General features: G+C 41.6%; 1 protein-coding gene across 2 annotated transcripts; it reads left to right on the top strand.

The window, feature by feature from the left end:
• The first annotated feature begins 59477 nt into the window (after positions 1-59477).
• DSEL (dermatan sulfate epimerase like) lies at positions 59478-69634 on the top strand. Of its 2 annotated transcripts, XM_060174015.1 has the most exons (3): positions 59478-59853; positions 60744-65306; positions 67101-69634. In XM_060174015.1, exon 2 carries the CDS (start codon positions 61664-61666, stop codon positions 65294-65296), a length of 3633 nt encoding a protein of 1210 aa, XP_060029998.1. In that variant the 5' UTR covers positions 59478-59853; positions 60744-61663; the 3' UTR covers positions 65297-65306; positions 67101-69634. The 2 variants fall into 2 exon arrangements, with proteins under 2 accessions (XP_060029998.1, XP_007523874.1); XM_007523812.3 differs by lacking the exon at positions 67101-69634 and having other exon boundaries at positions 60744-66026.
• The last annotated feature ends 2455 nt before the right edge of the window (positions 69635-72089 follow it).

Raw genomic sequence — 72089 nt, 5'->3', positions numbered from 1 at the left:
GGATTTACTTTCTCTCTACCTCCCTCCCTCCTTGATTTCCCCATCAACTTGGGGGGCTGAAGAACATTGTTATTTATTGCTATCTCCCAGGATACTATTGTAATCTTACCATCTTTCCTTCTCATGAATTATTTCTCAAACAATCTTCTTGGAGTCACATTTGTGAAACCTCTGTATATGTTTCATTCATTTTGGCATTCGGTATTCATGCCTTTATTATCTTATCGTGATAGTCTATTGTATTTTAAATACACTTAAAATTTTATTTAATATTGATTTGCAGTCACCATTCTAATCTCACATCTGCATTTTGAATTTAGGCTGTATTCTGATATGCAGCTCTTTTTTATTTACTTATTTGTTTTATCTGATAGGACAGAGAGAGAGAGAGAGATTGAGTGGGGAGAGGAAAATAGAGAAGAAAAGGCACAGAGAGGCATTTGTTTCACTAAGTTACTACTTCTGAAGCTTCTCCCTTGCTGGTGGGGGCTGGGGGCTTGAACCCACGTCCTTGTTTATAGCAATGTATGTGCTCAACTGGGTGTACCACCAACCAGCCGGACATTCATTTTTTTAGACAGCCCATATGTTTCTGTGGATTCCCTTGTAGCCTAAGTCTTCAGATTTCTGCAATAGCTCAGTGGGAGAGAGCAGGACCTGTATGTGTGACATTCCAAATTCAAAGCCAAGTCACTGTATAGGCCAGCATTAAACATGGCTCTGAGCTGTCTATTTCCAAAAGAAAATAATTCTTTTTTTTTTAAAGGTCTTGACCTCTAAGCAGTACCGAGAATGTTTCCAGAACATAGCAGAGGTGAGCCTGAAAAGGCGTGGATTAAGGATATTGTCAGTAAGTATTTTTATATTTCTTGGTTGTTCATTTGGTGGTTGGTGGTCTTTATGAAGTACATCTTTGTGAACTTATCAAGTATTTTCACTGCAAATGTGCACCGCTGCCTGTGACTTCTGGAAGTTCTTTATCATGACACACAAGGATAGCAACTATGGGTCATAGTGCCATGTCTTCACTGCTACGTTTCAAAACGATCTTCACTCTGCAGTGCATGCGGATGAACAGAGCACTTTTATTCTTTTTTTATGTTTATTTATTATTTACCCCCTTTTGTTGCCCTTGTTTTATTGTTGTAGTTATGACTGATGTCATTATTGGATAGGACAGAGAGAAATGGAGAGAGGAGGGGAAGACAGAGATGGGGAGAGAAAGATAGACACCTGCAGACCTGCTTCACTGCCTGTGAAGCGACTCCCCTGCAGGTGGGGAGCCAGGGGCTCGAACTGGGATCCTTACACCTGTCCTGGCGCTTTGCACCACCTGCGCTTAACCCACTGTGCTACCACCCGATTCCCACAAAAGCACTTTCATTCATTGTGGTTGACATTACCAACACACTTTCATGATCTGGCTTTCAATACTTTTTGTCTTTTGTGATCCACAATATGTTATTCCACAGTATTCTAACTTTTTTTTCATTTTTGTGTAATTTAACAATCTTCTTGAAATACATATTTGTGGGGCTGAGCAATGGCATTCCTCATTGAGCGCACATGTTGCCACACACAAGGGCCCAGGACTGAACCCCTCACTCCTCACTTCAGGGAGGGAAAGGAGGCTTCCTTAGTGGTGGTGAAGCAGGTCTGCATACATTTCTCCCTCTCTCTCTTTCTCTCTCTCTCTCTCTCTCTCTCTCTCTCTCTCTCTCTCTCCTATTCCCCTCTCAATATCTCTGTCCTATCCAATAAAATAGGAAAAAAAGAGGGGGAAAGGAGGAAATGGCTGCCAAGTAAATTCCTAGTAAAGAATTAAGCCACAGTGGTAACTCTGGTGGCAAAAAGAAAATAGAGACTAGAAACTATAAGAAAGGAGAGGAGAGGAGAGGAGAGGAGAGGAGAGGAGAGGAGAGGAGAGGAGAGGAGAGGAGAGGGGAGGGGGGAGAGGAGGAGTGGGGGAGGGGAGGAGTGGGGGAGGGGAGGGGAGGAGTGGGGGAGGGGAGGGGAGGAGTGGGGGAGGGGAGGAGTGGGGGGAGGAGTGGGGAGGGGAGGGGAGGAGTGGGGGAGGGGAGGGGGGAGAGGAGGAGTGGGGGAGGGGAGGAGAGGAGTGGGGGCGGGGAGGGGAGGAGTGGGGGAGGGGAGGAGTGGGGGAGGGGAGGAGTGGGGGAGGGGAGGGGATGGGGAGGAGTGGGAGAGGGGAGGAGTGGGGGAGGGGAGGGGAGGGGAGGAGTGGGGGAGGGGAGGGGAGGAGTGGGGGAGAGGAGGGGAGGAGAGGAGTAGAGTAGGGGAGAGAATCACACAAGTTCATGACATGAAGCCTGGCAACAGTTCTTGTTTTTTTTTTTCTCTGTGGATAAAGAGTTACTCAGGTGCCACTCACTGAAAAATATTTACTTCCACTTGACTTGAAAATTATTCCCACATGTGAGTTTGTTTCTTGACTTTCTGCTTTTGCACAGACCCCAGCCTTGTCTTCTAAGCACTAAAACGTTTAAGTCATAAAAGTTGGCCTCCTCATGTTCTCATTTCAGCAAATGTCCTCAATGCAAAACCAACTTCAGCTTTTATCTTGTTTTGACTTTCTCACTTTTTCTCTTATTTACTGTACTTTCTTCAGGTCATCTTAGGGAATATTTTACATGGCTAGAGATATGGTATTGTAGACATGCATAAAAAGACTTTCATACCTGAGGCAGCAAAGGTCACCGTACAACAACCACTACTACAATAAACCAGAGCTGAGCACTTCTCTGGTAAAAAAAAAAAAAATGAGTATGTTTCCTATGTTTTTCCCAATAATACTAATTGGGCCAACTTGAGTGAGTAGTGTCTGCACAGATGAAAAGTAGTGCTATTTTACTTGTCAAGTATAAAGCACTAATAAACATGGGATTAGTCTTTCTATAACAAGAAATGAAATTTAAACGATAATTTCTATGAAAAAGTTTTTCAGTTTTATAAAGTAAAATGTATGGTCCCCTAGTGGGAGTTGTATTGTCATGTGGAAAACTGGGAAATGTTATGCATATACAAACTATTATGCTTCACTGTCGAATGCAAAAGTTAATCTCTTATGGTCTGTACATTAAAAGGTTTGAGACATTCAATCAGTTTATCCCTTCTCATATTAATTAGTGATTTACGAGGCTACAAGTTGACAGCAGTGTACATCAGCACCATTCCCACCATCAAAAGGCTGTGTCCGGATTCCCCCCGCCCCAGTGAAGCTGAACATCTGCCCTCACTCTCCACTCAGAGATTTTTACTTTGGTGCCATACTCCAAACTCAGTCAGACTCTACTTGAAGTTTCTATTTCTGTTCTTCTTCCTCAACTTCCGTTTATGAGTGGGATCATCCCATACTCATCTTTGTCTTTCTGATTTAATTCACTTAACATAATTCCTTCCAGCTCCATCCAAAATGGGTCAGAGAAGGAGGGTTCATTGTTCTTAATAGCTGTGTAATATATATATATATATATATATATATCACAGTTTTCTCAGCCACTCATCTGTTGTTGAGGACCTGGGTTGCTTCCAAGTTTTAGCTATTATGAATTGTGCTGCTATGAACATCGGTGTATACTTATCTTTTTGGTTGGGTGTTATGGAGTCCTTGGGGTATATCCCAAGGAGAGGAATTACTGGGTCATATGGAAGGTCCATGTCTAGCCTTGTAATAAAGCAAAAAAGTGTAGGGTCCCCTCTATAATTACCTTGAATGCTTCATGCTCCTCATCCTCTCTCCCACTTCTCCCCATAAGCATCTATGTACATAGCGTCTTCTAACTGTCTAGTCCTCTGTCAATTTTCTGTTATGCAAAAAGCATGTTGTTTAATTGTCTCTCTCTTTTTTAAACCAAACCTCTGTTTCTTTATTTTCTTTATTTTATTTATTTATTCCATTTTGTTGCCCTTGTTGTTTTATTGTTGTAGTTATTATTGTTGTTGTCATTGTTGGATAGGACAGAGAGAAATGGAGAGAGGAGGGGAAGACAGAGAGGAGGAGAGAAAGACAGACACCTGCAGACCTACTTCACCGCCTGTGAAGCGACTCCCCTGCAGGTGGGGAGCCGGGGTTCGAACCGGGATCCTTATGCTGGTCCTTGTGCTTTGCTCAATGGTCTCTTTTAATGTCGTATCAAACAAAGTCAATCTAAATAACATCTTTAAATATTCTGGATGGTTTTGGGGTATACATTGATCCACCCAATGTATAAAATAATTCAAGTTGCAAAAGATAAAAAAAGCAGTAATATTCAAGCTCTTAATATTCTTTTGGATATAATGTCTTTGTGTTGCTTCAATTCTGTTTTAAGATTCTACATATAAGATTACAATCAATACTGTGAAGAGTATATTTATGTGTCTCATTATTCAGAGTAGTTATTCGGAGTATGTACCCTTCTGTGTTGAGCCTATTCTTATATATTGTATTGGTTTGTTTTATTTGTACTTATTTTTGGTTAGTTACTACTATTAAATACATACAAAAGTTGGTGATTTTTGTATAATTTTATTGTGCTCAATCAAGTCATTGTAATTATTAATCCTGATAATTTTTACTAGAGTTTTCACGTCTATATTTACATTAAAATAGTTTGTAACAGTCACAGTCTTTTGGTGGTGGGAATGGTGTTTATGTACACTCCTAGTAAAATGTAGTCATATACATCACTAGTTAATTAATACGAGAGGGGGAAAATTAATTGTATGTCTTGAAGTTTTTCAAAACACAAACTGAATCTTTTCTCAATATATAGGCTGCGTAATTGATATGCATACTCTCTCAAAAGCCCAGACCAAGTAGATCAGAAGCAACCAATAGCACAGCTATATATAAGATACTGGGTACTGTACAGCAAACCCTAACAAAAGGACTTTTCAAAATTAACCCAATTAGCAAATAATGTGATGATAACATTAACTATCGATTGTCTTTTTGAACCCTAAGACAGCAGGAACCTCACATCTCCACTATAGAGGCCCTACTTCCCCCAGTCCTGGCACCCTTGGATAGGGCCCACTTTCCCGTATGCATCTCCCAATCCATATCAAATAATTTTGCATCTGCCGATCACAACCTAACCAACACAATGGTTGCCACCTCAACATGCTTCACTTCAGACTGTGTCCAGAGACTTCAAGTGTGGAATGACAACCCTTCAGCTTCATTACTCGGGTGAGACCTTTCCTTTTATAGTATACTCTAATTCCATCTCAGGTGGTTCACTTTCTAACAAAGTCCCAAAACCTAGATATATACCAGTTTCTGTGAGAGAGAGCATAGGTTCACACGTATCCATAAACTACTGCAAAATATATACCTGAAAGCAGAAGTACACTAGAGTTTGCAGTGAGTATCCCCCTAACACTTCCTCTCCACTATTCCAAGCGTTGGGTCCATGATTGCTCAACAACTTGTTTGGCTTTGTATGTTAACTCTCTTTTCAATCACCAGGTTCCAGATGTCATCAGGATGCCGGCCAGGCTTCCCTGGACTGAAAACCCCACCAATGTGTCCTGGAGCTCAGCTTCCCCAGAGACCCACCCCACTAGGGAAAGAGAGAGGCAGACTGGGAGTATGGACCGACCAGTCAACTCCCATGTTCAGTGGGGAAGCAATTACAGAAGCCAGACCTTCTAGCTTCTGCAACCCACAATGACCCTGGGTCCATGCTCCCAGAGGGATAGAGAATGGGAAAGCTATCAGGGGAGGGGGTGGGATATGGAGAATGCGTGGTGGGAATTGTGTGGAATTTTACCCCTCCTACCCTATGGTTTTAATTACTTTCTTAAATAAAAAAATAATAAAAAATTTAAAAAATAAAATAGCTTGTAAAAATTAGTTTATTTCTAATAAACCACATAATTATTTTTTTTAAAGAATTTATTTATTTATTTATTCACGAAAGAGATAGGAGAGAAAGAACCAGACATCACTCTGGTACATGTCCTGCCGGGAGTAGAACTCGGGACCTCAGGGCTGAGAATCCAATGCTTTATCCACTGCTCCACCCCCCCTAGACCACCAACCACATTATTCTTAATATCAATTGTTTTTTTATGATTTTTTTTCCATTTTATTGGGGGAGGGACTAATGGTTTACATTATAGTTGCTGACCCAAAGATACAACCTCTCATCTCCCCATGATAGGTGGGTATAAGACACCGTCTTTGTCAACCTAGGTCTTTTTTTCCATCAACCTGTTCCCAAATTTAGCATACTATTTTGGACAATAAATTTAAGATAATAATGGGGTGATCATCTAAATTTTCATTCCTCAATTTTGTAAGATCTTCCTAAGACAGAGAAAGAGAGAGAGAGAGAGACAGAGAGAAAGTAATTAAAACAGACCACAACATTGAAACTGTCTTTAGTGAGGTCGTGGTTGGAGGCCAGGCTCAAATCTGGGTCAAATACATGGCAAAGCATTGCACTATCCACGTGGGAATACACTATGTTTTATTGATAATAAACATAAGGGAGGCTGTGCCATGATATAGCTGACGTCATCAGCATATGACAGACATGTAGACATGCAGCATATAGGACATAAACACACATGGAATTGTGGGTACTGAAAATTATCTAAGGAGTAGTCTGGGAGAAATACTTCCCTTTTCCCCTTTTGGGTTTCTGTTCCTACCACTCCTCTTTCTCCCAGTTCACACCTGCATGTTGTGAAGATGAATGCTGGTGAACTTTGTAGGACTCACGGCTGATGCCCACTTTGCTGGCTAATCTATTCTCTTTTGCTATGTTTTCTATTGTGTTTTTTTTTTTTTTTTTTTTTGCCTCCAGGGTTATTGCCGGAGTTCGGTGCCTGCATCACGAATCCACTGCTCCTGGAGGCCATTTTTTCCCCTTTTGTTGCCCTTGTTGTTTTATCATTGTTTTGGTTATTATTATTGTTGTTGTTGCTGCTGTCGTTGGATAAGACAGAGAGAAATCAAGAGAGGAGAGGAGACAGAGAGGGGGAGAGAAAGACAGACACCTGCAGACCTGCTTCACCGCTTGTGAAGTGACTTCCCTGCAGGTGGGTAGCCGGGAGCTCAAACCAGGATCCCTATGCTCGTCCTTGCGCTTCACGCCACCTGTGCTTAACTCGATGCGCTACCACCCAACTCCCTGTTGTGGTTTATAAAACTGTGACTTTCTATAAACCCCACATGAAAACGAGTACTTTTTAAAAAATGTACAACTAAGTTATTTCACCAGCTCCATTTGTTGATTTTATTAAAATTACAATTTCAATAAAACGTAGCCCTAAGAGCCATTATGCAGCTATGTGTATTTTCTGGGTTTCTTAACAACAACCTAACTTAAGAAGTTGACATGTAACTCTAGTGGGAAAAAGAAAGAAAAACCTGACAGTTTAAGTGTATGTGATCACAGAATGTTCACAAAACCACTATCACAAATGCCCAAGGTTGTGGATGGCTTTAAATATTTTCCCTCTCTATAGACATTTTAAGTTAACTTTATTCAACTAATATATATATATGAATATATATATATATACATATATATATCACTATAACAAGACTGCAAGAACTGACATAAAGTATTACTTCATCTCTTCATCAAAGTAATCAGATGACAAAAATAGATTTTATTGCTGTTGTTGTGAAATAAGGCTAATGACTGATAGACATAAGATGTGATACACACACACACACACACACACACACACACACACACACACACACACATATATATATATATATATATATATATATATATTCAAATGCTTTCAATCAATCAAAAGTGACATTTAAGGCTGATTTCACAAATAATAGCAGCCTCTATCATCTTGAGGAGTAAGGTATCATTTTAAAACTAATGCATATGTTTTGTCTTATCTTGTTTCAAAAGTACTTAAACTGGCAGATTTTCCCGCTAGGGAATAATAGATCTGAATCATATGTTTCCTCTTACAGCTTCAGATAAAACGTGTCTTCGTTTAAATATAATTTCACTGGAAATGCCTCCTGATGTGTACCTTCTGTGTGGAATTTAAGAACTTAATCAGGCATAGAGAAAAAAACAGGTGTTTAGAATTTATGTGATTTTATCAGATTTGTTATTGGCCCATCGAACAAGTGTTTTCCTCTTTAAAGTATTATGAGATTAGTATCTAACTATTTAGACACATTTCTTTTTTTATGTTTTATTTATTCTACTTTATGAAAAAGAGAGAGAGAAACCAGAGTACCACTCTGGTTTAAACACTATTAGGAATGAAAACTAAGGATTCACATGTGCAAGTCCTGTGCTCTACCTCTGAGCCACCTACCTGGCCCTGAGGAACACTGTCTACAAGAAGCCTCTAGACATCTCAAAAATGCATTATTGCCATTTCTCTTGTGTCACTTTGTTCTTTCCCTTACAGCCACTAAACACGTAAAAATATTCATAATAATATCTATTAAATATAACTGGTCAGATCAGACCAGCATATTATTAACTTAACTCATCATGTTAATTTTGAATAACATGCTTTCAAAGACTGCACAAATAAAATCTTACTTGTGTCTGAGTATTAAAACATGCTACTCCTCTGAATAACGTATCTAGTACATGAGATAAAAATATTTCATGGGAAAATATTTTAGAACTTGTAGAATTAAAGGGTTTTTATTAAGATGTTGCCAATTTCAGTAGAAGATGTCAGAAGAGGCTAAGAGGAGGACTTAACTCTAACTACTCTAGCTGGCTAGGAGAGTGATGAGGTAGTCAACTTAAAGTTTGAGCTATGGAAACAGCAAAAGGAAAGGCAGGAAACACATGTCTTTTCTTAGAAATATGACAAGCAGCTAACCATAGGTAGAACAGAGTGAAAGCCGCAGTGAGGCGATCAGACAGGTTATGGTATAGATCATCAGAGTTTGGACCATGTGCTTCAGCAAAAGGTAAGTGAGGCATACTATGTGGTGTTTGTTTTATGAAGATTAGTTTATCAGTCGCTGGGCAGTTGCACACCTGGTTAAGTGCACATACTGTCAAGCTCAAGGACCCAAGTTCAACTCACATCCCCACCAGCGGGGGGGGAGGGATTACTTCACGAGAGGTAAAGCAGGTCTGTAAGTGTCTTTTAAAAAAATTTTTTTTATTTATAAAAAGGAAACATTGACAAAACCATAGGATAAGAGGGGTACAACTCCACACAGTTCCCACCATCAGAACTCCGTATCCCATCCCCTCCCCTGATAGCTTTCCTATTCTTTATCCCTCTGGGAGTATGGACCCAAGGTCATTGTGGGATGCAGAAGGTGGAAGGTCTGGCTTCGGTAATTGCTTCCCCGCTGAACCTGGGTATTGACAGGTCAATCCATACACCCAGCCTGTCTCTCTCTTTCCCTAATGGGGCAGGGTTCTGGGGAATCAGAGCTCCAGGACACATTGGTGGGGTTGTCTGTCCAGGGAAGTCTGGTCGGCATCATGCTAGCATCTGGAACCTGGTGGCTAAAATGAGTTAACATATAAAGCCAAACAAGTTATTGACTAAGCATGAACATGAAGGCAGGAGTAGTGCAGATGTAGAGTTAGGGGCAGGTCTTTGTTTTGTAGATAGCTAGTAGGCATATTTTAGTTACATTCCAAAGGGCCTGTGCTATACTAGTTTTTCTTTAGTTTTACTGTTGTTGTTGTTGTTTGTTTGTTTGTTTACCTGAGCTTGAAATCTGATATGCAGGTAGATCCTAGTTATTGTCCATGTAGACAATGTCATGGCTGGGAAAAGGACCAGAAAGCTGGATCAGGGAAGAGAGTAGCTCCCAAATATGGGAAAGGTATATAGATATTGTTGACTGTGAAACCCATCAATTTAATGTGATCTAGAGCCCATACTCAATTATATGACCTCTGCATCCCTGTAGAACTGACATCACATTCTGTGGTCATCAGTAAGAACATTCCAAGCCCCTGGCCCTGTGAAGCAGAACATCCACCCTCACCCTGAACCCAGGGTTTTTACTTTGGTGCCCTACTCCGAATTCAGTCAAATCCTGTTTTGAGTTTCCCTTTCTGTTCTTCTTTCTCAACTTCTGTTGAGAAAGAAGAGACTGGCATACTTTACCGATGACTCTCTAGTCTCTATCAGGCCATTCCACCAGCTGGGGCCCTATTCGGGGAGTCCCGAGATTCCCAAACAAACATGATGGGCCTAGACCTGGAATAAATCCCTCTCTCCATTGTTACAGGTCATCTCTATTAGGAACAACAAAACAGATCCCTTAGTGGGCCCCCATAGCACCTTGCCCTCAACTTGGATCAACAACAATAGAGAATGTTCCATCCTCTGTAGGGAGGCAGGACAAGATACTCTATGTTCCACCTGAGGAAGATGGGTCCTGATATTGGGGCAGCTCGGAACATTCCTACTCATGACCACAGAATATGAGCTCAGAGCTACAGGGATGCAGAGGTTACATAGGCTCCTAAGCTGAATATGGGCCCCAGATCACATCAAATCAATGGGGTTCACAGTCAACAATATCTATACACCTTTTCCATATTTGGGAGCTACTCTCTTCCCTGATCCAGCTTTCTGGTAATTTTTTCAACCATAACATCATCTCCGCAGACAATAACTTGGACCCACCTGTATATCAGATTTCAGGCTTAGGGAAAAAAAAAAAAACTAGTATAGCCACAGGCCATTTGGAATATAAATCAAATATGCCTACTAGCTATCTATAAAAATGAAGATCCCCCCCAACTCTTCATCTGCACTATTTCAGCCTTTAGGTTCATGATTAATCAACAATTTGTTTGACTTTGTATGTTAACTCTCTTTTCAGCCACCAGATTCCAGATGCTAGCATGATACCAACCAGACTTCCCTGAACAGACAACCCCACCAATATGTCCTGGAGCTCTGATTCCCCAGAACCCTGCCCCATTAGGGAAAGAGAGAGACAGGCTGGATGTATGGATTGACGTGTCAATGCCCAGGTTCAGCGGGGAAGCAATTACCGAAGCCAGACCTTCCACCTTCTGCATCCCACAATGACCTTGGGTCCATACTCCCAGAGGGATAAAGAATAGGAAAGCTATCAGGGGAGGGGATGAGATACGGAGTTCTGATGGTAGGAACTGTGTGGAGTTATACCCCTCTTATCCTATGGTTTTGTCAGTGTTTCCTTTTTAGAAATAAATAAATACATTTAAAATATAAAATATAAGGGCTGGAGAGATAGTATAGCAACAGGACATCAGGCTTTCATGGCTGGGGCCTCAGAAGATCCAGGTCCAACCCCTAGCATCTCTATATACCAGAATTGAGTGGAATTTTGTGCTTTATCTCTCTCCACATCTATCTCTCTCATGAAAATAAGTAGTTATTTTTAAAATAATAAAAAATATTTTAAAATAAATATTTTTTTGTATTTGGTGCAAACTTTTAAAACTATTTTAAATAAACTACTTTAAGTAAATATGGAGACCTAAAATATGGCTGTATTGGCATGCACACTTATGTACTTACATATTTACATTGTGTGTACACACATATATGATAATTCTAGGAATAAATAAACTGAGAAATCACAATAAAATTTGAATCTCATTGCTTGCATGTCACTTCATGATCAAGATGTGAGGCTTTCAAAGCCATAGGATATCAATGATTATAATCTGTAATAATATATTAAAAATGCATAAGTATAATAACGTCTCTAGTGTCAATCTTGAGAAGAAAGTGAGGGCAGAGTATTATTATTATTATTTGATTATGTGGACAATAGTAGTCTAAAGTTAATAACTTCCTGTAATAATTTCTTGAGATAATACAGTCATGTTGTGGACTGTATTATGTCCCCCTACACCTCCTTCAAGAATATTTTTACAGCCAGTTCTCTGTGCTTGTGAATAATATCTTATTTAGAAACAAAGTCTTTGCAGATTATAGGATATGGAACTGATTCTCCCTCAGGGCTACCCAAAAGAATCAACTTCCCGTTGGATATCTAGCCCCCTGCACAGTGAGAGAGAAAACAAGATACACAGTGTATGGCAATTTTTTTTAAATTTATTAATTCCCTTTTGTTGCCCTTGTTGTTTTATTGTTGTAGTTATTATTGTTATTGATGTCACTGTTGTTGGATAGGACAGAAGAAATGGAGAGAGGAGGAGAAAACAGAGAGGGGCAGAGAAAGATAGACACCTGCAGACCTGCTTCACCTCTTGTAAAGAGACTCCCCTGCAGGTGGGGAGCCGGGCTTGAAAAGGGATCCTTCTGCCAGTCCTTGTGCTTTGCGCCACCTAAGCTTTACCTGCTGTGCTACCACCTGACTCCCATGGCAATTTTCTAAATGCAGCTCTAGAAAAGTAAAGTGTTACTATATAAATTCAAAAATTATAAAAGAGGAACAGATATTTCAAATTCTATGAGAAGAGTGGTTTTTACTATGAGCATTGTGCCACCACACAATATGTGATCACTAAATATTTATTTAGGGAAAAGAATATTAGTATGGGGCCGGGAGGTGGTGCATCTAGTTGAGCGCACATGTTGCAATGCGCAAGGACCCAGGTTTGAGCCTCTAGTCCCCACCCGCATGGAGAAAGCTTTGCGAGTGGTGAAGGAGGGCTGCAGGTGTCTCTCTGTCTCTTTTCCTCTCTATCTCCCCCTTCTCTCTCGATTTCTGGCTGTCTCTATCCAATAAATAAATAAAGATTAAAAATTAAAAAGAAGAAATAAAAAAAGAATACTAGTATATTTTTCCTATGTTCCTTTGGTGGCTAAACAGCTGAATTAGAGGGGAAAAAGAAAAGTTTCTTCAAGCTGCTGAAATGTAAAACCATTCACAAAATTATATAGCAATAAATATACAATAATGTTCGTGATTGTGTTATAAAATAGTATGTTCAGTTAGAGGAATATCTTAGAAGAAATAAATGTTTAACTTCATATTGAGGGGATTTTGTGTATTTATAGTCTCAAATCATCATTTGTCCTCTGTGTATAATACAATGATAAATAGGAGGAAAGAGGTGGTGGAGACTCAGCATGAAATGAAAAAAGAGAAAAGGAAAAATGCTGTGGCTAATGGGAGTAATAACAAACTCAGTGTAGTTGCCAGAGAAAGCTCTGAAAGAGCATTTTTGTGAAATAATTAGGCACAAGCATTGAATCCCAAATCAGGAGTTAAAGAAATGAGAAAGACACTTTAGCAAATATGGCCATTTTTTTTTTCTTCTCTGTTCCCAGGTTTTGGAGTGGTGTATCTGACATGAATACTAATTAAAATGAAGAAAGAGTCCCAAGATTTTGTTTTATTTTATTTTCTAGAGCTGACTTTTTCTGATACAGAGAAACAGAGAGAGGGAGAAAGGGAAAGACACCACAGCACTGAAGCTTCACCACAGCGCTGAACGCTGTGGGGGCCATTCTCCAAACTTGGTTTCACACATGACAAAGCTTTCCTAGGTGACTTAACTTTCCACTCCAAACTTGACACGTTATTATTATTATTATTATTTATTTCAGCTCTGACTTATGAGAATGCAGGCATTAAACCTAGGAACTGCAACCCTAGATATGAACATCTACTATGTAAACCACTGTGTTATGCACTGATTGAAGACTATGTTACATACTGAGGGCATATGTAGAAAAGTAAGACATGGGTGGCCAGGTAGTGGTGCATTTGGTTAAATGCATATTACTATGTGTAAGGACCCAGGTTCAAACTCCTGGTCACCACCTACAGGGGGAAAGTTTCACAAGCAGTGAAGTAGTACTGCAGATGTCGCCCTGTCTCTCTCTCTGTCTCTCCTTCCCTCTCAAATGCTCACTCTATGGTATCAAAATAAATAAAGTTTAAAAATGTTTAAACAAACAAACAAAAAGCATAAATATGTCTCTTGTGGGAATAGTTTCTATGATAAAACTGAGAACTGTCAATGGGAAGGGAGTTTGATGGGGAGGAGTTGGTATTTAGTTTTGTTTTACATGGTCAAATGCATGTCCTACCAAGTCAAAGATGGAGAGGAGCTTATATCTGCTTCCCACAGTTACTGTAGAAATCAACCACACAGTTAATGGCTTAAGACAACACAAACTGTTCTCTTACTGGAAGGTCTATTAGGTATTTTACAGGGATCTTACAGAGCAAAAATCAAGATGGCAGCAAGATTATTCCTTCTGGTGCTACTAGTGATAAAATGTGACCCATGCTTCTTCCAACTTCAAGAGGGGAGGAAAACTCTAGTTTTCCTTATCTCTTATCTCTTTTTTTTGGCTTCCAGGGTTATTGCTGGGGCTCAGTGCCTGCACTATGAATCCACTGCTTCTGGAGGCCATTATTTTCCCTTTTGTTGCCCTAGTTGTTCATTGTTTTTGTTGTTACTATTATTGTTGTCCTTATTGTTGGATAGGCCAGAGAAATGGAGAAAGGAAGGGAAGACAGAGAGGGGGAGAGAAAGGTAGACACCTGCAGACCTGCTTCTCGGCCTGTGAAGGGACTCCCCTGTAGGTGGGGAGCCAGGGGCTCGAACCTGGATCCTTATGCTGGTCCTTGCGCTTTGTGCCATGTGTGCTTAACCCACTGTACTACCACCTGGCCCCCTCTAGTGCTTATCTTAGGATATTTTCTTTGCATTCCTTCAATCTCTTGATCCTGATGTCATGCCACATATTCTGTAGGTAAATTTTTGCCCTAGTAAGTAGACTTACAATCATATTAGGAAGTCTTGATATATTAAACTATTCCCATGAGCTCAATTTCATTATACTTGCAAAATTCCTGTAAACATTTAAAATAACACATTCACAGGTTCCAGGAAGTAAAAACAGTATGTAGTGCATGCACACTAGAGAAAGCTGTGTCTAGTCTATAGAAGAAAAATGTCTATATCCTCCTTTCTACTAAGTAGAAAAAAATGTCATATTTAAATCCCACTTAGACCACTTTCTAGTTGTGTTATCCACTAGATGTCATTTGTATCTACAGTTCCAAAGCTAGGGTTCTTATTTTTTCACTTCCAGTCATCCTCTAATATAACTGATACATATGTCCTGAAGTATGAGAAACTGCAGGGCATCATAATTCACACAGATATATGACTCTATAGTGAAATGTACACAAATGCACAGCATTAGTAACATCTGATTTAAATAATCCTCAAACAGGTGGTCACGTTCCGTGAAGAAGCACAAAGGAAGAACTAATCGGGCTCTTCTAAATACTAATTAGCACAATTCTAGTTCTCTCCATTCATAGCGTAATGAATAGCATTCATCAGTAGGGGACCTCTTCTACATCCCTCTCTGAGTCACTTTTGCTATTCACTCGAATACAAAGTCTTATAGAACATGCTCTAATTATTGCTAGAATTCATCAACAGACACTCATGTAAACTATCACTATCCTAGCTCAGTTATCTTTATTTCTCACATACAGGGTGGAGATATCACTCAGTCATTCTCTTTTAGTTAGAATAGATGTGTGCACATTCAGTTTTTATCAAGTGCTTCTCTATTATTTCTTTTGTTCTAAGAGTAAGAATGTAGAATATTTCCTACCAGGTCCAGAATTATCTGACCCTAGAAAGCACATATAACTTTAAGAAGTGTAAAACTAACCTCATCGTCTGTGCGTTAATCACATATTTTCAAATTCTCGTCCTTTAGGTCTTCACTTTGTCTTCCTGAGATGACTTTGCCCTCTTTTGCTGGCTAATTTCTCTCCTTTCTTTAGAATTTAGCATAACTATCACTCACCAGGGATCTTATACCTCTATTCTCTGACCTCACCACCAGGACAGATTATAAACTCAAAATACCATGACATTGATGATGATACTGTTAGAATTACTTATTATTGGGAGTTGGGCTGTAGCGCAGCGGGTTAAGCACACATGGCACAAAGAGGGAGGGCCAGCTGAAGGATCCTGGTTTGAGCCCTGGCTCCCCACCTGCAGGGGAGTCGCTTCACAGGCGGTGAAGCAGGTCTGTAGGTGTCTGTCTTTCTCTCCGCCTCTCTGTCTTTCCCTTCTCTCTCCATTTCTCTCTGTCCTATCAAAAAACAATGACATCAATACCAACAACAATAACTACAACAACAATGGAAAACAACAAGGGCAACAAAAGGGAAAGTAAATAAATATTAAAAAAAAAAAGAATAGCTGATTATTGGGACCGGTGGTAGTGCACCTGGCTGAGTGCACAAGGACCCAGGTTCAAGCTCCCAGTCCCCACCTGTAGGGGCAAAGCTCCGTAAGTGGTGAAGTAGAGCTGCAGGTGTCTCTCTGTCTTTCTCTCCCTCTCTATCACCCCTTCCCTCTCAATTTCTGGCTGTGTCTATCCAATAAATAAATAAAGATTAAAAAAGAACTATTTTTTAAAGAATAACTTATTACTTAAGTAATGGTATGAGTCATTACACATATATAAACCTATATATCTTATGACTGCAAAATTTTCAACATTTTTAAATATTTATTTATTTATTCCCTTTTGTTGCCCTTGTTGTTTCATTGTTGTAGTTATTATTGATGTCATCGTTGTTGGATAGGACAGAGAGAAATGGAGAAAGGAGAGGAAGACAGAGAGCTGGAGATAAAGATAAACACCTGCAGACCTGCTTCACTGCTTGTAAAGTGATTTCCCTGTAGGTGGGGAGCCAGGGGCTCAAACCAGGATCCTTATGCCAGTCCTTGTGCTTTGCGCCACCTGCATTTAACCCTCTGAGCTACAGCCTGACTCCCAATTTTCAACATTTTATCTTGGAATTTTTTTCTTTTTTCCTTGAAGTGTATATCAACTTGGTGTAAGCAAAGTAGAAGAGGTTCAGGACCTTTGTAGTCAATGCGAGAGCTATCACTGAAACCACATATTCGAGGAATCTGGTAGATCTGGTTAAATAGTCACTACAACAAAGAAGGCCTGCCAAGATTGTTCATCTGGAAAGATGCCTGCTTTGTCATGCATATGTCCCAGGATCAAGCATGGCTCCAATGCACTAGGGTAAGCTTCCATGCTGGGTGGTATGGTATCTTCCCTTTTCTCTTTGTATCTCAGATGTTCTCTTTCTCTTTGGAAAAGTTAGCCTAGATTAGGGAAGCTCCAGCAATAACCAAATAAAATAAAGTAAAAATTTTCAAGGGGAAGCATTATTTACAAAGAGATGCCCCATATGTATTCTACAGAAAGAAATAGAATAAGCAATGACTGGACTCTGGTTTATGATTGTGTTGTTGTCTGATTTCCACTGTGGAAAATTATTTGAAGATTGTCCTTGTCTCTCCATGGATTTCTTGGCCAGTATTTTTTTCATCACAGCTGATTTCATTACTAGGGAATCACATGCATACCAACTAGGTGAAAATTTTCAGGACACTGGATATACGAGGTGATAAGCAGTACAAGAATAGTTTACTAGGATGAACACACACCCAACAGAGGGAGAAAGCACATGGTTAGGTATTGGAGACCCTCTGATTTCTTAACCCCTCACTTTTTGATGATGGTAGACCCCTGAATCATAAAACTTTTGCTCAGGCAAAAAAAAAAAAAAAAAAAAAACAAACACTAGTATAGCCACAGGCCCTTTGGATTATAACTAAAATATGCCTACTAGCTATCTACAAAACAAAGACCCCACCCCCCAACTCTTCATCTGCACTATTCCAGCCTTTAGTTTCAACAATTTGTTTGGCTTTGTAATGTTAACTCTCTTTTCATCCACCAGGTTCCAGATGCTAGCATGATGCCAACCAGACTTCCTTGGACAGACAACCCCACCAATATGTCCTGGAGCTCTGCTTCCCCAGAGCCCTGCCCCACTAGGGAAAGAGAGGCAGGCTGGGAGTATGGATTGACCTGTCAATGCTCATGTTCAGCGGGGAAGCAATTACAGAAGTCAGACCTACCACCTTCTGCATCCCACAATGACCCTGGGACCATACTCCCAGAGGGATAAAGAATAGGAAAGCTATCAAGGGATGGATGGGATGGGATACAGAGTTCTGGTGGTGGAAATTGTGTGAAGTTGTACCCCTCTTAACCTATGGTTTTGTCAATGTTTCCTTTTTATAAATAAAAAATTTAAAAAGGGTCAATATATACAAATATAGATAGATAGTTGTATAAATAACAGTCAATCCATATCTGCAACCTTGTGAGAACTGCTGTAGCTTCCAATGGAGAGAATGGAGATATAGAACTCTGGTGATGGGAACAGTGTGGAATTATACTCCTGTTAACTTATGATTTTGTAAATCAGTGTTAAGTCACTAATAAAAATAAAATATAAAATAAAAGAATTCATCACACATAAACCCAAGAAAGAATTGAGGACAAAGCATGATTTTCAGAAATTTTAAACTTGGAGTACAGGTGGGCCATGAGAGAGAGAGAGAGAGAGAGAGAGAGAGAGAGAGATAGAGAGAGAGAGAGATTTAATGACATGTTAGCAGAGCCACTTCAGTATAGAGCCCAACAATGCCCATAACACAAGATTTTATAAACTTCTAAGCCCTGACTTTACTTCCTTTCTAAGCCACACCTACACCTGTTACCATTCCCATGTCTCCACACAACACTTATTTCCTTCCTCCAACATCACAGGAAACATTAGTGCCTAGAGAATATGAGTTCTGGCATGGTGCAGCAATGTCTGTGTCTTCCAGGCTCTTCCTTTCATTTTTTTCTTTTTTAATAATGTTTTATTTGTTATTAATAGTTTTTGTAAGATAGTTAGATAACAATGTATAGTTCCACCACACCCACCACCAAAGTTCTGTATCCCTACCTTCCCCCCACCCAAAGAGAACCACCATAGGTCTCACAAGTCTTACAGTGTGCTTGATTCATTATTATTATTATTATTATTATTATTATTATTATTATTATTGCTTGTTTTGTTTGGAAAGTTCCTGTAAATCAGACCTCTAGATTCCACATATGAATGAAACCATCTTTATCATATGTGCATTATGAATATCTACTATACAGCCAGAAAATCCCAGGATAATATCATGGTGGTCTAACATTAACTATCATAACTGAGCTACCCCTGCAAAGATGCTTTTGATGTTTCCTGTTCCATGCTCTGATGTAACAAAGTCTTTTTGATAATAAATACTCTGTTAAAGTTCTGAACAGTGGGAGTCAGGCAGTAGCACAGCGGGTTAAGTGCACGTGGTGTAAAGCGCAGGGAGTGGCAGAAGGATCCCGGTTCAAGCCCCGGCTCCCCACCTGCAAAGGAGTCCCTTCACAGGCGGTGAAGCAGTTCTGCAGGTGTCTGTCTTTCTCTCCTCCTATCTATCTTCCCCTCCTCTCTCCATTTCTCTCTGTCCTATCCAACAATGATGACATCAATAACAACAACAACAATAACTACAACAATAAAAAAGGGCAACAAAAAGAGAATGAATAAATATTAAAAAAACAAAAAAGTTCTGAACAGAGACACATATGCTAAACACAGTCCTCTGTGGATGTATATGTGTATCCATCTCCAGATCTCTTAATTTGCTGACAAGGATCTCTGAAGTTTTACCTCTCAATCCTGAGATATGAACAGGGGTCAGGGTCCTGGCTTTTAGTCTCTGACGTCTAGTCTCAGATTTTCATAGGCAGTTGAGCCCCCAAAATACATCCAACAACATTAAACTAGAAGGGGGCAGATGTTCATGCATGCCATGCTTTTAGAGGTAGATTTAGTACCAGTGTTGCTTGCTATGTCTTTTGTATAAACATGGGATGTACAGATATTGGTTACAAGAAACTATTGTCTAAAAGTTCATGAATAACTCTAGTTTTTCCACTCCCATGGAACACTCCACAGTACCTCCATTTTTTTTTTTTTTTTTTGCCCCTACCTTGGGAACTATCTACCGTACCTATAAATTTGAGTGGAATATAAAAATATTCCAATTAGCAAATCAGAATACATTTCTGGCATAATCTTTCATTGACGCTAAGGTGATTGTAAAAATTATGAAGTGAATTAATGAAGGAAAGATACCAAATCATGACAGAAGTGGGATTAGCTAGGGTTTGCATGCAGTGGAAGTAATTCTTTAGAATTTTTAAGCATGTTGTCAGACTTGATTAAATTATAAAATTAATGGTATATAAGCCTGTTATTGAGTTAAATGAAACAGCTACTAGCACATTTAAACGGTTATTTTCTGATTTCTTCAGAGTTTATTCACTGAAGGAGCCATTGAATGCATTTCTAATCAACAACAAATTCAAATGCAAAATGATCATTTGGTTCACTTAAAATAAGAGGGAGGTGGTGGTAAACTTTGTACCAAGGCTGTTGCACTTACACGCTCATGAAGAAAATTTCAGCAAGACTGCTGCTAAGTTTCTTTTGTTAGTCTTAATGCTTATATTTAAAGTTTTTTTTTTCCAAGTCTTAGCAAGATAGATTGCTGGGGGAAAAAAAACAACAGGCTCCCCCCCTCCCCCAAAGTGTTTATTTTTTAATGTTTCTAGAGGCAAATTTTGGAATATTGAATAATAAGTAAATTGTTAGACCAATACTTTAATGCCAGACTTCCCTGAGAAGACAGCCCCACCAGTATGTCCTGGAGCTCCGCTTCCCCAGAGACCCACCCTACTAGGGAAAGAGAGAGGCAGACTGGGAGTATGGACCGACCAGTCAACGCCCATGTTCAGCGGGGAAGCAATTACAGAAGCCAGACCTTCCACCTTCTGCAACCCACAAGACTATGGGTCCATACTCGCAGAGGGATAGAGAACTGTTAATGCCTCCTATCTTAAATTAAAAAAAAAAAAAAGGAGAAACACAAAGCAAAAAAAAAAAAAAAAAGAAGAAAGAATAGGGAAGCTTCTAATAGAGGGGACAGGATGTGGAACTCTGGTTTTTGGTGGTAGGAATTATATGGAATTGTACCTCTCTTATCCCACAGTCTTGCCAATCATTATTAAATAACTAATAATATTTTTTAAAAGACATAAAGGAGAAAAAATGAAGTGAAAATTCAACCAGAACTTCACAAGACACAAGTTTCCTTTAGTTATCAACTTTAAGCTCTGAATGAGAGAATTATCATCTTTTTATTATTATCATTATTGCCAACAGGGTTATCCCTGGGTTTCTGTGCCTACACTACAAATTCACTGCTCTCAGTGGTGGCCATTTTTACGAGATGGGACAGAAGAAGGATGGAGAGATAGAGAAGAAGAGAAAAACAGACACCTGCAGACCTGCTTCACTGCTAGTGAAGTGTCCCCACACCATTATCCTTCCTAGGTAGGGAGCCAGGGCTCAAACTTGGGGATTTCCACTTGGTAATAAGTGGGCTTAACCATGTGTGCCACCACCCAACACCCCCATTTTAAAAGTATTTATGTATTTAATTTCATTTGCTAGGACAGAGAAACTGAGTTGAGGAAATAAGGAGAGAGAAAGAGACACATGCAATACTATTGCACTACTCATAATATTTTCCCCTAAAAAAAAAATTCCTCTTGTAGGTGGGGAAAGGGGCTTGAACTCAGGTCTTTGGACTTTGAAACTTGTGTCCTCAACCAGGTGTGCCACGGCCTAGCCCTGACAAACTTACCAATTCTGGACCTACCATTGGGTCCAAGATAAAACTGTGATTTTTTTAAATTAGTTGGCATCAGCAAACTTCACGTTTCCAGGCCAGCTTTCAGACAGAAAGAGAAGGTGGTAGACACAGAAAGACATCACAGCACTGAAGCTTCCGCAAGTGTGATGGAGGGGGCTTGAACCTGAGCTACATGCATGGCAAAGCAAACACCCTCCCAAGTGGGCTAGCTCACTTTCCTCGATATTTTAAATCTTGATAAAGGACATAAAGTGGATTCCACAATTGTCATGATTTCTGCTTTTAAATACATAATCAAGAGATTAAAATACTTTTATATACACACACACACACACACACACACACACAGCTTATACACTAAAGTCCATTCTTCATAATAGCCAATTCTATTCTTCAGCTAAGGAACAGATTAAATTTGAGGGGCTTGGCAGTGGTACATGCAAAGAGGAAACTTCACGAGCAATAAAGCAGGGCTGCAGGTATCTCTCTGTCTCTCTCTTTCTCTATCCTACTTCCTTCTCCATTTCTCTTTTCATCTGTAAAAAATAAACAAATGACAAAAAGGGGTGAGGCGGTAGCATAATTGGTTGGCCACACACGTTACAATGTGCAAGGACCCAGGTTCGAGTCCCTGGGAGAGCGTTGCGAGTGGTGAATTAGTGCTGCAGATCTCTCTTCCTCTCTTTCTCTCTTACTCTCTCTCTATCTTACTCTTCCCTGTTGATTTATGGCTGTCTCTAGCCAATAAATAAATAAAGATAATAGTAAAAAACTATGAATGAAAACTAAAAAATACTAAAGATTCATTTTTTGAAAAATTGATTTATCATCATTATATATCATAAGAGTAAATGGTAATAAATTCTATAACATGAATAAGTCTCGTAAATATTATGCCAAATTAAATAAATTAATACATGTATCTGCAGTATTCAAAACAATTCTATAGGAACTCTGAAATTGTCTATCTCAAAGTGGGGAGAACAGACATGAATTATGAAGAGTGACTATAAAACTTGCTTTCAGGTTATTGAAATGACATAGAGTAATGATGGCTACAGACACAGGGTCAGAAATACCACTTAATGTCATTGAGGTGGATATTTTAAATGGTGCATTTCATATCTCAGTGAAGTTGTTGGAAACAGCACATTTGACTAGATATTTTTTTTTAGTTTTACAAGCAGCCTTTTTATTAGTAGTAATTTAATAATGATTAGCAAGACTGTAAGATAACTGAGGTATAATTCCACACAATTCCCACCACTAGACTTCCATCTCTTATCCCCTCCATTGGAAGCTTCCTATTCTTTATCCCTTTCTGGGAGTGTGGACCAAAATTCTTTGTGGGATTCAGAAGGTGGAAGATCTGGCTTCTGTAATTGTTTCTTCACTGGACATGGACATTGGCAGGTCAATTCATACCCCCAGCCTGTTTACATCTTTCCCTAGTGGGCTAGCTTCGCCAGAGAGAGAGACACAAGGAACTCTTGGCGGAGTGGTAATACAATTCTTTATTGATGCGGACGCCCCGGAGTTGGTGTGAGCACAGTGGTTTAGGCCACGTGGAGCTAGCAAAATGGCTGGCCGCTTCCAGCTATGCACACCAGCCCTTCCCCAGGCCTTCTCCAGGTCTTCTCCAGATGGGGACATAGAAGAGAAAAAAAGAGCGAAACCAGAATAGCAGTGGGCTTTATAGGGTAAAAAACAGAAGTGGCAAGTTGGGAATGGGATTGGCTAGGAGAGGGGGTGGAGAAAGGCAAAAGGCATGCTGGGAAGGTGGAAGTGTCCTTAGCAACTTTTGTAATGGTTTTAACTGAATTAGCAATACCCTGAAGGGATAACATGGTGGGGATCTTTCAGGCAAAACAATGATTATGTAAATAGATCATAGTGTCAGCAATGGAGCAGAGCCGGGGGGGGGGGGGTGGCTTTAAGGCCCAACAGGGTAGGTCTCTGAAGAGGTGAGGTTCCAGGACATATTGATGAGGTTATGCCTGGGGAGTTCAAGATGACATCATAGTAGCATTTATAACTTGGTGGCAGTGATTTGGTGTGTTCCTGAAGTCATTCTAGTCCTGTCTTGTTGTGGTCCTAGGTGGTCTCCTTTGGTATTCCTAGTTGATCTGGGAGAGGAGAGGAGAGAAACACAGCTGATGCTGCTCCATAGCCCCATTTCCTGAAGTCAGATTATTTTTTTTTTAAAGATGGGATCTAATTTAAAAATACAAGGTGAATTCCTACTGGATTGGTGTTGGGACTATATGATAGCTTGGTAGAGCATAGGGGAGCTCTCCTATCCTTGGATGGAGGTCTGGATAGACACCCCGCTGGTAAGTCTCTCTTGTTATAGAGGTAAGCCAAGAGGGAAAAAGTCTCCCAGACTAAGCTTGCCTTGTTAGTCTCTCAAGCCCACAGAAATCCCAATACTTCCCTCCATTAACTGCAGGCCACATGGCCGCTTACCTTAAGATTCACTTACTCAAAGTTTACAGAGGAGAACACACCTTATCACACACTCCTAGCAATGCCCTTTGATGTCCTCAATTTGCATCAAACCTTGCTTATCTCTCTATCTTGCCTTAACTGGTTCAACCCCTCTCCTTCCCTCAAATGCCTTTGGGTAATTAAATGCCTGCATCAGTAGACTAATTATCTTTTTTTTTTTTTTCACCGGAGCACTGCTCAGCTCTGGCTTATGGTGTTGTGGGGGATTGAACCTGGGACTTGAGAGCCTCAGGCATGAAAGTCTCTTTGCATAACCATTATACTATGCCCCCACTATGAGACTAATTATCTTGACTTTTATGTATCTGCATCAATTCTTGTCATACCAGCCCCCTACCATAGGGGAAAGCCAACCTTTAAGAAACCTGTAATTTCTGACAAATTTAATAATGTTCTTTGTTTGGTTTTCTACTTATACCTTGCCCACCTACTAATAAAGGAGACCTGAGACCTGAGACTTGGGATCTGAGTTCTGAGCACGCTGCAGGTCTCCCCGGTGTCTTTTACTTCATGTCGTCCCCTTTCATGAGCGAGAAAGAACCGGTCCATTACCTTTCCCCTGAAGATCACCCTGCCAGAGACCCCGACAGATTGGGATATATTTCAGCAGATCCAGGGGCCCAGAAGTGGAGAAGAAGGACACTAAGGGGTGTTAGGGGGGATTATATCCCTGTGGTGGAAAAGGATGATGACTTGGTGAAAGGTGAGATGCATTGGAAATTGTAGTGGGCACATGTGGAAATGGGCCTGCCTCACAATAGCAATCTTGAATATAGCTCAGAATTAAGATCTGAAGTTGAAAGAAAAATGAAGAAAGACAAAAATAGCTGAGAGAGAGAGAGAGAGAGAGAAAGAGAGAGAGAAGTGTTGGTATGCATGAGACCCCTTCTGTTTCATTTGGTTTAAATCCCCCCTGCTTAACACTATTCTATTTACATAACCACTTCATTCTATTTACATAACCTCTGTTAACAAGCACCACCTTCCCTCCAGGGCATTAGTGGTTCAGTGATAGAATTCTTGCCCGCTTCACCCCCTCTCTTTGTCACACCCTGATCCTCTCCTTGGCACACTCTGATTTTCACCAGTCACTTTTCTCTCCACCCTCTCTGTGTCACATCCTGTTTCCACCCTACTTGGCAAGTATATATAAAGATAGCTTTGTGAGTTTTATGGTACTTTAGTTTAGCTTAGCTCAGCTTAGATTGTGCTGCGTCCTGCATGAATAAAGAGATACTGCCTACAGCTCAACCATGAGTCCCTGGATGTCTGTTACCCGCCCATGAAGCCAGCCCGGCGAAAACAACATAGCCCAGCGAAAACAACAGAGAAGGGCATATGATTTTCCCCAAACAACAAAGCAAAGTTATTTCTACACCCCCTCCATCAAAAGGACATTGCTCATGTGTCAGTAATCTAAAACACTTCCAATCACATTTTGAGAACAGCAGCAAAAGCAGAGTAAATCAACATGTTTGATTTTTACATGTACACAGTGCACATGAAGATGTAGATTCAATCAAGATGGGTTTCTTCAAATCTTCCTCTATGCAAATCACCCTGATACATGCATGTTTGCCTGTGCCTGACGCAATATATTGTTCGGCCCTGTCACTTCATCAGATGCCTCTCTTCATTTATTTTTATCACCCCTCCATTTTCTTCATGGTAAAATTGCATGATATGTGTTGCTCTGCTTCAGGAAGAACCATCTGTTGTGTAATTATCACCAGAGGCTAGCCATTATCTCAAGGTGCAGAAATCCAGTATTATAGGTAATATGAATGTATAATTTATTATGCCTGTGTACATAATTGAAAACTCACCAGGATCCAGTTAGAACTATATTTGATCAAGAAGTCCATGCTTTGAGGAAGGGCATTTCTCTAGTTTATGATAAGAAATAATCACTTTCAAACCTCAAAATTTACTGAGTGATATAAAAAAATAAAAGGCTATTGCTTCACTTTGAAATAATCACATTCTAGTTCAGGGAAATTAAAAGCAGGAGAATAAGACATTTGAAAAGAAAATCAATTTGTTGGCATTTGTTCATATGTGACTTTGAGGCATTATGATTATTTAAGATCATTGAAAGGATAAATAATAATAATAATAAATAAATAATAGCAAGTGCCAAGGTGAGTCAAAAGGCAGGCAACTTGTCTCACCACAGTGGCTTATTTTTATTTCTGAACAACTGTATAAAAGAGAAGAAAAAAATCAAGGTAATAGTTTACCGCTGTCATATTCTACCATTAAAAATAAATAAATAAATAAATAAATAAATAAGATCCTAGACACAGATTTCTGTGTCTATTAGGAAAATTGTTCCTCAGAAGAAAGTTTGATTTTTAGTAGGAAATCTGAAATGGATAGATAAGCTTTTATTTATAAAATGCAAAAATAAATATGTAGCACATTCATTTCCATCTGCTACCTTGTCTTTAAATATCCCAGCCCCTCCCCACTACAGTGTTCCCCAAAATGCAGACAATATGTAACATCCTAACTTACTTTCTGGCAACCTTTTCTTCTCTTGAGTTACTAAACTCTACACTAAATAATAACTTTGAAGTTATTTCAAAGTTCTAACTTGAGATGTGTCTTGTACCCAAAAAGACATTAAATGTGGACTGATCCTGTGTGTTTCTAAATTCCTACACTGACTCTGGGGCTGACGTCTTCTGTTTCAGATAAGCACCTTCAAAATTCCTTGAGGAGAATCCAGAGTTCAGAGAGATTATAAATGATGTGTTGGGAAGAAATGCCAAGTCCCACAGTATATGCTATTAAAGGCATACAAGGAAAGTGGCCAACATCTGGGACACAGAATTGCACCCAATGCTGAGATGGGGAGCAGCAGGAATCCTCACTGATTGCTGGTGGAGACAGAAAATGGTGAGCACCTCTTTGAAGGCTGGCTGGTGGTTGCTTACCATAGAAACTGGCAAACGCATTCCTTGGTATTCATCTAAGAGAGCTGAAAACTTATCTCTGCTCAAAAACTTGCACAGAGTAGAGCAGTTTACTCAAAATTGTCAACATTTGGAAGCAACCAAGGTGTCCTTCAGGAGGTAATTAGGTAAATGTGATGTGGTACCTCTCTCTGCATGATGCAAGAGTATTCAGTGCTAAGAAAAGGTGAAGTAGCAAGACTGGAGAAGACATGGAGGAATTTAAAAAGCACATTGTAAAATGAAAGAAACAAATTGGGGGAGTCAAGTGGTAGTGCAGCGGGTTAAACGCACATGGCACAAAGCGCAAGGACCCGCGGAAGGATCCCAGTTCGAGCCTCTGGCTCCCCACCTGCAGGGGAGCCACTTCACAGGTGGTGAAGCAGGTCTGCAGGTGTCTTTCTCTCCCCCTCTCTGTCTTCCCCTCCTCTCTCCATTTCTCTCTATCCTGTCCAAAAAGGACGACATCAATAACAACAATAATAACTACAACAATAAAACAAGGACAACAAAAAGGGAATAAATATTAAAAAAAATTAAGAAAAAAAACAAATTGGAGGCTGGGAAGAGAGAGAGCATAAAGGTAAGGCAAAGGACTCACACCTGAGGCTCCAAGGTCTCAGGTCCAATCCCCAAAACCACCATAAGCCAAAGATGAATAGTGCTCTGATTTATCTCTCTGTGTCATTCTCTTTGTATATCTCTTTGTCCCTCTACCTCTGACATTATAATAAAATATTTTTTAAAAAATCAGAAGGTCACATACTGGATAGTTACGATATTTTGGGGAAAGTATTAATGTTAAACACACACACAATATCAGTGTTTGGTATGACTTTAAAGGTCCAAGATGTATGAATAGGAGGTATACAGAGGATCTCAAGAGAAACTGAAAGACCCTGATGAAAACCACAATTATGAATACATTTGTCTAATTCATCCAAGCTTAGAGAATGCACGATGATGCCAAAAGTGAATCCGAAAGTAAACACCATGTTATCATGAATATAATAATAACGTGTCAATACCACCTCACCCATTATAACAAATGTGTGGTTGAGGCCATGGATAATTCTGGAAGTTGTGCTCGGGCTGTGGAAATAACTGACTTGGACAGTGTCCTGCTTTGCAGTGTGCATAGCTCAGGCTTGTGTCTGGTCTCTGACACTTTTTTTTTTTTTTGCTACTAGGGTTATAGCTGGGGCTAGGTGCCTGCACAACAAATCCTCCTCCCTTGGTGGCCATTTTCTCCTTCTTTTATTTGTTTATTTATTATTTTGATAAGATAGTGAGCCAATGAGAGGCAAGGGGTGATAGAAAGGAAGACACCTGCAGCACTTGCTTCACAGTTTATGAAGCGACCCCCTACATGTAAGCACCAGGGCCTTGAATGCAGGTCCTTGTGCATGGTAATATCCATGCACAACTTGGTGCACCATCATCTGGCCCTTAAAAAACAAGCAGTAACACAGCGGGTTAAGCCCACGAGGCTCAAAGCGCAATGACTGTTGTAAGGATCCCAGTTCGAACCCCCAACTCCCCACCTGCAGGGGGGGTCACTTCATAAGCAGTGAAGCAGGTCTGCAAGTTACTTTTTCTCCCCCTCTCTGTCACCCCCTCCTCTCTCCATTTCTCTCTGTCCTATCCATCAGCAACAATATCAATAACAAAAAATAATAATAACCAAAAAAACAATTTTTAAAAAGGGCAACAAAAGGGGGAAAATGGCCTCCAGGAGCAGAGGATTCATAGTGTAGGCACTGAGTCCCAACAATAACCCTGGAGGAAAAAAGAAAACAGTATTTAAAATAAATTGTGCTTAAAAGGAGAGCATTGAACATATGAAGATCTTTTCAGCTTCCTTTTGGCTTTTCTGTGAACCTAAAATCTCTTCATTTAAGTACAGCTATTTTATTTTAGTTTTAAAGAATGTATATATTTTTAAATTATTGGACATAGACTTAGAGAAATTGAGCGAGAAGGGGGAAGGGGAAATAGGGAGGGAGAAAGACACCTGCAGCACTACTTTACCCTTTATGAAGCTTTTCCCCTGTAGAAGGGGACTAAGGGCTTGAACCTGGGTCCTTGCCCAACACAGCATGTGAGCGTGACCTGGTGTGTGGCCACCCAGTCCCAAAGTAGACTTATTTTAAAATAAAAAATTGCTAATGATTTATATTGTGCTTTGTTGCTGACTTTCAATTAAACAGCAGGCGTAACAGATGGAAAACTGTATGGTCTCATTCAGTAGTTCTCTGAATGTGACTCATCGAGGTCATCAGAGGGTTTGTGAGAACTGTAGATTCTCCTATGACACCCCAGGCCTCCTGAGAAATCTGAGTGTTAACAAGCCCCTTCAAGGGATTTCAGTGTACACTGAAATCTGAGGGCCACTGGTGAAGTTTCTCTTGACTGTTTCTGTCCCTCAGAGTCAGATTATCCTCTGGTCTACTTGGTGTATTTTCAGACCATTTTCACAAACATGATGATTTCTCTGGGTCAGGAATAAGATGGTCAGCATTTTCTTTGCAGTCTCATCTCAGTATTTTGATAGTTTTTTTTTTCTCTCTTTCTCTTTTTTAGATAGGACAGAGAGAAATGGAGAGAGGAGGGGAAGACAGAGAGGGGGAGAGAAAAAGAGACACCTGCAGACCTGCTTCACCACCTGTGAAGTGACTCCCCTGCAGTTGGGGAGCCGGGGGCTCAAACTGGGATCCTTAATCCGGTCCTTAAGCTTTGTAACACATGCGCTTAACCCACTGTGCTATCGCTCTACTACCATTTTGATAGTTTCATACACTGTGTGTTCCACACTCCCAAACTCTTTAGCCAAAGACAAAACTTACACATCTGGTTGTTGCTAGTGATCAGACTGTAGTGAGACAAAGACTGGATCAGTGAGAAATATGTAGATGAGAACTGGAGATGAAAAGCACTCCATGAATGGATGCCCATAAGTAGGAAGGCTGGTCTTGGAGAAGCATAGAGGTAGGCTGGCCATTTCTCTGGGGATCTATGGCAAGGTTTCTATTGTTATGTCTATTGCCTTGTCAAGGCCAAGTGTAGTGTCTGTTTTCATTAGAGCAGTGTCACCTTGTGTCCACACAAAGCCCCCAGGCTGTGTGACACCAAACCCTCTTCTTTGCCTCTCGGGAATTGTCAGAACTTCCCAACTTCCTTGAACAAAAACTAGCTTTTCAAGCTTAATAGAGTAGAGGCGGCAGTTTCCAACTAAGAACACTAGATGAAAGCAGTTATTTTTCACCAAACACTGACAATTCTCAGTGTCTGGCTGCAAGAGGGCATGCGTGCTTAAGAGTTGGCATCAGCTGTAGTTCAAGTCTGAGTGCTAAGTACTTCTCTCCTCTAAGACAGATTGTAAGTGGAATCCTTGCATTATCTGTGACTGCTGCCACCCACCCATGACCAAAGAATAGCTTCTTTGCACTTGAGTGTGCTTTGAATTTCTCCTTTTCCTCTTCCCAGGCAGTCTGTCATCTCCCTGAGCACTGCCATGTGCTTCTTCACATTGTTTATTGTCCTCGCTTCAGCTCTCTCAGGATTGTCCTTGAGTGGTACTTTGTTGGTGGGATGATTTTATGATTCCTGGCTTTGTGACAGGAGCAGCTTCTGAAGCAGGTCTGACCTTGATTCTGCACAGAAGTCCATGTACCCTAGAGAACTTTTTGCATTTCTGACGTTCTCACACCCCTTCCTTTCTGGCCTGATGCTATTGGGATTTTTGGCATTTAAGCATTTTAGAATCATTTAAATTCTGTGTTGCAGCAGCACACAGTTCCAGGATTGAGCTTTCTTTATTGAATAATCAGAAAGATAGAGCATTTGGTAGATTATATTGTAAATTGAATTTTAGAATGATAGAATTTTGTGTTAGAAAATAATTGGGTATTTGCCTCTTTCATTCTAATTTCTGAGAGCATAAGGAAAGAAACAAACCAACTTTAAGAAATAAAAAAAAAGGTAATACAATAGCTAGGAGAGATGGCCTGTTTTTCTAATTCAAGAAAGACTGAAGAATAAAAGTGACTTAATTTAATACAGAACCATTTCATTAAAGAGTTGAGAGGTAAATATGTCTTTGAGAGGGGGTGGGCAGTGGGCGGTGGTGCATGCAGTTAAGTACACATATTACCAAGTGTAAGGACCAGAGTTTGAGTTCCTGCTCCCCACATGCAGGGTGTCCACTTCACAAGCCATAAAGCAAGTCTGCAGGTGTCTATCTCTCTCTCCTTCTCTATCTCTGTATCTTCCCATCCTCTCTCAGTTTCTCTCTGTCCTATCTAGTTAAAAAAAAAAAAGGAGAGAGAGAAATATGTCTTTGAAAGATAGATGGGAGTACATAAAGACCATAGATACAGAACACTATTTTGAAGCTTTTATATATGTGTATGTGCGTGTGAGAGAGCCAACACATGAAAATAAAAAGATTATTCTTAACAAGCACTTAAGTACAATGAAAGACCTGCAAAAAATAAAACACACATCTGAATTGGAAGCAGTCATCAGTGTTATAACAGATGCAGCATTTTCTCTGCAAAATCATTCGAATTTATGCAGCACACAACAGTTTCTGCTAAAGCAAAGGGTCACCAGTCAAGCATGTTTTGTTCCCAAATAAATGTGTTGTTTATTAAATAAACAAATATGATAGGAGACATAAAACCAAAATAAAGTGATCACTGCTAGTTCTGAGAACAAATTTCACTACAATGTTTGGGAACACTGAATCCCTGTATTGAACAAATCTTCAAGCTACCCAGGCTGACCTCTTATTTCAACAAATAATTAAAATGGAGTAGTTCCCAGCACTTGAATTTGTCATTTGAATTCTTTTTTGAAAAGAACTTAACTAATCAGAATAGGTCACTAAATCTTGTCATTCATTTAAAATATGCTAACATTTAGATACACATGATCAATTTACATTTTTGGAGATTTTTTTTTAACTTCTTCTTCTAGCATTTGCCCTTCTCCCATAGCCAGTCAACAGCGTCAGGTTGAGCCTGATGTAAAGTTTCGAGACCTCCTTTGAATCTGGAGAGGCGGCAGTCGTTGACTATGTGGGTCATAGTCTGTCTGGAGCCGCAGGGGCAGTTCGGGTTGTCTCTGGCTCCCCAGCGATGGAACATAGCGGCACATCGGCCATGGTCTGTTCGATAGCGATTGAGGAGGGCCCAATCATAACGTGCTAGGTCAAAGCCGGGTTGACGCTTGCAGGGGTCTGTGATGAGGTGTTTGTTCTTTACCTCAGCTGACTGCCAACTCTGTTTCCAAGAGACTGGAACAGAGAAGTTCAGTGTAGGCGTAGGGGACCAGATTGGGTGACGAGACGTCCAGCGTTGGACAGTGTGGGCGAAGATATCCACGTATATTGGCAGGTCCGGTCGAGCGTAGACGTGGGAAATGAACTTGGATGATGCCGCATCCCGACGAATATCTGGCGGGGCGATGTGGCTAAGAACTGGCAGCCATGGTACCGGGGTGGAACAGATGGTTCCAGAAATTATCCTCATGGAGGAATATAATTTGGAATCGACCAAGTGGACATGGGGGCTATGGAACCATCCTGGGGCACAGTATTCTGCAGTGGAATAGCATAATGCCAGAGAGGATGATCGTAGTGTGGAAGCGCTCGCGCCCCATGAGGAGCTGGCCAGTCTTGCAATGATGTTATTCCTCATGCCCACCTTTGCTGCAGTTTTTATGAGATGTTCGTGAAATGACAGAGTGCGATCGAGAGTAACGCCAAGATAGACTGGCTGGTCTTCATGCTGGATTCTCGTATTGCCAAGCTGCACATTAAGCTCAGGCATGGTGTAGATGGAAAGTTGTATATTTCTTTAGGATAAAACTGAATGTCTATTCAGTTCTAAAATTATGAGTTTCTTGGCATGGAACAAGTGAAAGATTAAAAAAACATGTAATAGGGCACAGCTACAGAGAAGAGAGAATTGTCACAGACATAGGTGATAAGAAAAACTGGAATCTGTGATAGATTAGGTGAAATGAGCAAATGTAAATTCTTCATGAGTTTCTGTAAGAATTAAAGTAGAGAGTCGGGCAGTAGTGCAGCGGGTTAAGCACACATGGCACAAAGCTCAAGGATCAGCGTTAGGATCCCGGTTCAAGCCCTGGCTCCCCACCTGCAGAGGAGTCCCTTCACAGGCGGTGAAGCAGGTCTACAGGTGTCTGTCTTTCTCTCCCCCTCTCTGTCTTCCCCTCCTCTCTCCATTTCTCTCTGTCCTATCCAACAACAATGACATTAATAACACCAACAATAATATCTACAACAATAAGACAACAAGGGCAACAAAAAGGAATAAATAAATATTAAAGAATTAAAGGAGAAACTTAAGGTAGTAGCCAAATCACAAACAAAAACATACAGCAAAAGCCACTATGCTTATACATTCAAGGATTCAGGTCCAGTAACGAGGCTTAAACTACAATGGCAGCCTATATGGATGATACCTCCTTCTGAGTATTTCACAATATCTCATTTAATGCTCACCAAATGCCCTAACATTGGGGGTTAGGATATTATCAGAGTTTACAACTGAGGGAAAATGAGCTGGGAACATTGGGTGTAGGATTCTAAATATGAACACCTTTATGCAGGTCTGTGGAGCTCATTTGGATCAGGGTTCTGCATAAACTCTTTACTATGTTCAAGCAGAAGAGATGAGATCAATTCTGGATTCCCTGAGAAAATGTGATTGAGATCGAGAAGGCATTATCCTGAAAGAAAGATTTGCAGAGACTAGAAGAAATGACACACTGATAGCATCAGGTGCAAATAAACTTTAGACAAAGGATGGTAGTGTTTTTTGCTTGTTGGCTTTCTTTTGCTTAATGAAGAAGAAGCAAGGTGTTTCCCCAATTGCAAAGTGGGATGAGTGTGGAAGTTACTCTTAAAACACTTAGTGGAGGGGCCTGATGGCAGTGCACCTGGTTAAGCACATGTATTATTCTGCACAAGAACCCAGGTTCAAGCCCATGGTGCCTACTTATATGGGGCAAGCTTCAGGAGTGGTGGAACAGGGCTGCAGGACTCTCTCTCTCTCCCTCTCCCCCCCTCTCTTTCTCTCTCTCTTCTCCTCCTGTCAATTTCTCTCTGTTCTATCAATAAAAAAATTAAGTTAAAAAACACTTAATGGGATATTTACTTGAATGCATGAGGATATCACAGTAACTTTTATCATGTTGCTCACTATTTAAATGTGCACAAAATCTGAAAAATCTTCACAAAGGGATCATATGATGCCATTACTCTACATAAAAAGTAAGAGAAGCAGCAGGTTAAGCGCAGGTGGCACAAAGTGCAAGGACCGGCGTAAGAACCCCAGTTCGAGCCCCCCAGCTCCCCACCTTCACCACAAGTGGTGAAGCAGGTCTGCAGGTGTCTATCTTTCCTCCCCCTCTCTGTCTTCTCCTCCTCTCTCCATTTCTCTCTGGTCTATCCAACAACAATGACATCAATAGCAACAATAATAACTACAACAATAAAACAACAAGGGAAACAAAAAGGAATAAATAAATATAAGGAAAAAAAGTAAGAGAAGTGAGGATTCTTCAAATTCAGGCTAGCTCAGAGCCACACTGGCTTGATGGATTACCTACTTCTGAAGCTATATATGCAAATTTGATTTTAAAAATCTCATATACCAAAACTCAGTTTCTAACAAATACAAGATGAACATAAGAATTAAATTATATCCTCATAGTCTAAGAAGGAAATCCAAGAAACTATAGAGAAATTTAGCAGTATTATTAACCAACATCATTGAAAAGTTGAAAAGATCTCTGATTATCAGATTACACAAAAACTCTACTTCCCAGAGGAGAAACCAAGGACCCAAGAAGGCTATGACTTGCCAAAAATGATACAGTTCATTGATAGAAAAACTAGAACTTCAACATATTGTAATGTTTTCTGTTTCTCGTGTGGACATAAAAAATGTTACTCCTCATGTCTTTTTTTTTTAACTCATGTGCTATTATTTTGTTTTTCTACCTCAGTGCACTGGACTTTTGCAAAATACACATAAACTATTATTTTGATCCCAAGGGTCATGAGAAGGGTATTCATTTAACAACTGTTTACTATTTCCCTACATTTCTGTTAAGGCCCTCTATGTAGGTTTTACCATTCCTAATTAATTACCCATAGTATTTATTGATGGCTCCAATTATTTTCAAAGTCGAGAAAATTGTGGCTGAGAGAGATTAAATAACACACAATCGGAGAGAGTCATTTTCTTTCCATGGTAGTTTGAAATAGCATGACATTACATCTTTTAAATATCTAAATGTTGTTTTTTTCCTTACCAAAGTCTCTGTGATTTTAGCTTCAAAGTAACATCTAGAAAATTGACTCTGACTTCATTAGCAAGGATTACACACAGAGTAGTTTAAAGATTACCATTATAAAGAAATTAAGTTTAGAGGCTCTTAACCTTCTGTCTACAAAGTTGAATGAAAGTAGAATCTCTGAGCTGGGTGGATATAGCATCTTGCTACCCTGAAGCCACACTCAACAGAGAGATCGCTCATGACTATCCACTCCTCATAAATTTACTTAGTAAACTAAGTTCCTGAAGTCAATTTGGGATTCATTCAAACCACATCTGTAAATACCAGTGACAACGAAAAGTAGCTTGTGAGATTCTCTGCAGAAAACATAAACATATCAAAAGACCAAGGAGAATTTCAACATACTTCAGGTAGTCCAAATTTTTAACTAGTTGCCAAACTTGCCAATATAGACGGTGTATTCAATACCTAGGCTTCCAATGTAAAGAAACTCATGTCCCCATCTCAGGAAATTATAACTTAATGTATGAATATGCTAACAAGTTTACTTTCTTACTGAAACAAACAAACAAATAAACCTTTCCTAACTAGGCTACTCATATTGGGACTTAGACATTCTACAACACGAAAATAATTTGGCATTTTAAGCCCTCCATAAATACTCTATCAGTATATATAATGATTAGAGGAAGAGTGGAGAGATTTAATCAGTGCACACATATGACAAGACAAAGAATGAGAAGAAAAACATGACAGGAGAGGCCATTTTTATTTCTCCAATGGGTTGTGTAGTAAGTAACAGTTGCCACTGTAATTCAATGCTAATGTCGATCCTTCCTGAGCCCATTAGCCACTGTGTATCTCACTGGTTGTCCTGCCCATGCAAGGTGACTATAGTCTTATGTTAATTATGAATATTGAACATGGCAAAATTGAGACGCTTACTTAAGATCCCCTAGTTCCTAGGCATACTATTTCTGATATCCACTGTATTGCAACAGCCCTATTACTATGCCAGAGTTCCATACGACACCTTATGTAGTGACAGACGCTTACTGTAAGTGGATCCAGTTTTCGAACTGATTACATTATAGCTTAGACTACATGATGAGCAAGCTCTCTCAGTGTCACTCACAGCTGAGTCTCAAAAGAGTTGATAACTGGCTGAGTACTGGGTACCCACCCGCTGATATATTTCTCTAAAATTCAGTATGACTAATTAGAAACTATTTTACCATGGAATGCTGTTTTTATCTTTAAAGGGCTGATCCTGATGGGCACTTTCTTGCAATTTCTGGTTTCTGTAGGTCAAGATGCTATATAACTATGGAAAAGGAGCAGGAGAGGGAGCTGGGTGGTGGCACACCTGGTTGAGTGCATATGTTACAATGCGCAAGGACCGGACTTCGAGCCCCCAGTCCCCACCTGCAGGGGGAAAGCTTTGCAAGTGGTGAAGCAGTGCTGCAAGTGTCTCTCTGTCTCTCTCCCTCTCTATTACATCCTTCCCTCTTGATTTCTGGTTGTCTGTATCCAATAAATAAATAAAGATTTTTTAAAATAAAAAGGAAAGAAAAGAAAAGGAGTAGGAGACTCTGTAGGAGCACACAGACAAAACCTAATTATTTCCATTTTCCATAGGAGAAAAATTACTACCAAGTGGCTATGATATAAACAACTATGTCATTTCTTTACTCAAGTCGTCTGTGTTTCAATAAATATATTGAAACTGATCTTTAGTTTAACTAGCAGCCGTATGTCTGTATATTATACAAAATATAATATATAAAAATAAATATCATATACATATGCTTTATATACCATATGTAAAATGTATATTATATGTGCATATAAGTACAATATGTATACACACAGCATATATATATATATATATATATATATATATATATAATTTATTTTCCATCATCAGGTCTTCACTGCTCCTGAGTGAATATTTTTTTAAATATTTAATTTATTTTAATGAGAGAGAGATAGAGAGAAAGATACACAAAGACCAGGACACTGTTCAGCTCTGGCTTATGGTGTTGCTCAGGACTGAATTGCATATCAAGTCTCAGGCAAGACATTCTTTTGCATAGCCATTATGCTACCTTCCTGGCCCCTGAATAACTTTCAGATAGAGAAATAGAGAGACAAAGTTGGAGAGATAGACAGACACACACACAGAGAGAGAGAGACAGAACAACACTGAAGCTTCCCTCAATGTAATGAGGGCCAGGATTGAACTTAGGTCTCACACATGGCAAAGCAGCTCAGTACCAAAGGGAAATATTTTGCCAACCCTATATTTACAGAAGCATTTTTCCCCCAGAAAAAAATACAGCAAAACAAACCACCTATAAAGAAAAATCAGGTGGAGAGTAAATAACATAATGGTATGCAAAGAGACTCCTATCTGCCTGAGGCTCCAAAGTCTCAGGTTCAATTCCCTTGCACCACCATAAGCCACAGCTGGGCAGTGCTCTGGGGAAAAAAAAAAAAAAGAAAGAAAGAAATTCTACCTAACCTAACCAATCTCTGTCATTTTTATTTTATTTTATTTTATTTATTTATTCCCTTTTGTTGCCCTTGTTGTTTTATTGTTGTAGTTATTACTGTTGTTGTTGTTGGATAGGACAGAGAGAAATGGAGAGAGGAGGGGAAGACAGAGAGGAGGAGAGAAAGATAGACACCTGCAGAGCTGCTTCACTGCCTGTGAAGCGACTCCCCTGCAGGTGGGGAGCCGGGGTTCGAACCAAGATCCTTATGCCGGTCCTTGTGCTTTGCGCCACCTGCGCTTAACCCGCTGCACTACAGCCCGACTCCCCCAATGTCTGTCATGTTGTTGAGATATGTACCATTAATATCTTACAAACTTCTTCCATTCAAATTCTATAGAGTATAGGTCCTGTTTATGTAATGCACTTAAGTTTTTATCTTACAATGTAACAATCATAATGGTGATTTTCCTGTAGCTGTAAACCACAGTTTATTCAATAAATAGTCTCCGTCACAATAGAAGTGTGTATTTAAGTATAAAACTGAACTTGCTTTCCTGAAATGATTTTCAGAGAAGTCTATCAAACTGCTCAGAATTGGCCATTGTTCTTATTTTATGTATTCGAGCTTACAAGGTGCTATACCCTTTTAGAAGAAGTTAGTCAGAGAAAGAAAGAAAGAGAAAGAAAGAAAGAAAGAAAGAAAGAAAGAAAGAAAGAAAGAAAGAGAGAGAGAGAGAGAGAGAGAGAGAGAAAGGAAGGAAGGAAGGAAGGAAGGAAGGAAGGAAGGAAGGAAGGAAGATAGGAAGGAAGAAAGGAGCAAGCAAACCTAAAGCAGATTATAGACTATGTGGGTGAATGATTAGCAGTGTTAACCCGAAATCCATTGCATTCAGCAGTGAAAAATATAATTCAGTCAGATTATCAGTTTACATTAATAATCAATGTTGCCAAAGTGAATGAAGCCCACCAAGGACAAATCAAGTACATTCCATTCCCATGAGATTCCCAGGATATTTTATCAAGAGATCCAGCACTTCCCGGTTCGTCTCACACTACAGAGTGACACTAAACACAATTGGTAGATGCTTATTACATTTGATCAAAATCACGTCTTTTATATTCTAAAGAGAATGTGATATTCTCTCTATATAATACATTTCTATTTAATATTCTAAAGAGAAAATTCCAAAGCATACCATCATTTGGTTCTGTGGTGGACAGGTGACAACAGCCAGTATTTTGCAAAGCTGCTAATGACTTACTCATTTTAAAATTGTCTTGCTCTCTTGGTAACAAATCTACTGAGTTGTTTGGGATGTTTTAGCCATGCAATAATTATTTGCTGAATCAGCTCAGCCACATGCCCTTTTGCCACCATGTCAGGCATCTGCATAGACGATATTTCATTTGAATAGATTTGACTAGAATATGTGCACAGTTATGCAGTGGGTTTATCTAGACTATAAGAAGACCCAGTCAATTAGGTGAAAAAATACACTTATTGACATTGTCGGTACAAAACTGCCAGCGTGTCTTTCAGTTTTATCTCCTTTCAACCGGATGGTCTGGTGCTATAAAAAGAGAAATAAAAATGCTATGCAAATGAGATGAAAGTCCATCACCCCCCTTTCCTTCTTATTTATTTATTTATTTATTTATTCTTTAAATTGTAATTAATTTATTTATGTATTCTCTTTTGTTGCCCTTGTTGCTTTATTGTTGTAATTATTGTTGCCGTCGTTGTTGGATAGGACAGAGAGAAATGGAGAGAGGAGGGGAAGACAGAGAGAGGGAGAGAAATATAGAGACCTGCTTCACCACCTGTGAAGTGACTCCCCTGCAGGTGGGGAGCCAGGGGCTCGAACCGGGATCCTTCCACCAGTCCTTGTGCTTTACTCCACATACGCTTAAGGTGCTGTGCTACTGCCCGACCCCCTCCCCTTTCCTTCTTTAATCTCACTCAGTAAATTGATTTGCCTTACTCAGAAATGGTTCTGCTACCAAAAAAAAAAAAAAAAAAAAACTAGAACAGCTTAAATATTAATAATAGCATAAACTTCCTATATAATTTAATAGCTCCAAAAGAATAATTTTGATATTAGATTCACCTCTATTATCTTTAATAGCACCAACTGGGTATAGTTGTAGATGCAATTCTAAATGAGCCCAGGGCTTTGTCCAGAGATACGCTTGTCTTGAGGTAACTGAGAACACCCCAGGGACTGAGTAGTTCTTCCATTGCTGCTTTTACTCCAATGACTAACCACAATGCAGTACTTAAGTAATATGTACTCCCAGTCTTCCTCAGCTCCTGACAACTGATGAGATGAAAGTCTGTTGTGGCTAGTACTTCTCAAGGTCTGATCTCTTTTCATCTTTTGCATCACAAAATAAGTCACTAGCAAATAATAGTTTATTTTAATTCTAGGACCAACAGGGCAACTCTCCTGGTTCTTGAACCTGCTTTGTTATGAACATGACTCAGTTTGAGTCTAGCCTTCAGACTACACTGCAAGAACCCTCAATGCTGTGCTATCTTTCCTTCTCTCCCTGAGTCTCTCATTTTATTTGAATAAATCATCCCAGCACAGTGAAAACACAGTAATGACAAAAGAAGAAGAATATTTGAAATCTGCCGAAGATGATAAGATAAGCAGCAGAAGCTGGTCATTTCCCCAGGACGTTAGGAAATTTGGGGGCTCCTTTTCTGCTTTACAATATTATGATCCAGACTCAACAAGCACGCTGTGGTTACTTACTTGTATACATATCAGGTCTTCTAGAAACATGAAGTCCAATGTCTCATTAATACTCGTATTTTGAACAAAAGTTGATTTGATCCTGGGAGGAGCTATATACTGCTATCCAGCACTGTGGGGTCCCTTTGGCTTTGGGTGTAGGACTCTGTCAAGCTGGTCACAGCTTACTGGCCAGCACAGTTAGAATAAGACTTTAATGAGAACAGTGGCAAGGAGAGTTCCAAAGTACTGAAACCCAGGATTTGGGAAATTCATTTAGGTTCAAGTTTTGAATTGATTGCTAGTGCATTTGAAAAAAAAAAAATCAGATTCTCAAAGTCAGAAACTAAAATGCTGTTTCTAGGGAATAATGACTTAAGGACCAGGACAGACATTGTTTGAGAGTATAAACTTGCATGGAGTAAATGCAGACAATAGCATTGTGTTAACATAGAAGTTGCCAAGGATTTGGGAGACATCCAGAAGCATGGCTATGAAATAGCATCAGTCTCACTTCACTGTCCCCAATCAACTAGAAAAAGCAACTCACTCAAATACAACCAGGATTTCTTCAAAAACTCACTAAATCACAGATGACAGCAGACACGTGTGGTTAATGGACAGAAAAGGGGGTAAGGAGCAGATTCTCAAGACTCAAAATCCATATTCAGTGATGACTGGCCCCCAAACAGGGATGGACAAGTTTTTCATATAGAGAAAGAATATGTGGAGAAAATGAAATCATGCTATTTTCTCTTTTTTTAAAGACTTTTTTTCTAATATTTATTCTCTTTTGTTGCCCTTGTGTTATTGTTGTAGTAATTATTGTTGTTGTGATTGATGTCGTCCTTGTTGGATAGGACAGAGAGAAATGGAGAGAGGAGAGGAAGACAGAGAGAGGGAGAGAAAGACAGACACCTGCAGACCTGCTTCACCACTTGTAAAGTGACTCCCCTGCAGGTGGGGAGCCGGGGGCTCGAACTGGGATCCTTATGCTGGTCCATGTATGTGTTTTGTGCCACCCACTGCACTACCGCCCAACTCCCGTTATTTTCTCTTGCAGTCTTTTGATTACTTAATCTAATAGGTTTTAAAATTTTATACACTAATTATAAAGCCAAAATTAAATATTTGAAGCTACTGCACGAAGGTAGACCTCATATTTTTAAGAAATAAAACAAACTTAAGAAGCCAAAAGGAGTCCAAATTAAATGCACATAATACTATTCATAGCACAAGTGTGAAAGCAAGGATAATATCATATGGAATGAATGCTAGAGGTCAACTAAACGAATGAGAAAAATGTGACCGTGTGCATCCATTTTTAAATACTACAAGAATTACCTTTTAAATTATATATTTAAGAAGTGTTTAATTCTTGATCTTTAAAGTCCTTTGAGAGGAAAAATAATCAAAAGTATAAGCAGAAGAAGTATATCTTCATTCAGGAAGCGTGTTGCTTTTCATGAAGCATGCACATTCTGTAATAGCACAGCTGTGTAACAGTGCAGCTCAAAAGAAATGGTTCTCTGTTTGTGTAAAGTTCTTGCCGCAGAAACTGTGCTCTTCCACAAAGAAAAAGGGGGGAAGGGAAGGGAAGGGGGTGAGAGAGAGCTGTTTTTTAAGTGGCTCAAAGGAGAATATAAAGAAGCTATATGCAAAGGATAATTTCCAGATGCAGGGTTTACACATGACCTTTTGTTTCATTCCGCTACCCTTGCCTTAGAAGTGTTCTGATTAGCTTCTGCTCCAAACCAGGATCAGAAAAGCTCCTCAAACATGGGGGAGGAGATCCTGGCAATGGCTCTAGGGATCAGTTACTGCAGGACAAGACCACTTCCTTTCCACCAGTGAGGTCTGCATGTTTACGCTGGCACCCCTACCCCTGAAAATGCTGTAGTGGTCAGTGACAGAAGGGCAATATTAACTTTGCATACAAATAGGACAAATGATGACTTTAGAAAACATTCGGGATAGGATGTAACATTGATCGTAAGGACAGCAGTGCAATCAATATATTTTCATGAAGCTGAATGACCTTTTTCCCCAGACAGCATTAGATTTGAATTTTTAAAGTTCACTTATTTGTTTGTTTGTTTTGGAAATTACCTGCCATGCCAGCTGAGACTGCTTTAGAAGGTTAGTTGATTTGTTTTTTATTTTCTATTTTATTCATTTATTTGGATCAAAAGAGAAATTGAAAAGGAAGGCAAGAAAGACAGATAGATAATACATAGATGATAGATAGACAGATGGGCAGATAGATAGACAGAAAGACAGAAAGGCAGATAGATAGGGTTACTTCTAGCACTGCTTCACCAGTCATCAAGTTTCTCTCCTAGCGGTGGGACCAGGCACTTGAATCTAGGTCCTTCTACATTGTAAGGTGTGTGCTTTACCAGATGTGCCATCACCTAGGCCCTAAATATGAATTTTGATGTCCTTCACAGACAAGTTGAGTTACTTTTCAGATATCCTGAGCTTTCTTTTTTTTTTTAAAAAAAAAAAAATTATCAAGTATTTTTTTTTTTAAAGAAAGGCTAAAATTTAAATTAACCTGGGAGTCTGGCGGTAGGTAGCACAGTGGGTTAAGTACACGTGGCACAAAGCGCAAGGACCGACATAAGGATCCTGGTTCCAGCCCCTAGCTCCCCAACTGCAAGGAAGTCGCTTCACAGACGGTGAAGCAGGTCTGCAGGTGTCTATCTTCCTCTCCCCATCTCTGTCTTCTCTGCCTCTCTCCATTTCTCTCTGTCCTATCATACAACAACGGCATCAATAACAACAATAAAGCAACAAGGACAACAAAAGGAAATTTTTTTTTTTTAAACAAAGACTTTCTCTAAAATTTAAGTTAAATTAAATGTAGTATTTGGAGGACAAGGAAGTGGCTCAGCTGTAGAGGACAGGATATACAAGTCTGAGGCCTCAGGCTTGATACTTGGCATTAAATATAATAATAAAATTAAATTATATAATAAAATTAAATATATAAATAGTTCATTTTCTCTTTCTGTTTCTCTCATAAAAATAAATAAACATTTACACATTAAAAATGTAGCATAAATATATTAAAGTAATATAGTTAAGAAGGTGGAGTATTCAGGATCTCTTTATTAGTTGAGTATTTTTTTAATATTTTATTTATTTATTGGATAAAGACAGAGAGAAATCTCTAGTGGGTGCTCTCTCTTATTTCTCTCTCTCTCACACTCATATCATCCCCTCTTTTCCCCATTCATGCATCAATGGACATTTACACTACCTCCATATTTTGGCTACTATGAATGGTGCAGCAGTAACACTGGTTACTTATGAGTGTCAGGGCAGTAGTAATTTCTGGAACCATCCGTTCCACCCCGGTTCCATGGCTGCCAGTTCTTAGCAACATCACCCCGCCAGATATTCGTCGGGATGCAGCATCATCTAAGTTCATTTCCCACGTCTACGCTCAACTGGACCTGCCAATATACGCGGATATCTTCGCCCACCCTGTCTAACGCTTGACGTCCCGTCACCCAATCTGGTCCCCTACGCCTACAATGAACTTCTCTGTTCCAGACTCTTGGAAACAGAGTTGGCAGTCAGCTGAGGTAAAGAACAAACACCTCATCACAGACCCCTGCAAGCGTCAACCTGGCTTTGACCTAGCACGTTATGATTGGGCCCTCCTCAATCGTTATGGAACAGGCCATGGCCGGTGCGCCGCTATGTTCCATCACTGGGGAGCCAGAGATGACCCGAACTGCCCCTGAGGCTACAGGCAGACTATGACCCACACAGTCAACGACTGCCACCTCTCCAGATTCAAAGGAGGTCTCGAAACTTTACATCAGGCTCAACCTGACGCTGTTGACCTGCTACGGAAGAAGGGCAAACGCTAGAAGAAGTATGGCAGTAGTATTGCAGCAATATATCTATGGATTTAAAATTGCACTGACATTATTTAAACTAGCCAATCTTCTTCTTCCTTTTTTTTTTTTTGCCTCCAGGGTTATCACTAAGGTTTGGTGCCTGCACTAGGAATCCACAGTTCCTGAAGGCCACCTTCTGCATTTTGTTGTTGTTGCTATTATCATTGTTGTTGTTCTTACTGCTGTTGTTATTGATGGATAGGAAAGAGAGAAATCAAGGGATGAGGAGAAGACAGAGAGGGGGAGAGAACGATAAATACCTACAGACCTGTTTCACCACTTACAAAGCGACCTCCCTTCAGGTGGGGAGCCAGAGCTTGAACCTGTGTCCTTCTGCCAGTTCTTGCACCTAGTGTCCTGTGCACTTAACCTGCTGCGCAACCGACTAAACTGGACAATCTTAAACTTGCCTACTCTCCCTCATCCATGCCATCCCTCAGACAGGGAAAACAAGCATTATCACAGTGCCTTCTCTGCTGCCCTCTGTCCTCTGGTTCTACCCAAGAGAGGTTCTGCATGCTGTGCTGTCTTCTCAACTGACTTAGAATGTTCTTTCAGTTTCTCTCAGTCTATGTGTGAATTCAGCATACCTCATGCAAGCAATGTGTTAAGATGCGATAGCTTTAAAAAAATAATAATAGGAAGTCAGGTGATAACTCAGCGGGTTAAGTGCACATGGCACAAAGCACAAGGACCGGGAGAAGGATCCCGGTTCCAGCCCCCCGACTCCCCACTTTCGGGGAGTCGCTTCACAGGCCGTGAAGGAGGTCTGCAGATCTTTCTCTCCCCCTCTCTGTCTTCCCTCCTGTCTCCATTTCTCTCTATACTATTCAACAACTAGAACATCAATAACCACAATAATAACTACAACAATAAAAAGGGCAACAAGAGGGAATAAATAAATATTTTAAATAATAATAAGTAATGAAAAAGAGAGTCCAGCCGACCATTCAGCTCTGAAGTATGCAGGTACAGGGATCAAGCTTGAGACTTCCTACATGGACTTCCTACTTCTGCCACTGAATAAACTCTTCAGAATAAAATCCAGCCATCTTGATTATTCTTCTATGAGAGCCCTTCTGGAACATTCTGTGAGCTTTTCTTGGTTGTTAATTATCAGTTTCAAGTTTTTTTAATATTTATTTATTCCCTTTTGTTGCCCTTGTTGTTTTATTGTTGTAGTTACTACTGTTTTTATTGATGTCATTGTTGGATAGGGCACAGAGAAATGGAGAGAGGAGGGGAAGACAGAGAGGGGGAGAGAAAAGTAGACACCTGCAGACCTGCTTCACCGCCTGTGAAGAAGCGACTCCCAGGTGGGGGAGCCCAAGGGAGTTGGGGAGTTGGGGACTCCAACCGGGATCCTTATGGCATCCTTGCGCTTTGCGCCACGTGTGCTTAACCAGCTGCACTACCTCCTGACTCCGGGTTGTTAGCTATCAGAAGCTGTGTGAGAATATATATATATATATATTTGTTTTCTGCTACCAGTATTTGGAAAACTTGTTTGCAGCAATCAATAATCAATTTCCAAACCAATCTTCTTCAAGAATGGCATGACCAAGGGTTTGCTTTCTAAACTCTGTAAAACCAATTTCTTTTGTCTAAGTGCTAATTTCCTCCTCTGTGATATATTTGAGGCCAATAGATAATATATTTGAAATGTAAATTATGAGCCACAAAGGTCATATTATAGTTGACAAACCATACCATATGTATCTGGCATGAAAATTAGTCTTCTAATTCTGAAAAAAATATATATATATATATGTCGGGGATGATTTATCTATACACAAAATTGACAGAATTTCATATAGTAAAAAAATTGCCTTAATTTTATACTGTTCTAGTTCAATTCAGTGACTTAACAGAGTGAAATAGGTCCACCTAAAATTCTGACTGGACCTGACTAGAATACAAAAGAAGGGAATTTTTTTTCCCCAGAGCACTGCTTAAATCTTGCTTATGGTTGGTTGTGGGGGTGATTGAAACTGGGACTTTGAAGCCTCAAGCATGAGAATCTCTTTGCACAACCATTATGCTATCTACCCCTGCTTGGGAATGATACAATTTCTGGCCTCAAAAAAAACAAAACAAAAACAAACAACAACAACAAAAATACTATTACTTCACTTATTCTCAAACTTTCAATGATAAAATTTGATAACAGCACAAGCTCTTATGCACTTTCAAAATTCTTATTGAAAAACAACCTCTGGTAGAAAAAGTTATGATTTTTAAAATGTTCCTGACAGAATTTCAGTAAAAATATGTACTAGAACAACCTAACCAACGCAACGATTGCCACCTCAACATGCTTCACCTCAGACTGTGTTTCCTTTTATAGTACACTCTAATTTCATCTCAGGTGGTTCACTTTCTAACAAAGTCCCATAACCTAGATATACACCAGTTTCTGTGAGAGAGAGCTTATGTGCACACATATCCATAAACTACTGCAAAATATATACCTGAAAGCAGAAGTACACTAGAGTTTGCAGTGAGTACCTCCCTAACACTTCCTCTCCACTATTCCAAGCTTGGGATCCATGATTGCTCAACAAATTGTTTGGCTTCGTATGTTAACTCTCTTTTCAATCACCAGGTTTCAGATGCCACCAGGATGCTGGCCAGGCTTCCCTGGATTGAACATCCCACCAATGTGTCCTGGAGCTCCGCTTCCCCAGAGACACACCTTACTAGGGGAAGAGAGAGGCAGACTGGGAGTATGGACTGACCAGTCAACGGCCATGTTCAGCGGGGAAGCAATTACAGAAGCCAGACCTTCTACCTTCTGCAACCCTCAACGACCCTGGGTCCATGCTCCCAGAGGGCTAGAGAATGGGAAAGCTATCATGGGAGGGGATGGGTTATGCAGATTGGGTGGTGGGAATTGTGTGGAGTTGTACCCCTCCTACCTTATGTTTTTGTTCATTAATCCTTTCATAAATAAAAAAATTAAAAAAATGTACTAGATGATTACAGAATAAATAAGATCTATTTTATAGGTCAGCTATATGAATTAAACTTTTAATATCAGCGGATACAACATGTCTTAGTGTATCTCTTTAAAGATGAATCACATCCCTTACACTGATCAAAGTCAAGTCATAGGTCTACAATTAAAATATTCTGGCTTCCCACATAGGTGTGATGGTCCTAGACCTCTTCCTCTCTCCACCATTGCTGGTCATCTCCGTCAGGAACAACATAGTGGACCCTCCTGTGGACCACTACAGGACCTTGCCTTCAGTGTGGAACAACAATGGTAAGGACTGCCCCACTCTCCAAAGGGAGGCTGGGTCAGCATAGTGGCAAGTCTGCCACTTGATGATGATTGGTCCTGAAATGAGTGCAGCCTATAATGTTCCTAGCTGTGACCATGGCAGGTGAGCTCAGACCTACAGGGATGAAGAGGTTACACAGGCTCTTGTGCTGACTACGGGCACCGGATTAGATTGATGGGGTTTATAATTAATGGTATTTATATGCTTTGTCCCATATTTGGGAGCTATTCTCTGCCCTGATTCAGCTTTCTAGTATCATTCCCAACTCTGACACCATATCCCCACACAATACCTTTAGCCTACCTGCATGTTAGCTGTTGGGCTCAAGCAAGAATTTATAAAGATATGGGCCTCTTGGCATATACCTAAAATAGATTTCCTAACTTTTCCCAAAACTCATCTGCTATATTCTTATATTTAGGTTACTGACTACTAAACAGTCTTTCTGTTTTATATCTTAATGCTTTTCAGCCATCAAGCTGTGGATGCTACCATCATGCCAACTTGACTTCCCTGGGCAGATAACCTTACCAAAGAGTCCTGGAACCCCACCTCTCCAGAACCCTGCCCAATTAGGGAAAGATAGAAACAGATGGAGAGAATGGATCAATGCACCAATGCCCATGTCCAGCTGGGAGGAGCAATTACAGAAGCCAGACCTTCTACCTTCTGTATCCCTTGACAATCTTTAGTTCATACTCCCAGAGGGATAAAGAAGAGGAGAACTTCGAATTGAGGGGGATGGGATGAAGAACTCTGGTGGTGAAAATTGTATGGAGTTGTACTATTCTTATCCAAAGGGCCTGTCGTTCATTAGTAAATGAAATAAAAAAAATAGAGTACAGGTCCAATGTTCTACCCTTCTGCAACACATTAAATTAGTTCACTGGACCTAGGACTTTCCACCTATAAATGGAGGAAATGCAGTCCATGTTTTCTAACAATATTCTCAGTCTTTAAAATTAGACATATTCTGCAAGTTAGTTGCTAGACACCACTGTACTATTTTTGTTGCTCTACCCAAAGATATGTTTCTTTTCCTGAATTTTTCTTCTCAGTTCTTAGTATGCAAAATTGAGTTAATCATATGTCATCTGCATGATTTTTGTTGTTGTTGTTAATTTTGTTCAGAGACAAACCAGAATAACACTCCACATTCTATGTGGTGCCAGGAATAATATTCAAGGTTTCCAACATGCAAGGAATGTGCTCCACCAACTCCTGGCCCCTAAAACTTTTAATAATCCAGAGTATGCAAAATTGCTTTTTGACTGTAAAGAACTCTCTTGGAACCATCCTTGAAAATGAGAGAGAGAGAGAGAGAGAGAGAGAGAGGGAAATGGGGAGAGAGAGAGAAAGAGAGAGAGAAAGGGAGAGAGAGAGAAATGGAGAGAGAGAGAGAGAGAAAAGGAAAAAAAAGGGAGAGATTCCACAACCCATGAAATTCTCTTGGTTCTGTCCATGATGTTCCCATGTGATGCTCAAGCTTAAACCCAGTACCTTAAGCTTATTTTGGGAAAACTCTCTCCCTCAAACCATCCCAGAAGATTATAAAGTCCTTTGGTAATTTTGATCATCAAGGATTTTTGGAAAACTTGATTCTGCCCATCTCTTTTCTATTTATCATGTTTGAAGTGATTACCAAAGGAAGATATGCTTTTCATCCTTCATTTTGTGTTGACTATCCTCTATATAAAGGACCCAGCTCATGAGCTGGGGTGGTAGCACACAAGATTTGCATGAGAGAGGTCCTAGCTTCTATCCCCAGTGCCAGAAATAGACAGTTGGGGAGTTAAAATGCAGAGAGATAGTCATCTAAACAGACAAACAGACAAAACCACCTGCTCCAGCATGTGCTTCTGGTTGTATGGACCTGTCCTTCCACACACACAGCCTTCTCATTGAGCTGTTTTCTGAGAAAACAACTCAGTTTCATCCCAACAGTTCTCAAACAAACAGCTGAGACTCCATAATTCCTGTTTGCATCTCTTTCTTGTGAGGAGGAAGCCTCTGGCTAACTGCACTGGAAAAGTATGGAATGAAATCAGAGAGAGAGAAGTTTCCAGAGTTTCCAGAATGCTGACTCGGTGCCTGGCTGGGCTTTTGGTAGGAGAATAATAAGGTTGTGGTTGTGATATGATCCAAACATTCCAGGGATCTCTTACATATAAATTTTTGACTCATCTTTCCCAGCTCCTGACTCATAACTAACCATCCATGCTCATAAATTCAAATGTCCTTTAATAAACAGCAAGATAGAGAGGATTCTTCAAATTTAGCTAAATTGTATGTAGTAGTTCTTGGAATATGGAAAACAATCGAGGTGATCATTCATTGCTATCAAGCTTCTATGTCCATAAGATTATGAGCTCTATCTGGCTAGGCATTTATTTATTTCCCAAACAAGAACAGTGCATTCCCAAACATTTAGTGACTATTTATTAAACAAATGAAGGAGAAAAAATTTAATGCATGTCTGCAGATATAAACACAAGTATTTGAATGTATGAATTGTTTTTTGTTCCTCACTAACAGGGGTTATCATAATAAAAAACCTAAGAGAGAGAGAATGGTCCCCTTCTCTCCGGCATTAAAATTAAGAAACTCAAAAAGTTAATTTTCAGTGCATGCAGTTTCTAAATTCAAAGTAAGAAAACTTCGAGCTTCTGATCTGACTCTATCTTACATTTTCTATATTTCATTTGATTTGTGACAATGTTCTCTCCAAAGTGGAAGTAATTAAAAAACAAACAAACAAACAAAAAACCCTCCATATTTCTGGATTTCTTTGGAGAATCTTGGCTACTCTATGGCTACATAGGGGTCTAAATTCCACATCACAACAATGGACTGGACAATTTCTCCTACAAGAATTCTCTAAAGAGTCCTTCTCATAGTCAAGACTAGAAGTAGATTGCTTGGAAAAGTACAAAAGAAAGTCTGCTGCAAACAATATCTAATTCATAAGTGCCATTATGATCATGGGCTTGAGGAAATCAACAGAATCATCAATATTATGATATTTACCCAATAGCTCTGCAGAAGGCTTTAACATTATTGCATGCATTACAAAAAATTAGCCAATTATCTATTAAAATATTAAAATATTCTCCGGCCCTTCCTCTCTAGTATAGTATAACCCAACAGAACTTTCCGTAACAAGGAGGACTTCTGTCTGTGCTCAGTACTACAGTTACTGATCGCTGGGACACAAACATACTTACCACACGGCTGCTGTCAGCCTGATGAGCATCCTATAGACTTATATAAACCCGCGAGGGATTGTGGATGGACAAGAACTTTTTTATGTGAGTGTCTGACGGAAATAGCTCTCTTTTTCCTGCTTGCTCTCCATGCCTGTTCTTTTCTCCAAGACTTTCCATGCTGCTTGTCCCAGGAACTGAACACATGTAGACAAACACTGGTCTTACTGGTCAAACTCGTCTTAACTTTAAGACAAGTTACCAGTGTTTGTCTACATATGTCTTAAAGGCTTTGGCCATCATGACTAGCTGAACTTGGCCCCATTTGCCTATTTTGTTATATCTAGATAACCCACAGTTATAGACCTCACGTTTGTTAAGACCCCAGACCAAAGCTGCATAAAGTTTTTATTTGTTGGTAAGACTCAGACCGGAGATGGTGCCTCAACTGGCACACTGGCAGACTGTTAACAGCCAGTCCAGAGTAGATATGGACTTTCAGGCCCAAGAATCTCCCCTTAGGCTCCTTTCTGACCATGTTTGCTCTCACCTGTGACGTGGTGGGTTCTCAGAGTAATCCAAGTCTTGTCTTGTAGCATTCTCAGGTGGTCCTCTTTGTTCAAGTTTTTATTTTGAATTGCTACAACTGATCTCAAATAACCTTTGAATGCTGGAAATATGGAGAGTAAAATTAAGAGTTTTGGACTTCTCTCCAAAAGCTGATCTTTACTTTTTGTTTAATTTCAATGAGAGTAATTTAACTAGCCTCCTGCCACTGGTAACTACCATATTGGATAGTTCCATTTCATAGATTCACTCGAGCTTATCTTTTCTACCTCTCTTTTCCCACCAATCTCTGTTCTATGGCTTTTTAATTAATGTTCATTGGTAAGCAGCTAGCACTGTTTTTAGAAGATTCTGTCAATAAGATAATTTGATAATTTGTAAAATTTTATTATTATTATTATTATTATTTATTTTCCCTTTTGTTACCCTTGTTTTTCATTGCTGTAGTAGTTATTATTGTTGTTGTTATCGGATAGAACAGAGAGAAATGGAGAGAGGAGGGGAAGACAGAGGGGGAGAGAAAGACACCTGCAGACCTGCTTCACCGCCTGTGAAGCAACTCCCCTGAAGGTGGGGAGCTGGGGGCTCCAACTGGGATCCTTCCGCAGGTCCTTGTGCTTTGCACACCTGCGCATAACCTGCTGCGCTATCACCTGACTCCCTTGCTAATTTTTTTATGATCAAAATTACAGCTAAAAAATGTGAGACCATAGAATCCTTACCCACTACCTATGCCAATAAATTCAGGGCAGTGCATTCAACTTCATGTTGTACATTTTCCACATGTACTTCTCGATGACCACAAATCTCAGTACATGTAATAATATCAACCAAAGGTCTTTGTTTCAAGGATGGAAGGGGGGGGCAAAGGCTAAATATGCATGATGCAAAGTGTAGTCAGTCATTTCTGAGTAACATCCCTCCTAGTTTTCCACTGTCCCCTCCATCCCCATGACAAAGTTTTTCCCTTAACTGTCCACTGTCAAAATCCACTGTCTTCGCTAGGACCATGAGGGGTAGCACAACCCTCTTCTGATAAGAAGTCTGAGCTAGTTCTGTTTTCTGCACATGATTGAGACCCTAAGTGCAAAGATGCCAGCCTCCAGAGAAGTGTTTGAATAACGACTCTGAATTACTTTCGACCACTGTATGAGTCATGATGGAACACCAGACCTCCTATGCAGTCATGGCTTCTCTCCTGAGACTTTAAATTTTAAATCCTCTGGCCTTGGAAAGATAGAGAGAGAAAGCTGTCTTCTCGAGCCTTTCCAGACAGGAGGGCTGTTAAGAATCTAATGCACAAGAGATCAGACAAAGTGAGAGAAACTCACTGGCTATGTGACACAGAAAGTCTGGCACATCTGCCCAAAGTTAAACCCACTGTTTCCTGGTGAACCCACACAAAATTTCAAGTTGTCCCAGGAAAAAAAAAAAAACAAAAACCCAGAGCAGACTTCTCTGACACCTTTTCTACCTTCCAGCTAATCAATTTGCTCCCTAGCTTGTCAATCTATTCTGAGATCACCTAAACTTTTTTCTCACTCTGTTCTGTGAATCCTAGTCACTTCATTCTCCCACATGTGAATAAACAGTCAGCATGTGCAACAATTAAACTAGCCAACAAGGATCTCCCTGCCTGTCTCTGGGTGATTCTGTGATACCAGCTGCTGTCCCTCAGTAGTCCCTGAGCTCCTGTCAGCCTGGGAATTTCCTTTCACACAGCCAAAGAAACCCACAGAGATAAATCTACAGGTGTGTGTGGGGGGGAGTGGGGGGACTTTGTCATGGAGCAAGGACTCCTGACATCTGGTGTGAACATGAGGAGAATTTGAGAAGTGCAGGTTTCTGCAACATCAGTCAGAAAGTCAAGGATGTCATCCATAGACCTAGGACAGATGGGGGGGGGGGTGAGTGGTATTAAAAGAAAAAGGTTTTATCTGGCGTAAAGATCCCGATTTGAGCCCCCAACTCCCTGTGTGTGTGTGTGTGTGGGGGTGTGCTTCATAAGTAGTGAAGCAGGTCTGCAGGTGTTTTTCTTTCTCTCTCCCTCTCTGTCTTCCCCTCCTCTCTCAATTTCTCTCTGTCCTATCCAACAACTCTGACAACAATAATAACAACAACAATGGTAAACAACAAGGGCAACAAAAGGGATAAAATAGCCTCCAGAAGCAGTGGATTCTTCCTAGTGCAGGGACCAAGTCCCAGTGATAACTCTGGATGCAAAAATAAATAAATAAATAAACAAATTTATCCATTTAATAATTTTAGCAAAAGCCAAAGCATAACCCTCGTACCTCATGCCTGCAAGTCCTATGGTCCACCACTGAACCACCTCCCTGACCATGGAACTGCCCACCAGGTCTCCTTGATTCTAGTAGAGCAAAATAATTTTAAATCTCAATATCTGAGAAACACAGTCCTAAAGTGAGAGAAAAAAAATCAGCTAAGAGTAAAAGTCAGTGGGTTCTGCTTGGTGTCTATGTGTGTGTGTGTGTGTGTGTGTGTGTGTGTGTGTGTGTGTGTGTGAGAGAGAGAGAGAGAGAGAGAGATCTTAACAAAGGGGCATTTGTGACAGCCCTGAAGTCCCATCTTCCCCTTACTGCTTTTTTCAGTAGGTGATTTACGATTTACTGCCAGTGATGCCTGGAGGCCCAGCCCAGGCTTTTATAGAGATGAAACAGCTGGGTGGAGGAATGTCTTTGGTAAAGCCAAGAGAAGTAGCCCCAGTATCTGGATAAACAAACAAACAAAAAAAAAGAGCTCTATGTCCCCAACTGAAGTGAGAGCTACCTCTGGAACTAACATTAAAAGAGTGATGGACAGCCCCCCAGGGCACTTAGACTAGATCTGATCTACCAGCAATTTGCAAAAAAACCCTAGTGGGCTATGGCAAGATTCTCCAATGCAGCCATTCTGATGTTCATGCAGGCCTGGATAATTCTCAGTATGGGGCCAAGGCTGCCCCATGCATTGCAGATTGTTTAAAGGCTTCCTGAGTTTTTACCCACTAGCAGCCAGGGTTCCCCACCCCACTCTCTTGCCCCAGCTGTGACAGAGTTCTCCAGACTATGCCATATGTTCCAACGGGTAAAATGGTCCCAGGTTGGGGACCACTGATACAGAAGAGGAGGAAGTGAGAAAGGAAGAGCCCCTCTGGGGCTCCTCTTGTAAGTTTCATTTTTGCCAATTTCTATTTTTGCAGTAAAAGCAAAGCTGTGTGTGTAAGCAGATATGGTAGCCATAAAGCTTCCCATTTACACATACAAGGTTTTAGAAGACTTCAGAGGGAAAGCTCTTCCCTCCGAAGTTGGCTTTGGTGTTTTTAAATTTTTATAAATCCAGTTACTGTCACACAGACTCTGTTACAGCTGGATAAACAAACTCAGGAAACCCTCTCAGCCACATCTTCATTAGCAGCTCTGCAGGCAAGATCCCTGTAATTTTGAGATGTTTTTGTATTCAAAGCAATTGCAGGGAGAGTCTTTCCAGATTCTGCTGCCTGCTTTAACGCCACGCTTGTGTCTTTATTACTGGGGTGGCCTCTTTTGACTGGCCAATTGTGCAATAAAACTCATAGCTTAGCTTTGGCATCTGCTTCTGTACAATTACTGATGGGAACACCACAAATAAGGGGGAAGCACTAGCTCTTACAGCCTGCCGGCATCGATCTGATACATATCTGATCTTGGTAAGTGGCTCAAGACATGAGCTCCTGAGCTCTCTTGTAACCAGACCACATAACGAAAGGGCTACAGACTCCAGTGGAGCAGAATCAAGCTATCTGCCTCTGCACAAGCCCTAGGTCCATACCTGGCCAACTGCTGAACTGAGTAGCAGTTGAACCTTTTACAACTTTAGCTCAATTATTAAGAACCCAGCTGAATAAAAGAGTTGTTTTATTGCTTCCACTTTACCTTTCCATAAGGCCATGCAGAAGTTACATTGTGTTCTGAGGCTGGAAACTCTATCTTAACTTATCTCACAATAGTTACTGTAGACATTTCTCTTAATATGTTGGCCGACTTCCCAGTGTGAGGGTCATCTAATTAAGTCACCCCAAGAAACAGGTCTCACGATCAGTTGTGGAATAGCAAGCCTCGTGGTATACTTGGGAGAAAGGAAGAAAAAAAAAAGTCTCCAAGGGAGTCGGGCTGTAGCGCAGCGGGTTAAGCGCAGGTGGCGCAAAGCACAAGGACCGGTATAAGGATCCCGGTTCGAACCCCGGCTCCCCACCTGCAGGGGAGTCGCTTCACAGGCGGTGAAGCAGGTCTGCAGGTGTCTGTCTTTATCTCCTCCTCTCTGTCTTCCCCTCCTCTCTCCATTTCTCTCTGTCCTATCCAACAACAATAATAACTACAACAATAAAACAACAAGGGCAACAAAAGGGAATAAATAAATAAAAATAAATATTAAAAAAAAAAGTCTCCAAATCTCCAAACATCCCACTTTACACAGTGATGATGACATTTTCTTTCATGCCATCACGTGATGGCAATGGCGTAGGTTCAAGTGCTGGGTTCTGGGCTAAGTGATGAAGAAGAATATCAAAAGAGAACAAAGATGGTGGTGTGCTGCCTTGCCAGGTGCACTTTCTAGATCCAAGCCCAATCCCCACTGCATTGGAGGAAGCTCCTGTGCTAATGTCTCCCTCTCCCTCTCTCTTTCTTTCTTTCTGCCTCTATCTAAAGAGAGAGAGAGATAAAAAGAAAAAAAAAAGAACGAAGGGCAGAAGAAAGAAGGGAAAAGTGGGGAGAAGGGAGGAAGGGAGAAAGGAAGGAAGGAGAATGGAGAAATAATACTGGTGTCTTCAGGCATCTGGTTTAGAAAGAAAGCTTCATCCCTGTTGTAAGCAGGGTGACTGGGGAGAAGAGCAAAAGATATTCCAATAAAGAAAACAGATTTTCATAAGCGCTCTGAAATCACCAGTAAAGCTCTCGTATAGATTTAAGATCCATTTATTTAGCAGGAACTCCCCAGAGCAATAGACTGTATAGTTCTTCCTTACATTAAAATAAGATATGACTTTCAGATTCCACATTTAGCAGCTGTTGTTATATGCGTCTCTTGCCACTCTCATAGAGGTTTGTAATGTACACTCACATGACATATAGCTTCTCCCTTCTTTGGTTGGATGCATTATTTATAATTAACTGACTGTGTACCATCTTCATGTGTGGAGGAAGCAGTAATTGGAGCTATCCATTTTTAGCTCCCAGGAAGCAAAACTTTCCACTTTTCATAGTGTTATATACCTACCACCTTCTCTGCCAAGGGCTTCAGTGGTTGAGCTGGAACCACTGTTATTTCAAAGTACTCACAACTGGGAGAAGATGCCTGTTGGAAAAAAAGTCTTTGTGAAAATGCCTGGAGGTCAGGCACCTTGCACAGTCTCAGTGCAAATGTATGGGGACAAAGCTGAGAGATAAGATGTCTGTGGCCCATGTCCTTCATCTTTAAAATAACAATTTTCAGATTTGCAAGATAGTTGACTTACACAACACTGCTGCTTTGTCATGTACAAAATTCAGGTTTGAGTCGGGCTTACATCACACTGAAGGAAGCTTCAGTGCTGCAGTGTTTTTCTCTTTGTCTATTTCTGTCTCTGTCTCTCTGAAAGAGTCAGTTCTGAGCAATGAAGCTCCAGTGACAGCAAATAAAGAAAGAAATAGTAGCGATTTTCATATTGATGTTAATAGATCTCGAAAAAAATATGATTGAATAGGAGTTAAGATGCTCATAGTGACTCTGCAATTAACTTTTCTCTGGCACAACGAAGCACTTTGGAGTCACTGAAAGTACTCTGGTACCATCCACACATCTTGTTCTTGGAGAGATGGTCTGCATTGTTTTCACATTTTACTAACTTGCATTCTTAACAGTTTCCAAAGCTCCCCTTTACAGAAATTGATGGGAATCTCTGCAGTTAAGTCCCTTTCCTTTCATTTCTACTCTCTCCCAGTAACAAGAAGAAAAACAGGGCTATCTTCCTTCAGTGTGGGATATAGAAGGGGCAGATCCAGAAGTTCAAGAAGTTCTATCTCTGGACTTCTGAGGGTGAACCTTGTTTCAGGATAAGTCTCAGTTTAAGAGACATTGCTCTGTATATTAGCCCAGCTGTGAAGGGATCAATTCATTTCAAACACAGATACCACACTTATAAAAGAGACCAGCCAGGCACAGTGCCAATAATGTAGAGATGAACACAGATATAATTCCTGGAGTGCAGGAGTAATACATTCTGACTTGGGAAACCGAAGATGGACTGACAGAAAAAAAAAAAAAAAAGCAACATCTGAGCTGAGACCAGGATGCTATGAAGTTTTCAGCAGAAGAATTTCAACTATCCATGGGTTGGGTGGACAGAGGGTGTTGTGGGGAGGAGTGGAAGAGTATAGAGGCTGAAGTGGCAAAGCAAGTTTGAAAGCACTTGGGCTGGAGTAGGGTCCCCATGGGAACGCCAAATAGAAAAGTGTTATGCAGAAAACTGAGAGAAATTACACATGTACTAACTACTGTATTTTACAGTTGACTATAATCCCCCCAATAAATAAAAAAGAAAAGTGATGAAGAAGTAGAGGTCACCTTTTAAGTCCGAGGCAAAACATTTACAATCAATCATTATGCTAGCAATGGTGTACAGTTCTTTTCTTTCTTTCTTTCTTTCTTTCTTTCTTTCTTTCTTTCTTTCTTTCTTTCTTTCTTTCTAGGAAAGAACTTAAACTGCATCTTCATTCTTTAGTGGCAGCATCAGTTCAGGCTACCAAAGTGGTGTGGAAGTAGAGGAAATAGAAGGCCTCAATATATTAACCCCGAGATCAGATGCGACCAGGCGTATTCTTGGTGTTACGGCAGTAGACAATATTAACTCCATCCTTGACATGGGCTTATTTATCTATCAAGCTTGGGAGTTCCTGCAAGCCTCTTCTTACAACTTAACACCAAGCTGTTATTTTGTGGTGCTTAAGGCCAGATCTGGAGTTGACTCATGTCCAGACGTCATCTCAGATATCTGGATTATGTTCAGTAAACTCAATGCAACAGGACTTCCAAATCCTGAAACTGCTTGTAAGTATGACAATGGAACACAGTCCTTTCTTTCCTACCTTGGGATCTCACTGCAAGCCAGTTTGCATTTCTCTAATAAGAGCTTCTCTCTTTTGTTTGCCCAGACCTGCTCATAGTAGTTACACTACTGCTGGATTTATTTCTCTCAATAAACCTGATTCATCTTTGCAGCATCTCCTGAGCTTTACGTTCCTGAGCCCACTCTCATACTAATCAAGCATGGAGATTGGATTTTTCCAAATGACAGCAGCCTCAGCCAGGTTTCCCACTCCCCTAGTTTTTCCTAAAAGCTAATGCCTGACCCCACAGACTCACCCTGCCCACCCTCGACTCTCATCATCCGGTCAGCATGCATTATGGCCATCCTCTAGCTTCCTCCCAGTGTGTGCGCCTTTACAGCCACAGTCCTGTGATCAGAACCAAGACGGGATTTCAACCGGCAGCCCAGCACGATCCTCGGACACCGCTCTCCCTTCCTCTAGGAGCTCTCAGCCCGCGCAGCAGCCTGGACCGCGAGTGCCCCCAACCTTCGCAGGAGGACCCCTCCACGTCCCAACCACACCCTGACCACGCCCACCCAGCCCATACCCCGCCTCCTATAGAACGCCCACACGACTAGCCACGCCCCAACCCATAGGCCCCGCCCCACCCGGCCGCCCGCTCTGGCTCCATTAGGCCCCATGATCCGCTTTGAGGCCCCGCCTCCTGCCCCTCCCACGCCCGCTGCGGCCAGTTCCCTTGCTCAATGACCCCGCCCACAACCAACTAGGCCCCGCCCACCGCCCCGCCCCACCGCGCACCGCCCCGCGAAGCCCCGCCCCGGCCCGGCCCGCGTCGCCGTCTCCCCTCTCTGGGTGCGCTGCGGGTCGGCTCTGAGCGCAGCGGCCACAGCGCATAGCGGCCGGAGCTCGGGGCGCGCCGGGGACCCCGCACCCCCAGAGCACCCGCTGCGCATCGCGCCGCCTGCCTCCCGCGTCTCCCCGACTTCCCGCTGCACCCGCGACCCCCGAGGGCCACGTGCCCGGGGGGGGGGGGAGTTGTATGTGTGTGTGGGGACAATCTGCGGGTCGCCCCAGGCTGCGATCGGGGGTGAGGCGGAGGGGGGGCCAAGCTGCTGCGCAGGGCGGCTTTCTCCAACTCTCCACCTCCTTCTGGGGTGGGGGGGGCGACCAGCATCTTGGGGAGACCCCTCCGGACCTGGCACACACAGGTAAGCCGCACCTGGCCTTTGGGATGGGGGGGATCCCCAAAGTCCAGGCAGAGATCCTGGACGGGGGTGGGTGCAAAGGAGTGTAGGGGGGGTTAGGATAGGAGCTGGCACGTTAAAAAAAAATGCAACAGGCAGAGGCGGACTGGGAAACTCCTAGCGGTGATGTTTCCTGCAGAGGCGAGACTTGTCCAAGACCGAAAGTTGGTTAAGGCTCCTCCACTCCAAGACGGAGGAGAGGCTGTCAGCGCGGCTCTGGGCTCCCTCTGGCGGCCTGTCTGTCTGTCTGCACGCGGGGGAGCCTGCAGGTGAAGCTCTGCTCGCGGGCGGCCTGAGATCCAGGGTGGGGGGCTGTCCTGTTCCCTTTGCAAAGACACCCACACCCCCCGGGTTGACATCTACTCTCCAAGGGTAAATCCTCCACCTTGCATCTATTAAGAGATCTTTTCAACTTTTTTTTTCCTCTTGAACCTGTCTCTGAGCCCTTTCAGAACAAATTAGCCAGAAGGATCAGCAGAATTCATGAGGGCATTAACTGCTTTTTTGAATAAGCATCTTTTGTAAAGACACAAGCAGGCCATTTTATACAGAAATTCGGGGAAGTGGGGGAGTACTTGGTAGCAGCTTTCTTTTCTTTTATTATTATTATTATTTTTTTCTTTTTAACATTCTTAGTTGGACTCCTCGGAGGAGCCTTTAAAGGTAGAGTAGGAAAACACACACACACACACACACACACACACACACCCCTCTCTCTGAACTCACTGGGGTTGTATAGCAGATACTGTTATTTCTAAAATCTCTTGCAAGAATTTAGTACGTTTAAATCAACAGTTTTACTCCCAGCTGACCTGCAGCCTCAGAGAATTTCTTTGTTTTGTTTCTCCCCCCAGAAAGGAGTGTCATGTTAAAGGAACAGAAAAAGCAATGTTGGTGTTGGAAAAAAGGGATTTTCCTTTCCAAGTTGGTGGTGATTTCATGATGGGAAGAGAAATACCTAGAGGGCCAAAGAGATTAGCTTTTTATAGCTGTACAGATGAAGCTGATCAAAGAAGACATGAAAATGCTTTCTCTGGGTTTTCATAAGCTGATGAGGAGAGTAAACTGGAAAAAAAATTTGCAATGAGTGCAGGAATTTTTATGTTGTTTTATTTAAAAACTAAGTAAGACTCTGAACGCTTGTTGAGGATGTTTTTCTCCCCAAGATGGAAGAAGAAAAAAAATTGTCAAAGCAACAAGTATATAAAGAGTTGAGAGGATAATGAACATATATGCACTCTAAGAATCTCAGTTACCTATCAGCTACTTTGGGTCAACTCAGCCACCATCACACGTATATAGGGAGTGTTTAGTCTGGACAGTTACCTGTTCTGGGAATGGTTTACTAATTTGGACTTTGCAGTGCTTATTTATTTATTTATTAATTTAAAAAAAAAACTTTCCTGCAGTAATTGTCTTGACTCTTCTTGTTTAGCACTTATTTTTAAAGAAAGCAGTTCCTTCCTGAATTTGTGGTGAGTTTGACTCTACCACTGTTTTTGCCATGTTTTGTGGGAAACGGAGAGGGTTTGGCATCCCTGCAAGTTTTATTGGAAGCTAAGTTGCACCAGGGACTCAGGAAGAAGGGCAGCATAAGTAGTCTCTTTCTGATGACTCTGCCTGCTATGAAACAACCGAATGTCAGCTGGATCTCACCACATAACCTGATCTTTTAGCAAGGCCTTAAGGGTCTTGTTGTATACTGAGCTGACAGGAAATGCCTTGAGTGCTGTGTTTGACATGTGAGCTGAAGGAAAGGAGCTCCCCATGGATCATGGCGGTAATGTTTACAGGACATTTCCTAGTCTTAACCTTAGTGCTGTTCGCTTTCTCGACCTTTGAGGAATCTGTGAGCAATTACTCAGATTGGGCCATTTTCACCGATGACCTTGATCAGTACAAGACCCAGAAAGTGCAAGAGCTCAGGCCCAACCCAAAGCCGAAGAAAAGCATGCCCCACCCCAGTTTGTACTTCGACACTGGAGAAATCCACCTACTGAGACACAAGTCTCGCACAAGCCATCTGCATCTTTTTAGAGCGATCAGAAGTGCAGTGACGGCCATGCTGTCCAACCCTACCTACTACCTACCTCCACCCAAGCACGAGGACTTCACTGCCAAGTGGAATGAAATCTATGGGAACAATCTGCCTCCTTTAGCGTTGTACTGTTTGCTGTGCCCAGAAGATAAAGTTGCCTTGGACTTCATCTTGGAGTACATGGACAGGATGGCCAGCTACAGAGACTGGCTGGTGGAGAACGCACCGGGGGATGAGGTCCCCATGGGTCACTCTCTAACAGGCTTTGCTACCGCCTTTGACTTTTTATATAGCTTGTTAGATGATCATCGGAGACAGAGATACCTGGAGAAAATCTGGGTCATCACGGAGGAAATGTACGAGTATTCCAAGGTCCGCTCCTGGGGCAAACAACTTCTCCATAACCATCAAGCAACGAATATGATGGCACTACTCACTGGGGCCTTGGTGGCTGGGGTTGATAAAGGACCCAAAGTCCAAACATGGAAGCAGGTCGCGGTGGATGTGATGGAAAAGACCATGTTTCTGCTGAACCACGTCGTGGATGGTTCTCTGGATGAAGGTGTGGCCTACGGGAGCTACACAGCCAAATCCGTCACGCAGTACGTTTTCCTCGCCCAGCGCCATTTTAACATCAACAACTTGGATAACCACTGGTTGAAGATGCACTTTTGGTTCTACTATGCCACTCTGCTCCCCGGCTTTCAAAGAACCGTGGGGATCGCCGATTCCAATTACAACTGGTTTTATGGTCCTGAGAGCCAGTTAGTCTTCTTGGATAAGTTTGTCTTGAAGAATGGAGCTGGGAATTGGCTAGCCCAGCAGATCCGAAAGCACCGGCCTAAAGATGGGCCCATGGTCCCTTCCACAGCTCAGAGGTGGAGCACGCTTCACACCGAATATATCTGGTACGACCCCCAGCTGGTGCCGCAGCCCCCGGCTGACTATGGCCCTCCACGTATGCATGTGTTCCCCAACTGGGGCGTGGTCACCTATGGGGCTGGCTTGCCGAATACACAGGCCAACACCTTTGTGTCCTTCAAATCGGGGAAGCTGGGAGGCCGAGCTGTGTATGACATAGTTCACTTCCAGCCCTACTCCTGGATCGACGGGTGGAGGAGCTTCAACCCAGGACATGAACATCCAGATCAGAACTCCTTCACTTTCGCGCCCAATGGGCAAGTATTTGTGTCTGAAGCCCTCTATGGCCCCAAGTTGAGCCACCTTAACAATGTGCTGGTCTTTGCGCCTTCCCCCACCAGCCAGTGCAACCAGCCCTGGGAAGGGCAGCTGGGAGAGTGCGCTCAGTGGCTCAAGTGGACCGGGGAAGAGGTGGGTGATGCCGCAGGGGAGGTGGTGACGGCCTCTCAGCTTGGGGAGATGATGTTTGTGAGCGGGGAAGCGGTGTCTGCTTACTCTTCAGCCCTGAAGCTGAGGAGTGTATACCGTGCCTTGCTTCTCTTGAATTCCCAGACGCTGCTGGTCGTAGACCATGTGGAGAGGCAGAGTGACTCGCCTGTGAAATCTCTCAGTGCCTTCTTTCATAACCTGGATATCGATTTTAAGTACATCCCCTATAAGTTCATGAACAGGTACCACGGCGCCATGATGGACGTGTGGGATGCGCACTACAAAATGTTCTGGTTCGACCATCGAGGCAACAGCCCTGCGGCCAGCATCCAGGAAGCAGAGCAGGCGGCTGAATTCAAGAAGCGCTGGACTCAGTATGTGAATGTCACCTTCCCCATGGACTCCACCATCACCAGAGTGGCCTATGTCTTCTACGGGCCGTATGTCAATGTCTCCAGCTGCCGCTTTATCGACAATTCCAACTCGGGACTTCAGATTTCCCTCAACGTCAATAACACTGAGCACGTGGTATCCATGGTCACTGACTACCTTCACCTCAAGGCGAGATTCAACTACCTGGGCTTCGGTGGCTTTGCCAGTGTGGCCGATCAGGGCCAGATCACCCGCTTTGGTTTGGGCACCCAAGCCGTGATGCAGCCCCTTCGCCGTGAGCGAGTGATCTTCCCCTTTGGATTTAAATTTAATATCGCGGTCGGGCTGATCTTGTGCGTCAGCTTGGTGATTTTGACCTTCCAGTGGCGGTTCTACCTTTCCTTCCGCAAGCTGATGCGTTGGATCCTCGTCCTTGTCATCGCCCTGTGGTTTGTGGAGCTGCTGGACGTCTGGAGCACGTGCACCCAACCCATCTGCGCCAAGTGGGCAAGGTCCACGGAGGCCGAGGCCGACACCGGAGCCCTGCCTTCAGGGACCCACCTCCCCGATGTGGTCATCACCTCCCTTCCTGGGTCAGGAGCTGAAATCCTCAAACAGCTTTTCTTCAACAGCAGCGATTTCCTCTACATCAGGGTCCCCACGGCCTACATTGAGATCCCTGAAACAGAGCTTGAGATCGACACGGTGGTGGACGCCTGTGAGTGGAGAGCTGAGGACGTCCCCGGGGTGCGTTTCCGTTTGCTCCGAGGCTGGCTTCAATCCTTGGTCCGGGACACGAAGCTCCACTTGCAAAACATCCATCTGCACGAGCCCAGCCGGGGAAGACTGGCTCAGTATTTGATGACCAATAAAGACAAGAAAAGAAAACTGAAGAGGAGAGAGTCTTTGCCAGAACAAAGAAGTCGGATGAAGGGCACCTTTGATAGGGACGCTGAGTACATTAGGGCTCTGAGGAGACACCTGGCCATCTACCCGAGTGCCAGGCCTGTGCTCAGCTTAAGCAGTGGGAGCTGGACCTTGAAGCTTCATCTCTTCCAAGAAGTTTTAGGAGCTTCTATGAGAGCACTGTATGTGGTCAGGGACCCCCGGGCATGGATTTATTCCATGCTGTACAGCAGCAAGCCCAGTCTTTACTCTTTGAAAAATGTCCCTGAGCACTTAGGTAGAATGTTTACCAGAAATGGAGGGAAAGGCAGATGTCACTTAAATGTAGCCTATGCTTCAGAATATGAGTCATTGAGGAAGGAATTAACCCAACCTGACGCCCATGCTGTCTCTCTCTTGTCTCATCTATGGCTGGCAAACACCGCTGCAGCCCTGAGAATCAACTCAGCCCTGTTGCCTGCCAATTACCAACTGATCAAGTTTGAAGACCTTGTGCAATTGGCTCAGAGTACCACTGAAAGGATTTTTGCCTTCCTGGGAATCCCCTTGTCTCCTGCTAGTTTAAACCAAATATTGTTTGCCACCTCCACGAACCTCTTCTACCTACCCTATGAAGGGGAGATCTCACCCTCCAGTATGCACATCTGGAAACAGAACTTGCCCCGAGAGGAAATTAAACTGATTGAAAGCATCTGCTGGCCCCTGATGGACCGGCTAGGATATCCAAAGTTGATGGACTAAAACGCTGCAGGTCAGCAGAAATTTGCACTAAGGCTTCCCAACCCAGTGTGTGGAATAGGAAATCAGAAGAGTTTTGTTGTTACGTGTACATGTACCGTGTGCCTGTGTGTGTGTTCAGTCTGTGACTTGTACAGAGAGGTTATTCTGTGCAAATAGGTACCATGCTTGACCCAGCAGGATCTATTTTGATCTCACCGGCTCTCCTTGCCTTTCTTTCTGAATTTGTGTTCTGCTAAAATGTTTCTGCTGCAGAGGAGTTGATGAAGTTTTATCACAGGGGCTAGGGGAGATGGGAGGGATGAAAGGGTTGATTATTATTATTATTATTTTTTACCGAGCACCCCTTCCTTCTGTAACTGTGCTCATTTATCTGCGAACCTCAAACACTGCAAAAGGCCTTGTAGTTGCTGCTTTAGCCAATCATTCCCTGCTTTCAAGATGGACTACAAAGGACTGTTCTTTCTTTCAAAAGATCTTCTAACACATTTACCTTGTGCACACACCCACAAGGGAAGAATTCCTTTTGCTATTTGCTGCATTCAGTGACATCAGTGGGGGCAATGATGAAAAATGGTGAAATCTGTTCATATTGTAACAATTCTTACAGAAATGACAGATATAGAAGTACTGAATGAGTTTTTTTTCTCTTTTTTGAGGTCACAAACAATGACCTTAAAATACTTCCTCAAAAGTTATTGTGTGTGTGTGTGTGTGTGTGTGTGTGTGTGTGTGTGTGTGTGTGAAACCTCCCCCCCCCACACACACACTTACAGTCGGAACTTACAGTCGGAACTAAGTGAACAGTCTGGGTGCCAAGGGCTACTAGTGGTTTTTAGACTCACTTCTATGTTTTAAGACTCTCCCCTCTCCCACTTTCTCTCTCCCTTTCTCTAGTTTTGCCTTCTTGAAGCTAGAGTGTTCACAAACCACTTACAGCCCTCCTTGTCCTGTCTTAGTCATGCAAAAAATAAGAAAAGGAAAAAGAAAAAAATCAGTGCTTTCACATTGCTAAACTCCTCAAAGTTGTGAGCAATATTGTGGTGGTGGTTTTGATCCTGATCATTTTTGCATTGAAACCTGATACAGACCTAGGATCACGTCTCTTTTTGTGGAACTGTGCTGTGACTCAAAGAAAGCTGGGCTGCTGTTGCTGCCAATGTTTCCTTTCCTTTTTTTTTTTTTTCTCTCCCTTATGACTAGAAACAGACTTGGAAAACTGCCCGCCTCCTCTCTCTTCCCCCTTTGAATGAGTTCACAGGCTGTCAGTGTCTGCAAAAGTTGGAAGCGAATGGGAGATGTCAGAGTCATCTGCCTCCTCTCCCATCTGCAGTTGATTATCACCGGGGTCATCAAACGCTATGCATCTGATTTCCCTGGGGTCTGGACTCCAAGCGCCATGCCGCAGGAAGGCAGTGGCGTAATCATAGTGCATTGGGTGGAAAAGACTATTAGTCTTTTGAAAAGAGCTGCACAGACTGCTATCTTTTTCCTTCCAGTGCTTCAAACAGTGGTTTCCCCCCAAGCTCCTGCACACTTGGAAGTCTGTCATTCTGACCTAGATAAAAGGGGCTTTTGCTCAGTACTTTGTTATTATGTCGAAATGTGCCTCTGGAGTGAGAAAGCAGCGGATAGGTTGCCTTCCAGCTGAACCTTTCATGGCTGTCAGTTCTCTTCCTTTATATTGAGTGAGAGTAGGGGTGTCCCACCCTCCTCCCTGCCCTGCGCCCCTTTCTGAAGTTTCCAGAGCTTTCCTTATAATGCATGGGCATCATCATTTTTTTTTTAATTTTTATTTTTGATATAGATGGAGAGAGCCTTGGAAGACCGGAAGTTCACTGATTGTCCAGGAAGACCATTCTTTCTAGCTCAGGATTTATTCTCATGCCTGGGAAATTGCCACGTGGACAATAACACTGTTTCCATTACTGATGACAGTCTTAGCGTTTACTTGCATTTCCCTGGATGTATGATGCCAGTCAGAACAAATTTTTAAAAAGCCCAGTCTGGGTTGGCAGGATAACTGGGTCTGTTCCAGGTGAGAGCTCCAAATCTACGGCTCAGAGTGGAAAGCAGGAGATAAAATCCCCTTGCTCCTCCAGGAATTCACCCTCAGGGAGAAGAAAGGCAGGTGCTGGCCTGTGCAGTGGAATAGGGGAGGAGATGGGGAAAATGAGGAAGAGTCTTTCTTGAGGTAAATATGAGGCGCCTTGTTAATGACAGCTGAAGAAAGGCAGGCTTCCCCAGATGTTCTTCCTGAGGCTTCTTGATTTTTCACCCCCCTTGAGCCAGGCAGGTAGACTTCTACACCTTTTATCTTTTATTTCTACACCTTTTAGTGAGGACCCATGCTCACTCCCAGGGAAAGTTTGCTGGAGACTTCCAGCTGCAGATTCCCAGGAGAAGTGTGATGTATGGGTAGGGGGGAGGGGTGGCTCAGCTAATGCTCCTGCACCCTTCTGCTCATCTCGGCACCCTGCCCTGTTGTCACACCTTCAGTCCTTGAAGGTGACAGCACACCCAGGGGCTTGCGTTCCTATGGCAGCCACCTTGGAACCATTTGAATAGTCTCCACCCTTAGTTTTATTTTGATCATTCAGAGGCCGGTTATCACATATGATATGTGTACCTGTAGCATATGTCAAGTGCTCTGCTTTAAGAGTCAGTCCTTCATTTACTTCCTGAAAGCTGGGACTGATGGATTAGAGCCAAGTACCGAAATCACAGCATTTGGTGTTGGGCATTTTAAAGAATATTCATTTGTTGACTAAACGCCCCACACATATAGGAGAAAACATCAGGCTTTCTGATGTTTGAAAGGATGCTGATTACTTGGACTGAAAAAAGAAAGATTGGAGCCAGAGTTGAATTTACTATAAAGAAAATTTCTGGAAGAAAGGGTAAAAAAGAAAAAAAAGTAAAAGAACCTGTTCAGAAGAAAGATAAATCTATGATTACTCTTTTATTTATTTATTATAAATCGAAGTAGGCCCAAGTTTAACTAGATAATGTAGGAATGTATAGATTTTGGCCTAATCCCAAATTAGACCCTTGAGTGTCACCTTAGAGAGAGACTCCTAAATGCCTGGCAAGAATAGGGCATCACACTCCCAAGAGTGGCAAGGGACCTACCTCACCCTCAGCCAATGCCACCTTTCAGTTGGCATCATTTATCATCAGAGTTTTGACACATCATTCACGACCACGTTTCCTTAATGTACAAGGTGTGTGTCCTAACGAGTGATTCAGAGTGAGTTCTCATAACTTTTGGATGTTCCCATCCTTGAGGGCTGAGGAGGCCGTTCACCTGGGTACAGCACTTGCCTTACCTTGTGGGAATCCCTAACTTCAACCCTGGTATCAGATAAAAGCACCAGGCGACTAGACAAAGCACCCACCCACCAGGGGATTAGAAGAAGCTCTAGGCACATACGCACATGGTAGTGCAGTATGGTACTGTCAGCCGCCCCACCCCCACCCCCGTTTATTTGTTTCTTTCTTTGAAATAAGACAAGACAAAAAAGAAAGAAAAAAGTTGACTCTGGAGTAGTGGAATCAATTATGTGACAGGCCCCGTGTCATTAAAATATAATTAAGTCCATTGTCTATAAGTGGCTCAATTAACATAACTCACAGAAAAGTAAGAATTGCTGACTAGCATAGGAAAAAATGTCAACAGGTAAGACACCATTTTCAGAGTTAAGGGTGTCTAATTTTCTAAGCTACATCAAGGACTTTAGTATGTGGATTGTTTTCTGTTGAACTGTTGTTGATACATGGAGAAACAGTTGCCAAGATAATTTTCCAGCACTTAGCTTGTATCATTTCCTTCTATGTTGGTGGAAAATTCCAAATTAATATTTTAAGGATGACTGAATTTCTGCACAGAGCACCATAAAGCTCTTCCAACAACCGATTCTAACATTCACTAGTTTGTAAATGCCTGAGCTATAATTTACATGTTATTTTTAGTCTTAAATAATGTTTAGTTGATTCTATTTCCAAAGATAGGTGCAGCTAAGACTTCCAAAACATGGTGATTTGAGGCTTTTGTTTAGCTATTGCTCTAAACATAACTAGTTAGATAGAAACAGACTGAAGGTTATCAGCTAGTTTATTGGAACTATACATAAAACAAGACTCCTCTATTGATAAATATGCACTTTACCTCTGGTTGGGATACTTTGTAATAACCTTCATTGGGTGACAGTGTTCATATTTTGGAATGGTGGGGCAGCATAGCTCACTTAGATAGTATACTGCTTTGCCATGTGTGTGACCTAGGTTCGAGTCTAGCCTTCAACACATTGAAGGAAGCTTCAGTGCTGGAATTTGTTGCTCTCTCTCTCTCTCTCTGTGTGTGTTTCTCTTTGACTGTCTCCATCTAAACAAAGTATATTTGGAAAGGCTGGAGTTGGGAAATTTAGGGCAAGTTAGATATGAACATGCCGTCCCATAAATTCAGCCAATAAACTTGCCCTCTCCCGTAAGCCTTGCTTCTCCTGTAAATTAATACCAGGTACTGTCTCTGACCTGTACTCAGTCTATTTTTCTGAAGAGGTTCATCTGACTTTTAAAAAGAACAAGAACTTCCCTCTCCCATGCACCTGTACTCTACCTCTCTCCCACCCACCACTGGTGAGAGTTTCATGCGATCCCTAAAAAGAAGGCCCCTGGTCTGGGAGAGAGCTTACCTGGAAGTATAAATACCTTGTGCTAAGTTTGAGCCCAGCACCACATGGAAACCTGGAGAATTGTAGCACCAGGGAACATTCCATGGATGGGCAAGTCTCTCCCCTCTCCTCACTAAATAATAAAAAGTCAGGTCAAGGGGACCACTCAGCAGTATTTCACATAAGAGCAAAGTCCTAGGTTCGATTTTCAGCATGTAAAAAAAGAATGCCCCTGCAAATTACTTAGAATATTCTAAGTAGGGGATTCAGTGTTGGCACGGTAACAAGTGTTTCCTGTTTCAAAGAGGGACGAGAATCTATCAAATTAATTACACACTCTACGTATTGAGCCAAAAGGTTGTTTGCAGTGGTGCAATTCTCACAACTCCACATGGTCAATTCGCAGATATATTTGAAACCCATGTTAGCTCTGCAGGGAGTGTGTTTCTGTGCAAAGGGGTCTGTCACTCAGCCATCAATCATTTGCTGTGCTTTTAGTGTATCTGTGGTGGGGGTCTTTTATCAGCTTGAAGGAAGAACGCAAGTATTGAGTGACATTGACCCTGTCCTTTGAGAACCAGCCTGTTTCTGCAGAGACTTTGGAAACTCATCAGGAAGAGAAGAGAGGCATGCCAGACAGGAGTGGAGTGGGGAACAATCAGCCCAGGGTCATATACAGGAATTACTTATGCCGGGCCTACCAAGGCAACTGGAACTTTTTTTCCTAGCAACATTAACTGGTAGCTGCTAAGTGGATAGTTTTGCGTGGTGGCCCGTGAATGGTGTGATAAGGGTCCTTGGCAGAAATAAAGGCTCCCCACTCTGGCTGTGAGTGAGGGGTGGCATCTGTTCTGTGGTGTCCTGCTCTGGTTGTTTCTGAAACAGAGTGGTGATGAGGAAAGGGTGCTTGTCAAATTAAAGGAAGTGATAACTGGTTCATTTGGATACAGACCACCACCCAAACTATCCCTTACTGCATAGAGAAGGAGAGAGGGAGAAGAAAGAGCATGTATGACCGAGACAGAGACAGAGACAGACACACACACACACACACAGGGAGAACAGCATAGTCTCCCCCATGTACCAAATTCCTTTATGCTGTTCATGGCCCTCCCATCTGATTTTAGGTCTCGTACCCCACCCAGACCTTGCCCATAGACATCCACACAATTCACACTACGCTGCCCTCCACCCACACGCCGCCATTCCATTTTTCTTAGTTAGGTTTTGATTCCAGAAGAGAATAGTACGTAGAGCAAAGTACCACCACTAGCGCCCCCTCCCCCCACTCCCATTCATTCACTCAGCTGTCCCAACATGTGTAACAAAGCCACATGGTCTAAAGCTTAGTGCCAGTTGATGACTGGGAGAGAGAAGAAAATGCTGGTGTGCTGACTGCTATGTTCACATTACTGTAGAAATAGGAAAGCAAGCTGGCTGCGTTTTGTCTAGGCTTCAGCCTGTCTGTAGCGACTTCTCTGGCTCTTGGTCCCTCTCTGAGTATCTCTAGGTCTACCTTCCAGGCTCAGCTCTCAATACTGGAATTCCAGTTATGCAGAAGATATACGTGAACCCAGGTCCACAGGCAAGGTAATGGGACCACAAAGAGATGCCTTATTTCTGCATTTGACAATGCTGGTAGCACAGATCTGACTCCAAACAGAGGGAAACAGTTTTGTCAAGTATATAACTAACAACCTATCGAAGATATTTAAAGAAATTCATTCTAGTAAAGACCAAAATCAGTCTATCTTCTTTCACCTACTGTGCATATAATGCCATCGAAAGGAACGATGGCAGGCACTCTGAAGCCATGATCTGTTTGGAATCTTAATGTAGTTACAAGTTCGTAAAGAAGCGAGGTAACTTAGCATTTCAGCAAGCCTTATTTTTGTAGTGCAGTGCGATTGTTCTGTTTTATTTCTTTCAACTGTTGCTCTATTGTTCTGATTCTCTGAGCTCTTCCTTTCCTTCTGTCCTTCCTTCCTTCTTTCCTTCTTCCTCTTTCTTCCCTCCCTCTCTTTCTCTTTGTCTCTCTCTCTTTATCTCTCTTTCTTTCTTTCTTTCTTTCTTTCTTTCTTTCTTTCTTTCTTTCTCCCTTTCTTTCCCCATCTCTGAAGCTT

The sequence above is a fragment of the Erinaceus europaeus genome, chromosome 15 (assembly GCF_950295315.1).
Source record: "Erinaceus europaeus chromosome 15, mEriEur2.1, whole genome shotgun sequence".
In the NCBI taxonomy this organism is placed as follows: Eukaryota; Metazoa; Chordata; class Mammalia; order Eulipotyphla; family Erinaceidae; genus Erinaceus; species Erinaceus europaeus.
Note: the sequence above shows the minus strand (reverse complement) of the source record. Positions and strands in the feature narration are given on the sequence as shown.

What these genes read in the sequence shown, in the direction of transcription:
- DSEL (XM_060174015.1), top strand. Translation starts at nt 61,664, where the DNA reads ATGGCGGTAATGTTTACAGGACATTTCCTAGTCTTAACCTTAGTGCTG.